General features: G+C 40.0%; 1 protein-coding gene and 3 long non-coding RNA genes across 4 annotated transcripts; all 4 read right to left on the bottom strand.

The window, feature by feature from the left end:
* Positions 1 to 27,593: 27,593 nt before the first annotated feature.
* On the bottom strand, positions 27,594 to 28,900 carry LOC128028748 (uncharacterized). Its single transcript, XR_008187248.1, has 3 exons — positions 28,056 to 28,900; positions 27,848 to 27,910; positions 27,594 to 27,716 (listed from the first exon to the last, which is right to left on the bottom strand). It is a non-coding gene; the product is annotated as an uncharacterized LOC128028748 (long non-coding RNA).
* Positions 28,901 to 30,573: 1,673 nt separating this feature from the next.
* Positions 30,574 to 31,521, bottom strand: LOC128028750 (uncharacterized). The gene is made up of 3 exons (XR_008187250.1): positions 31,426 to 31,521; positions 30,861 to 31,122; positions 30,574 to 30,752 (listed from the first exon to the last, which is right to left on the bottom strand). It is a non-coding gene; the product is annotated as an uncharacterized LOC128028750 (long non-coding RNA).
* Positions 31,522 to 66,372: 34,851 nt separating this feature from the next.
* On the bottom strand, positions 66,373 to 68,580 carry LOC128028886 (uncharacterized). The gene is made up of 7 exons (XM_052616203.1): positions 68,449 to 68,580; positions 67,924 to 68,352; positions 67,723 to 67,827; positions 67,247 to 67,440; positions 66,996 to 67,160; positions 66,534 to 66,775; positions 66,373 to 66,401 (listed from the first exon to the last, which is right to left on the bottom strand). Exons 2-7 carry the CDS (start codon positions 67,963 to 67,965, stop codon positions 66,373 to 66,375), a joined length of 777 nt encoding a protein of 258 aa, XP_052472163.1. The 5' UTR covers positions 67,966 to 68,352; positions 68,449 to 68,580.
* Positions 68,581 to 71,286: 2,706 nt separating this feature from the next.
* LOC128028742 (uncharacterized) lies at positions 71,287 to 71,945 on the bottom strand. The gene is made up of 3 exons (XR_008187242.1): positions 71,892 to 71,945; positions 71,706 to 71,783; positions 71,287 to 71,618 (listed from the first exon to the last, which is right to left on the bottom strand). It is a non-coding gene; the product is annotated as an uncharacterized LOC128028742 (long non-coding RNA).
* Positions 71,946 to 72,089: the final 144 nt, after the last annotated feature.

Raw genomic sequence — 72,089 nt, 5'->3', positions numbered from 1 at the left:
TGAAAGTTTAAAGACTCTAGCTTCGATATTTGACCAATATTTTGATAAAACATTGTTGCAGTGACAGATATTTAGTGATTTATGTCAGGAGTGCAAAATAATAAATCCGTATTATGCCACATTTTGAATAGAAATTCACCACTCACTCATATTCAGTCACGTCAGCAGCGGTTTATTTGTGTTCACATAGACTCACTGAACAGCGTCAATAAGGATTTATAGACCAAAGATGTATATCTGCGGAGATATATGGATATATTTACTGATGTTTACTTCATATTTCTTCAGACAGAATCGTCATTTCTATTCATTTTCCATGGATTTACGCGATCTGATGATAAACAGCCTCTCCCAGCGATCTGTGTGTGCGTGCAGTGGTCACAGCTCGTGCGGTGTGGTCACTCAGACTCTGATTGGGCCTTCCCAATGTCAATCTTAGAGTGTCATATCTGGACACCGCCCCATCGTGTCACATGCTTCCTGCACACTTCCTGGTAGTTATCTGGCCAAAACAACACCGAAACATCTCTGTACACACGAAATATCCGAATAATAAACCCGCGATTAAGATAGTAAAGCTTGGTATGAGAATTTCTTGAGATCTGGGGCGTTTTTATAAAAAAAATCGAAAATGTACATCGGAAATGCTAACTTGTGCAGCGATGAAAAAGGCTACAAATAACATATTTGTACAACAGAAAACGACCAAATTCCACCACTGATCGCTAAAGGAAGTTATTATAAACACTCGATCGGGGTTTAAAGTGAGTTTTGAGTAAAAGGGTACTAATAATTTCATAAATTGTCTGTTGTAGCTTGATGCTAAAGTTAGCTCCGATGCTACTAATAGCAGGTGCTTTTCTTCTTCATAATGCATTTTTGTCTCAATAATTCACGTAAGGTCGTAAGAAAATGTTTTGTTGTATTTTTATAGTAAGACTTTTGATAAATAAGGGCTAAATGCAAAGAGAGACTGAAGTGAGATCGCTGCTTTGTTGCTTTGTAAAGCCTGAAAAACCACAATCAAGGCTAATAAAGGTGGAATAAAAACAAAAGAATAATGATAAAAGAATAATGCGGATAATGGGCCCTATTTTAACGATCTTAAACGCAAGTGTCAAAGCGCGAAGCGCAAGTAACTTTGTGGGCGGGTCTCGGCGCTGTTGCTATTTTCCCGGCGGGATAAATGGCTCTTGCGCCCGGCGCAAATCTAAAATGGGTTGGTCTGAAGTAGCTTCATTATTCATAGGTGTGGTTTGGGCGTAACGTGAAATAAACCAATCAGAGCGTCATCCAACATTCCCTTTAAAAGCAGGTGCGCAAGTTCCATTATAGATTGCTATTATTATGGCGTATTTACCAGGCGCATGCCAGGAGCGGTTCACAGCCGAGGAGACTGATGTTCTTGTAAGAGCAGTGAAAGACAGAAAAGTTGTGTTGTATGGGGATGGGAGAATAATTAGCCTGAATAATTTGTAAACTAGATTTATGCCTATTTTTTTCACATCTTCGTGGCACACCACAATGATTTTCGTCATCTCATGTGTTAATAATTTTTAAGTGTAACAATTTATGATTTGCAAAAATAACTGTTGCATCTGTGTAGATTACTACATGAGCAACGTGTATGCGCGTTGTGCACGCTATACATTATGGTCAAGCATGCGCCCTTAAAATAGCATAATGAACAACTGCGCAATGCGCCACTGACTTTAGACTAGGTTTTTTCTGGTCAGTGGCGCAATTGTTTAATGGAACAGCAAAATAGCACCAGGGATTGTTTGCGCCGGAACACGCCTCCTTTTTTGCGCTGAACCGCCCAGGGAGCGCAAGTTCATTCACTAGTTTAGCGACGTGCTTCTGTGGAGGGAAAAGCGTGCTTTGCGCGGGTGCAAAATAGGAATGACACATGCGTCGGTGTACAAAGTCAATTGCGCTGGGTGCAAGATAGGGCCCATAGTGTCATACCTGGCGGAGGTGTGAAAGACTCGTTTGGTGAGAACAATACAATCATGAATGGGGAGTTTTTGCAAAGCACATTCAAAATAAACAGCAGTGTTTACATGTGAGATCTTACAGAGATGACAAGGGCCATAAATCAATCTGATTAGCCTTCTCTAAAAACACACATGACATGGCCATAGAAAATATTTAATAAAATTCACAGTTTTACAGATTCGATTATGAATTTTTTTTACTAAGTTTTGGAAGACTTGTGGCCTTAGCTACACTGTGTTTTCAAACTCATTTCCTACATCAACATTTTTTAAAATACATTTAAAACATGTTTTTAATATTTTTATTTTTGTTTTTATGTTTGAGCTTATATATCTCTATTATCATAACAGTCTGAGTGATTCTGATTCCTGAACAGTAAACTTTAAAGTGTCAGCTTTGTGAACAAAGGTTGATTATGTATCTAGTGAGAAAGAATCATGAGCAGAAACCTTTTTATTTTGGGTATGTAATTTCGGTCTCCATGCCAAAAAAGGGGGGTTACTAGTAAGGGCTTAACAACAGACATGCTGTGGGAGGTTAGCTCCTCCAATGACAGCCTAACCACGAGTAAAACCCCACCATACATGATACCCTTAAGCCTTGTGTTAACTGTGCTGTCTCACGCCATCGCCACGCCAGCTGACCTGCTACAAATACACCTGGCCAACTCTCTGGATAGTGCCATCCTACGGCACGTCAACCCCAAACAGAGAGAAGTGAATGTGCGCCTGAACCAACCCATCAGCGAGTCAAGCCAAGTCCACAGACCTAAAGACATAGTCAGTGTCAGGATGTGGAAAAGCAACACCCACACCAAGACACACATTCCAGATGTGGTGGCCTACCACGACAGCGACACACAGCTGTACCTGGCCCCAAACATGCACATGTGTACTTTGACCAAAGACATTCCTTATCTCTGCCTTCGCAAACCCTTCCTCAGACACAACGCTGAGGGAATCTGCGGTTTGCAGCCCCGGGTCAGCGATACGCGCTGCCCTGCCGAAGCCAAGCCTCTTACTTACACAAGACACAGAAACGCAAGCAGAGATTGTCAATACTCCTGAGCGCTCAGCTACACTGAGCTACGACCAGCATTACTCCCGTCGACACAGCCCTCCAAGCACTGTATCGACAGCCCGTTCTGAACCCGTCATCTGCGGTCCTAGCATGGACTGCTGCCGACACTGCACGGTGCATCTCCACTGTCATTGGTCACACCCTGACTCTTGGCGTGACCTTCATCCTATACAGGATGCTCAACGAGAGGCAAACCGCTACAGCCAAACTCATGACAACTGTGGCTGGAGGTCTCTGATGGAATCCCCGGAGAGGGGGTGCCAAGTCAAAGACAACACCGAACCTCATCAAGCTGAATCCTCAGCTACAGGAACCACCTGCCATCTTGAACCACCTGCCATCATGATTCACCTTTCATCTGCCCATAGTGATGATTGCCGTCTGATGATGTCCACACAGGGACTTCATCCGACGGAAAAGGGGGAGATGTAACACTAATGAGCTGATGGTATTTCAGCCATCTGTTCCATATTAATGAATCCTGACTCTTAACACATTCTGAACTCAAAGACCAGAACGTGAATAAACAAGGACCTTCATTTTACAACATAATTCACCATTTGGGGCGCCGTGAAGTCGGTTACATCCTGCCTTAAGTGACAGTTATTACACCTATTTGAGACTGTCCAGAGACCCGTGCGAGCCTCAAAGGAGAAACGAAACCCATTTCACACACAAACACACACATAAGCACACACAAACAAACTGTTTCTGTATGCTCTTTATGTAAGTCCTTAATAATATGTATTTTGAATATGTTTGTGAGTACAATGGTTAATCCTTGTTATGCGAGGATTATAATGTTACTAGCTTATAAATTGGGAATGTTTCTCCTCATCTCAACTTTCTCAAAGAGCCATGTTTCTGCAACCCCCACTCCTGACCAGGTCGTAAAACTTTATGACCGCACTGGGAGACAGGACAGGAATGCTATCTCTTACAAAAAATAGAATGGTAAAATGTACTCAGACGTAGTCAAAAAGTATATAGTTTTGTTTTTGATGGTGCTTTTAGATGTTTCCCATATAAATTGGGACTATCTGCAATTTATTAGCGTGTGTTAATCTTTAAATGTGTGTAATTCTGCATTTGAATGTAACTTCGTGTTGCTAGCAGTTATATATGTACTTCTTGTTGTTTTTGTAATCGTCATGCTTTGACAGACCCATTTATCTAAAGTAATGAAAAATTTATTAATCTTGAATTACGAACTTGTTAGAATATCACTGCTGAAGTCTGATAAGGCTAAATCATTAGGGTGGGTGTCTCCACAGAGACAAAGGAACTTTTCCCTCCGCTTCAGATCGCGGACGTTCATTGGTTGTTCACGCGAAAAGAGGCGTGAACAAGCCCAAGCCATAAGAACCGACCGAACAAGGTCCGCCTCTCTCTCTTCTTACGCTGACTCCCTTCCCTCTGGCCGCGACCCTCGTCGCTCCCGCGAGTCCCTCGGCGCGGCCTTGGGCCGCGCTCATATCGCTGTCCTCCTCAGCACAGGAGAGGGGGAAAGCCATTCTCATTGCTCCTTCGGAAGCTTTCGTTTTCGTTTTCGTTGTTTTGTTTTCTTTTCTTTACTCAGTTTATTCAACTATTCGCCTCTCCACCCAAGGAAGACGAATTCTGGAACATTGTTTGTGGAACCTTTCAAATACCGCGCGAAGACAGAACAAAGGCCCCGCTCACGCTGCTCCACGCTCACGCCAAGATCCAGCGCTGCTCCAGCGCGTGCCGGTCTCCAGTACGCGCGCCGGTCTCCAGCTCACGCACATTGGACACTTTGCAAGTATAACTTTTCTATGGAGATTTAAATGCTGCTTTAAAGTGTTGCTATGATTTGATCCGTTGTTGGCTTCCAATAGTTACTGACTGTGATTTCCATACCTGAGCTCATTCTGTGATCTCATTCATTTTCTCTCTCTCTCTCGCTCTCTCTCTCTCTCTCCCTTATTTGGATCCCGTTATGTCTTGTACAAAATTTACTGCCTGTATTGTCATACGCATATTTACTCTGTGTGATTTGTAGTTTCGACGTATTATTAGTCAATTATTAAAAACCCATATATTTATGATGGTCTTGGCCTCCACCCCACTCACATTACGAGTCACTGAGATGTCTGATCTAGCTACAAGCTTTATATTTAGAAACTAAATTTATCATAATGATAGGATAATGTTTTCATGGCCAGAGAATATTTTTCCTTGAATTATAAGAAGTGATAACTTTATTGAAAATTGATAGGTCAATCTTACGTCTGTTTGCTGGACAAACCACTGTTTGATTTGCAGTAATTTACAGTAAGAGGTATCACAATAATTGATATGAAGAATGGAATATTAACATATTAATGAGTAAGTTAAAGTGCCCTGTAACGATTTATTGGTATAGACAACTAAGCTATTTTTCGTAATCAATCAAATTTATTGTAACTGTCAAATGAGAGAGATATATATATATATATATAATAATCATATTCCTGATTAATTATTCAAATTCCCTATATATCATTTGAGTTAATTATTCTGTACGACTCATTGTTGTTACACAAGTGTTTACACAAGTGGACAGTCTTTATTTTTTATTTTGTTCTATTTATTGATAACTTTTTGTTTGAATTTCCCAACATTTTATAACAGTTGCCATGTGGCGAAGACAAGAAAAAATAAACTAAATTACAATGTCAATTGCAATCGCTACTTGCACTCTCCGCTACCTGTGACTTCACTTGCAATCAACACAAATCGTGCATGTTGCCACTGGAGACAAGACGCTGTCGTTGTGATTAAACAATTAAAACTAATTTAGTACTATAACGTACAGGGTCCTGCAAGAAAAAGACAAGCACAGACCTTGGCCACAGAACAGCAGAATATGAACGCAATGCACAAAGTCTTTCGTTAAGCGTTTTCCTCCTGTAACACTTAATATGGCATAATGTATTCAGACACATTAAGTTCAATTAAAAGATCAAATTCGATATATAGTTATTATTCAATGTACTGCAAGGCAAGCAGATGGCTATGAACACAATGTGCAAACTTTGTCCTCCCATACAACATAACGCTTAATGTGGCCTAATAACAGACTTAGATGATAAAGACAATTTAGTAGGCCTAGCCTAGCCTATATGTCTTGTTGTTGACTCTAAGTATATACAGACCAGCAAATATGAACGGGCATTATGCATTAAGTGATTTTAAAAGGATCAACTCCGTACAGGCAAGCAGACGAGTACAGAACGCAGTGCGTTAAATTGTACATTAAAAGTTTTCCTCCTATAGAAAATAATGTAGGTTAATGGACAAAGACAGTGATATAAACAAGTTGTAGACAGTTTATTCTCTATGGAAAAATGCTTAATGTGAAACTTTGCGTGTTGCGTTTATTCTGGGCTCACCTGCTTGCCTGTACATAATAGTTATGTATTTTAATAAAGTAGAGAGGCATGAGTTTGGCCTTTCTCATCTATGTCCATTATGCCACATTTTGCGGTATGTGAGGAAAATACTATATACATATTCCTTATATTAATGAACTGTACATTTAATTTGATATTTTAATAGCATCTTTATATATTAAGCCGTGTTAAGTGTTTTTTTCTACGCTTAGCTAGAGACTTTGTGCAAATGTTCATATTCTGGTGTTCTGGCCATGGATTTGCCGATCTTGTCTTTTTCTTGCAGGACCCTGTACGTTATAGTACTAAATTAGTTTTAATAATTTAATCACCACCACAGCGTCTTGTCTCCATTGGCAACATGCACGATTTGTGTTGATTGCGTTGTGTTGAAGTCACAGGTAGCGGAGAGTTCAAGTAGCAATTGCAAGTGACATTGTAATTTAGTTTCTTTTTTCTTGTCTTCACCACCTGGCTTTATAAAATGTTGGGAAATTCAAATGAAAAGTAATAAAAAAAATAAAGAAAATAAAAAATAAAGACTGCAAGTGATGTCACTAGCGGAAGTGCAAATATCTGAGTGTGCAAGTCTGAGAGTGCAAGTACAAGCCTGCAGCCAGACCCTCTTGAAACATTTTGGGGTCAACCCCCCATGATGTTACAACTGCAACACACCACTCATCCACATTGTCATCAGTGACAAAGTGGGTCATATTTGGACAGTCAGGGCAAGAGCAAAACCCTGTGCAGGTCAAGCCCACAGAAAGACACTGGCATTTGGTGGCATCGGTGCAGTTTCCGTCTTTACAGTAGAGGTGGGTGAGGTCTCTAACTCCTTTAGGTGCTGGTGCCTTCTGGAACATCACAGATTAAATGCAGCCACCTTCTCTGAGCCTCCATCCTCTACCAACTGGGTTCCAGAGAAGAGTTTTGGCCAGGTGGCTGTGATGCCACACTGCTGTTTGGTACACGGCTCTCAGCACGTTGCTGGAAGCCATCTTCTGTTGGGGGTAGATTTGCTGCTGACACCTCAGCTCATCCAGGTTGGTGCTAGGATGCCCATCTTGGTGCCTCTTCTTTGTCTTTCAAGATCTTTGATTGAGTGTTGGTGGTCATATCTATCAAAAACTATAACGACACAGCTGTTACCTTCCTTTCCCATTAAAGTTGCGATCTTTTTCCAGACACACTCACCCAGGTCATTGAACGTTTGAAAGGCTGAATCATTGAGCATTTGAAGAAGATCCATGCCATCAATGATATATGCTGATGGTTCTTTTACACTTGGCAGCTGCTGTTGTCTTCTTTATGATTCCATCATCAAAAAACAAAGAGGGTGGGACAAAATCATGTTTAATCTGAGATACGAGATTTTTATGACTTGGGAGCGGGGAGATACAAGGTTATGCACTCATTGATAAGAATGATACAGACACAGACGTCGCTGCTGCCAGCAGTGTTCATCAAAGTCTGCGGTCGTGTCGAGCCTTTTGACAAGAGATAAGGCTTTAAGGGGTAACTAAACCCCTGGTCAGAGCCTGACTCCACCCACTGGCAATATTTGAAAAATGCTGAAAAGTGGGCAGAGCACAGCGGAGATAGAGGGGACAAACCAAGGGCAGGGCTGAGCCGGTGGGGCGTGAACCTGAGACCCTCAGTGACAGATTAATTGACAGCTGCTGTTAGAGTCGCTAAAATGGAGAGTGACTCTAGTGACGCAAGTAGTTTTGCAACAGAGCGTTCATTTGAAGTAGAGGACTTTTCTCCCCCACCTTCACCTGAAGTGGAGGATGTCGAGGTGTCTGAGGACACAGGGCCAGGGCCTGAGCCATATCAATTCAAGCCACTGGCTCAAACTGCGGTCTTAACTCCCGGATTCTGATAGGCATCCGATGATGCTAGCAAAGCAGCCATGCAAGAGAGAATGGGGCCAGTCTCCGAGTAAGGCACTGCGTCGCTTTTCAGCGTGAGCTGTGTGGAGCATTACAGCTGTGTGGAGCATTACCAAAGCATTACAGCTATGGATTTTTAACAAAACAAGCCTACTCAAATGTATCTAACCTAACGATTTTCATCCGTTATTGTAAGAAATGAAAAAGAATTATGCAAAGATAGGCTTACTTGGCGCCAGTAGACAGACCTTTTTTCTCCCATAAATAAAACCCGTTAGCCTACTTGGGGCATTTTACATGCACAGTGCCAACTTTGAGTCAGTAAAATAATAATAAAAACAATAATTTAATGCTGGTATCCAAAACATTTAATTCAATACAAGTAGAATTAGAAATTAGATACATTTTAAAACTTCAATGCACATGTATAATAAGCCTAGGTATAATAACCCTAGTACTATCGATCATAACATACTTCTACAGAGACTGGAAAACTGGGTTGGGCTTTCTGGGATGGTACTCAAATGGTTCAGGTCATACTTAGAAGGGAGAGGCTATTATGTGAGTCTAGGAGATCATAAGTCTAAGTGGACGTCCATGACATGTGGAGTGCCACAAGGGTCAATTCTTGCACTGCTCTTGTTTAGCCTGTATATGCTTCCACTAAGTCAAATAATGAGAAAGAACCAAATTGCCTATCACAGCTATGCTGATGATACCCAATTTACCTAGCCTTATCTCCAAATTACTACAGCCCAATAGGAGGATCTTTGATGACATCTTTGTACGCATACGCGAATGGTTGTGTGGCAACAAAACAAACAGTATGGCGGGCTGTAAAGACGCAACGAGCACTTTCAAGTGAGTTAAGGCCCGTTCACACCAAGCACGATAACTATAAAGATAACTATAAAGATAACGATATTAACGTCCACACCAGCGAACGATATTGTCTGTGTATTTTAAGCGGACGCGGCACGTCTGCTGCTTTAAATTCTCGAGCTCATTACAGCAGGATTGATTCTGATTGGTTGGCAATGTTTTATCGTTCATCAGGGGGAAAAATCGTTCTGAAAGTGATTCCAACGATATCGTTTCTCTGTGCCTTTACCGTTATAGTTATGGTGTGGACTCTGCTATTCTTTAATATTGAGAACGATTTTTAGAACTATATCTTTATCGTTATCTTTATAGTTATCATGCTTGGTGTGAACGGGCCCTTAGCCGGCAAAATCCTCAATATATAAGAACTTTAACATCTGAAGACTGGAGGAGGTTTGGAGAGAAGCTCAAAATTTGTATTGGTGACAAAATCGAAGCTATTCAAAGCCCATATGAGATCTGGGATGACAAAAAACGTTGGTCCGACTCGCCCGTGTCTTGGCCACAAATCTGCTGGGGAGACCTTTATTCTTATTTAATAGAAACCCCTGGACCCTTCACTCATGAAAGATTAAAGGCTTTCAAAAGTCTGAAGGCCTATGATTATTTTGTTTCTCGAAAAGTTGGGCCAATCTTTTCTGCCAAACAGAAAGCAGTGATCGTGCTAAAAGCAGAGGTTAGACCTGGCCAAGCAGAGTCACAGCATGATTCGCATCTCCCGTGGGTGATCGCCAAAGAGAACGGCAAAATAATCACTGCTCACTGCGACTTCAAAGCCGGGCAAGTCTTCATTGATCAGTGTTCTTATTTACTTATTTATTTACTGAAAATGTAGTGACTGTTGTACCAATACAATTGTTTTCAGTGTGAGACTTTCAATGGCGTCTGTACTAATGGTGAAAAATTGTATATCACAGCTTACACATTTCTCCTTCTTTCAAATCCAGTCTTGGAGAAACATGCAGTCGTGTAGCAGCTTTAATGTTTAAAGTAGAAGCAGCTTTCAGGATAGGACTTACAAATTCTGCATGTACTAGTGAGGTTGCAGCAAAGCACAGCTACAGAATGATGTGAGGAACATAGTCTGGGTGCTGTGGATTGCGGTTTGGGACACCTGAATCAGAAAGCGAAAACATATGACTCGGTTGATTTGACTCAGTTTTATTTATTTTTATTCTATCTTCTATAAATACATAGTCACTAAGACTTACCATGAACAAAATGTGCCTCACAAACTCGATCAGAAGCTGCAGGCTTTCTTCGGAACGTCCAGGTTCAATCGCCTAATTGCACGCAACCATTTCTTTCATTTTTCGCTATCCTTTTCGGAGGGAATTCGAAAAAACTTTTTATCAGGCCCACAACTAACCGTACAATCGACCACACAGCAAGAGTGAACCATCCTTTTCTCTAAATCCTCCTCCAAACGTGAGAATTTTCGGAGGGAATTCGAAAAAACTTTTTATCAGGCCCCCAACTAACCGTACAATCGACCACACAGCAAGAGTGAACCATCCTTTTCTCTAAATCCTCCTCCAAACGTGACATGAAAACAATCAAATTACAGGTATCTAGCGGTGTTTCCTGCCACACGATTCCCATGATGCAACGCGACAAACATAAACAATGACGTCACAAAAGATCCGCCTATTGACTCCCTCTGCCAATACATTGATAAAATGAATAGCTGGATGTGCCAGAGCTTTCTTCAGCTAAACAAGGAAAAAACTGAAGTCATTGCATTTGGAAACAAACATGAAGTGTTCAAGGTGAATGCATACCTTGACTCTAGGGGTCAAACAACTAAAAATCATGTCAGGAATCTTGGTGTGATTCTGGAGACCAGTCTGAGTTTCAGTAGTCATGTCAAAGCAGTAGCTAAATCAGCATACTCATGTCAAAGCAGTAGCTAAATCAGCATACTATCATCTCAAAAACATTGCAAGAATTAGAGGTTTTGTTTCCAGCCAAGACATGGAGAAACTTGTTCATGCCTTTATCACCAGCAGGGTGGACTATTGTAATGGGCTCCTCACCGGCCTTCCCAAAAAACCATTAGACAGCTGCAGCTCATCCAGAATGCTGCTGCCAGGATTCTGACTAGAACCAGAAAATCTGAGCATATCACACCAGTCCTCAGGTCCTTACACTGGCTCCCAGTTAAATATATGATTGATTTTAAAGTACTTTTACTCGTATATAAGTTACTAAATGACCTAGGACCGAAATATATTGCAGATATGCTCACTGAATATAAACCTAACAGAGCACTCAGATCACTAGGATCAAGTCAGTTAGAAATACCAAAGGTTCACACAAAACAAGGGGAGTCCTCCTTTAGTTACTATGCTGCCTGCAGTTGGAATCAGCTTCTAGAAAGATCAGATGTGCTAAAACACTAGTCACATTTAAATCTAGACTTAAAACTCATCTGTTTAGCTGTGCATTTAGTAAATGAGCACTGTGCAATGTCCGAACTGATTGCACTATATTTTCACTTTTTTAATGTAAAATCATTTTCTAACTGTTTTTAAATCCATTTTAGTTAAGTAGTTTTTTTCATAATTTTAAAAGTTTTAAAATTGCTTGTCTTTATTTTTATTATTTTTCTTCATGATTATTTTACTTTATTTTATGTAAAGCACTTTGAATTACCATTGTGTATGAAATGTGCTATATAAATAAACTTGCCTTGCCTTGCCTAGTAATAAGTAGACATTTAAAATACATCAATAACTGATATCATAGTTTAAAATAGATAAAATCAGAGTTAAGGCTTGCTTTATGTGTTGCTGGACGAGAATTTCTCAATCGTTGCGACTTTAAATCCTGAGGACACAAAATGCCGTGGAACCTCTTGCCGCGGAGTGAAGAAGAGGTGGCGTTACGAGGATTCTCAGACAGTTGAAGTGTCCAATGGAGTTAAGAGATTTGCTCTCAATCTATTTTCAACACTTTAGATTGTTTACCACGTGGTGTTTGACCAATAGCATTGAATTGTGAAAAAATATGAAATTTGGACATGCGAAGATTCTGCCCGTCAGTGAAGATATTTCAATAAAGGTGTTCCGTTCCAATGTTAACCTGATTCAATTGGATCTGTGGTTCATATGAATTATATAGTATACTGTGCCTTATGAAATGTATCATTATTAAATGTATCATAAATATAAATCAGCACTTACCTATTGTAAGTTACTTTGCAGTAACAATGAATTTGTCAACATTCTTCTCACCACTGATAATGTCATTTGGACTTGAGGCTATTTTGTCCAGCGTTCTTTCATTTTGGACACCTCATACATTGAGTGACAGAACACTTCTCTTTTATTATATATTTACATATTTGGTATTGCTGGATTCAGCACAACCCCACCTTTCCAACAAGCCATCATATGTGTTTCTATGATAATGCCAGGCAAAGCAAGCACAAAGTAAATGAAAACATTCTGCATAGATATTAAATTTGTTCATGTCCGCTTATTTTAGATATGTGTTTACATGTCTCTATTTATTCCATACATCAAGATATTCACATCCAGTCTTTTCTAGTAGTTAAATCAACTTCCTGACTACAAACATGTCAAGTTTCAAAGCTCTCAGAGCTTGTGTGATTGATCTGCATTAGTTTATATGCCTTAACTCCCATACAGACAGGCTATATTTTAGTCCTTTATTGGTTTTGGGGTGTATAACAATATCTGTTAATTTAACAATCTTAGCAGTAAAATATTTTTAGCCAAGAATCCATTTCATATATGGGAGACCTTAGAGATGAAGAAAAACATTGTTGGGTTTAGTTCTACCTCCGGTAGGGGTATCTCGAAAACTAAAGCACTTTTTGACCATTTGTCACTAGCCTATAAGACCCCACATTCCTTCGGAATTTGATAGAAGGCCAAGAGCACAGAACGAAGTGGATAGGTGGAAGGCGACAGAGTTCCGTCAGTTTCTCTTATACACTGGTGTTGCGTGAGGTGTTAAGCCCTGATCTATATGCAAACTTCCTGCTGCTGTCCACAGCCATGGCAATGCTGGTCTCCCCTTTCTTTGCCAGAAAGTACAACGAATATGCCAACAGCCTCCTTCATGCTTTTGTGGAACATTTTGCCCACCTGTATGGAAATGATCAGCTAGTGTACAATGTGCATGGGTTGACCCATCTTGCACAGGATGCAAAACATTTTGGCAATCTGGATGTTATATCATCCTTTCCATACGAAAATTATTTGCAAAAACTCAAGGGTTTTGTACACAAACCCTCAAACCCCCTGGCCCAAATAATCAGACGCCTGTCCGAGGGATTAAATGGTGGTGTTACAAGTGACCAGCCCATCAAATTGTGCAAAGAACATGCCCGAGGCCCTATACCAGTACCAAACTTGATCTGTCACCAGTATGACGAACTGATATCAGAGAGGTTCACCATGACCACAACATGTAGAAACAACACATTTCTTATGGGCAAAAATGTGTGTCAAATATCGTAATTGCCTACAGACAGTACTGGATGGTTGAAACATTTTTTACCTATCCTTATTCGGACATTTTAAACATTGTGATACCAGCTGACCTAAGCCATGAGACAAAATTAGCGCAACCCTTCCTAGTCTCCCTCCAGCCCCCCTCTGTAAGTTTTGATTTTATTGCCAACTTCAACAATGTACAGTCCAGTGATTTGTACCACTGTAATATGTTGATTCACGGTTATCCCTTTATCCAAAAGCGGACATTGCAGTGGACATGGGTCAGGAGTCTCTGGACAAAACAGGACAGGGAACCTATACAGACATAAGCTGGAATGTGAGGAGAGAGTCAGACCCCTTCAATGGTAGGAATCATGCTCTGTAGCAAAATTACAATACAAATGAAAGTACAAAGGTGGTGTTCTGTCCTGTTCATTTCTCTCCTTGTCTGACAGTCTGCTTCTCTTGTTATAATTTTCCCTCAATGGTCATCTAGTAATCAATAGCTCAGCGCACCAGTCAACACCACCTCAACACTCAGTGCACCAGTCAACACCACCACCACCTCAACACTTGAGTCCAGTGTTTGACATTAATATGGGCTTCCCCTATCCACATGGTGACTTTTTCATACAAATTTACAAGTACATGTGTACAATAAATATCCTGTACATATACTTTTTTCTTGTTTTCTGATTTGAACATTTACATACCTTTCCTCAATTAGCCAGCGGTGGTGGAGAGCCTGGAGGTCACCTCCCCTTCAAGCCAACCTTAAGAGTTGGCCATGAAACAGAGCCAATTTCTTGCACACGTAAGAAATAATAAAAAAGGAGTGGGCCATTATCGGCGTTAACGTGCTGCGTTAACGTGAGACTCATTGCGCATGAGACTTATTGCGCGATAAAAAAAAATAACGCAGTTAATCTATTCTCAAAGTTGGGTTGGGAGCTGGGTCTATACTACGCAAGCTATGATGACTTCCTGTTTATCACATACTCCTTCTGCAAGTGCGTATGCGTTGCATATTTTTTACTCACCCATGTTAACGGATTCCAGCGTTAGTGCGTTCCAGGAGCGGTCTGCAGCAGTGTAGCAATCGTTTACGTACCGAGTCTATTTTTGCTGTGCTGCACGTGCTGAGTTAAAGTGACAGTGCATTGTTTGTGATGAAAATGAACATGGATTGGAACGGAAATGCAGTAATTTCATAATAAATGTTATAAATTAAAGCCTACTGTGTTTCACAGTCAACACGTGGCTTTTTTGCTAGGTTTAAAACAAGAAAAAGAGCTTAGATAAACAAGGCAACTTAATACCTATGCACTTTTATGGAAGCAGAAAAACAAAGTTCATTAAGACGCGTGGGATTATTTGTAAGAAAGATTTAAATGTAAAAGGGATGAGAGTCGAATGTTTCTGTCAGTGGTGTGTTTTAATTTTAAAGGGGGGGGTGAAATGCTCGTTTTCACTCAATATCATGTTAATCTTGAGTACCTATGGAGTAGTACTGCATTCTTCATAACTCCAAAAAGTATTTAGTTTTATTATAATCATAAGAGAAAGATAGTCTGTACCGTTTTTTCACTGAAAAACACGAGCGCCAGGAGGCGTGAGGTGTGGGCGGAGCTAAAGAATCACGAGCGCCAGTTGCGTTGAGAGCGTTTGGAAGCTGTGACAGCTGTGAAGGCTGAAACTGAACGAGAGCAGCAGCAGCAACGACTCGCTCCGAGCGGGGCCCGAACCCGGGTCTCCGATGGGAGGCAGACGCACTAACAAGGAGGCAGAGATATTTTAAGCAGTTTTACTCACCGCCTGTGGTTCCAACACAGAATCGTGACCCTTTTTCGTTGGGATTGCATCATCCTTAAGAAATAAACGATACGCAAATCCGTTGTCAAACTGGGCTTTGTTTGTAAAACAAGCATTTTAGAAATGCAGGGAACAAACACTTGCACAACTCCGTTGATGCTCTGTAAAAATAAACTCCATCCACTGGTCCCTTAATGCTGTTTTTTCTTTGGTAATCTGTGCAGGGTTGTCTTGCCCTGGCAACCAAAAACACACTCCTTTTGTGACATTTCGCATTTGAAATCTAAATCTAATTTGAAATCTGATTTGAAATCTAAATAATGAATAAATGTTGTGTTTGTGGACCAAACAGCTGTGGATCAGTAGCGGAGTTCAAGCGCGTCCTCTGTGAAAGCACAATGAGTCCGCGTTGCTTCTACACCACATACGAAACGCATACAGACTGCAGATGGATTATGTGTTAAACAGGCGAAAGGTTGTTTGCAACTTGTGCATTGCGGAATTAGTTTACTGTAGGAGAACTACTATGTTTGAGTGCAACCGATGCAAGCCGTCAGCACAGCTCTATCAGTACTAACAAGTACATCTTATTGAACATAATTTGAATGCCTTTGGCAGAATTCAAATGAGCCATTTTAATAATAATAATAATACTTTACATTTATATAGCGCTTTTCTAGACACTCAAAGCGCTTACATAGTCAAGGGGTATCTCCTCATCCACCACCAGTGTGCAGCATCCACCTGGATGATGCGACGGCAGCCATATTGCGCCAGAACGACCACCACACACCAGCTTACTGATGGAGAGGAGACAGAGTGATGAAGCCAATCAGCGCATATGGGGATTGTTAGGAGGCCATGATGGTCAGAGGCCAATGGGCGAATTTAGCCAGGATGCCGAGGTCACACCTCTACTCTTTACGAAAGACATCCTGGGATTTTTAATGACCACAGAGAGTCAGGACCTCGGTTTAACGTCTCATCCGAAGGACGGTGCTTGTTGACAGTATAGTGTCCCCATCACTACACTGGGGCGCTAGGACCCACACAGACCACAGGGTGAGTACCCCCTGCTGGCCTCACTAGCACCTCTTCCAGCAGCAACCTAGTTTTCTCAGGAGGTCTCCCATCCAGGTACTGGCCAGGCTCAGCCCTGCTTAGCTTCAGTGGGCAACCGGTCTTGGGCTCCAGGGTGATATGGCTGCCGGCGATTTTAATCTAGATTAATGTAGTTTAATTCCAAGATTACAGGGAGATTATTCTATATTAATATATACATACAGTACAGGCCAAAATTTGGACATACCTTATCATTCAATGTGTTTCCTTTATTTTCATGATTCACTGAATGCATCAAAGCTATTAATGATGTGGAATTATGTACCCAAAAACTGTGAAATAACTGAAAACATGTCTTAAATTCTAGTTTCTTCAAAGTAGCCAGTGAGAATCTACAATGTAAATAGTCATGAAAATAAAGGGAACGCATTGAATGAGAAGGTCTGTCCAAACTTTTGGCCTGTACTGTATATATATATATACAGTATAGTGTGCAGCTGTGGGTTGATTTTATTGACCATCATTGTGTGTATTATTTCCTTAATATTTAAATAACCTGAGTATTTTCTCCAGATTAACACTTTTTTTTTCAACTTTCACAATGTTTCAGCGGCCTGTTTCATGGCCTATTGCTTTTGGAAAACCTAAAGCAGCAGGTTGCCCAACTCACCACCACCGTGAACCTGCTCATGGCCAAGGTTAATAACGGACTCCAACCAGCAGCCTTTGAGTGGTCCGGGGAATTTCAATTCCTCCTGGAATCAGATGCAGAGCTGGACCGCTTTGAGGCCTGGCTGGTGGACCCTGCCAACGATAGGCAGAAACATGCCCTTGTAAGCATATTCCCCCAATATGTTCTCATTGTACTCAAGACACTTGTTTCATCTTACACTAATTAATCTAAAGTAATGTTTATTGCTACAGTAGACTAAGCTCTTTATGATGATGTAACTGTAATCTAATTCATCTAAAGTAATATTTATTGCTAGACTAAGCTCTTTAAGATGATGTAACTTGAATGTTATGGATAAAAGCATCATCCAATTGCCCACATGTCTTAATTTTGAAAAAAAAAAAAACTGTCAAAAAAGTGGCTTACCTGTTTAAAAACTTGTGCAACGGTGATCCAACCACTATCTTCATGCCCCTAGGTGAATACCCTGTCTGCTGTCGGGGGTGTGGATTTGAAGAGGGTGACATGGAACATTCTGTCATACCTGTTTTCCTGCCCCCTTTCCCGAACAATTAATTGGAAGGGTGTGAACAAGAAGAGGGCCTTCCACAGGATGGCATCACGGACCCTCCTCAGGCATAAGTAGGCTATTGCTTCAAATGCCCTTAGTGAATTAGTATTTATTCACTCAAAAGTCTTACAGATTACTCCTGAAAAAGAGTTTAGCAGTCAAAACTGATTGTTATACTAATAGGTATATAGTATATACAGTGCAGGCCAAAAGTTTGGACACATCTCATTCAATGCATTTTCTTTATTTTCATGACTGTTTACATTGTAGATTCTGAATGCATCAAAGCTATTAATGAACACATGTGGAATTATGTACACAAAAAGTGTGAAATAACTGAAAACATGTCTTATATTGTAGTTTCTTCAAAGTAGCCAGTGAGAATCTACAATGTAAATAGTCATGAAAATACAGGAAACGCATTGAATGAGAAGGTGTGTCCAAACTTTTGGCCTGTACTGTATATTAGTGTTGTCACTGTACCAAAATTTCAGTATTCGGTTCCAATACCAGTGAAAATCCACGGTTCTCGGTACCAATTTCGGTACCAAATCAAAACACAAAAATATGCTAATTTGAAACAAAAATTACTTTTTAGCACTAAAAATAAAACCAATGCTATTCTTTATACTTATTTACAATTGTGTTTAACGTTTTTCTACGACTTATATAATTATGAAAAACAGTAAAAAAGTTTCCCCAAAATTTAATTTTGTTTTTTAATTTATGAAATTTAAACATATTGTATTTTGTTAAATAAAGGGGATTTGCTATTAAAATTTAATCATGGAAGAAATATTGTGATTTATTTATTTAAAAAATAAAGTTTTATAAATTTTTTCAACAGTATTAGCAGTATCACATACATTTTACTAAATAATAGTAATATTTCTAGCACAATGCCTTTATGTTAAAATTTACTTTTAGGCCTAATGAATGCATATTTGTCATTTTATCTGAACTTAAGAATGGTGGTGATGCTTAAGATATTTTTGGTCATTGAGGGTTTCTGTAAAAAATATAGTAATAGATCATATGAATTATTATTAAAAGATAATACTGCTACTAATTCTACTATCATACTAACAATATACAATGCACTATGAAGTGATGAGCTGCTGGGTTCATGAATATTAAGCACGTTGTCTGCGTTCGGTCAAACTTATTTGCTGAAATCAAAACAGGGACGGTAATATTCAGTGCCAGCCAATGAAACTGCCATTTGTGCATTAGCTCCGCCCACTACCGGAGAAACCGGTATGTCTTCTGCTTTTTCGAAAATGAATATGAATAATTCTAAATGAACTCCATTATTTTGACAGGAGAAGACAACAAAGAATAGTTTGCATATAGCGTGTCGATTCAGTGTGGAAATACTCTCGCTCTCTCTCTCTCTTTGCATGTGTGAGAAACAGCGCTATCAGTAAAGCGATGGTGAGTCGTGCGCACTGATCTATAATATAGATAATATAATAATATAGCTATATATATAGATCAGTGGTCGTGCGCCTTCACAAAGAGTTTACAGAGCATCAAATACAGGTTCGCTGTGTGTCCATTGAGATGAACTGAAAAGTTCTGGGCCCAGTTTCCCGATAACTCTCACTCTTAGCATGCTAAGAAGACCTCGAAAGATATATCTTACCAAAGTTGTTTATATTCCTAAGTGTGTTCCCCGAAGTGTCCCTTAGGAAGCTTCTTAGCACGCTGCCTCTTACATCCGACGTAACAAGAGCGCTGTCCAAAGTGAGGGTGCTGAATTAGTTGGCATCGATTGCTCATGAATCGATTTTCCACTTCACGCGATGGTGCAATACAGCGTTAAGAAAGACAACACGTTCTATGCAAATGAAATATTGCTCAAATTATTATAGTTACATTTATTTTAACATAGTTTAAGTTATCAGTAAATATAGACTATAAATTAAATGATCAAATGGTCAGTAATATGTTCACACGATATGTTAGACGAACCGGGTATCCCTCGCTAATCATCCACCCTCCTTATCCCGTTGTGCCACTTGTGCCACTTCTTGACATGGGTTTAACGACTTATAAAAATTATATAATACACTTTTATATTAATGGTAAGGTACTTTACAATCAGAATTGATTGCCAAGCAGCTGCAGTTACTTCTGTTTAATGCGGTACTGATTGCAATTGGTTTATGTTATAAATAAAAAGCAACATATCTACAATGAACAGAGAGAGAGAGTTAGATACAGAATATGATGGGGAAGCAACGTAAAAAAGGGCACCAAGCCTCTCTCCCACGACCTCGATGAATCTCTCTGTAGCAAAAAAAAGAAACAAAATAAAAAAAACCTTGCGCTGGGCTTCAGGGCTTAAAGCAAAATTCCGCCGCGTTAGCCTGGCAAGCGCAGGTCTGAGAAAGTCCAGCAGCTCCATAATGAGTTGTCTTGGGAGGCAAAGTTTTATTTTAATATAGCCACGTCAGGCAAAATGTCAGAAGGGCTTAAGTTTTGCCAAATAAAAAAAATTGACATGGACTGAATGGCTCCGCGTCTGGCTCCGTCTTTGATTCAATACAAGGACACGTTGGATCGCTGCTATGGTTGCTTACTGGACACAACCATGATTACCCATTTATAGATCTTAGCCATTTAGAGACAAATTGTTTGCCAGATTTTAATTATCAAAAAAATTGATTGCCAATTCACTTTAATTACATTACGAAAAAGCCTAGGCTAATTACCACCATATTAGTTCTGATACCACATAAAGTCAACTTCATAAATAGGCCTGTATCCATTGCGGACATAATTATAAGTCTTAAAAAATAACAAAATCATTGTTGAGCCACAACATTGTCAACATACCATAGTTTGACTTGTACTTCGCTTCGCTGGTTTCTAAAGACTGCTGTACAGAGTCTTGAGCTCAAACAATGCTAAGAGAGAGCTTACGGATGGTCCGGACCAACCTTACGAAAGTGTGACTTACAGAAGATATACTTAGCGTACGAACGTGTCGGGAATCGTGCCATAAGGTTAAGAGAGAGGTTAAGGAATAGGTTAAGAACTACTTATCGATAAGAACGTTTTGGGGAACCGGCCCAGATCGCTTGATGGAGAGAGAACTCTGAAGCTCAGATGCTGAAATTAATGCAAGCGTCATGCGCTTCAGTCTATGTAGTAAACAAACCCGCACGTCTCTGCCATTCATTCATTCACACAGAGACGCGTAGAACACGGATTCATATTTCAAACAACTTTTGCGGCTTAATTTACTGGTCCATATGGAGATTTGATTTGATTAATGTATGCTAACTTTGACAAATTCCGTGACTGTTCATATTAAAATGTAAGTTTCATTTTCATGACTGGATTTTGAGATTCCGTCCTCGTTTTGTGCTTCGCGGAAATCATAGCGCTGAACCGAGTTTGAACGAGATCTCGGTACTACCGGTACTTAAAGAAACCTGGTACCGTAACATTTACATTTTTTTAGTACTGACTTGGTAACGACAACACATTTGACAACACTATTCTGTTTATTCTTCTTATTCTTTTTATTACTATTAGGCCTAATTGGGGCTACGTCTTAACCTCAATGGTTAGATATAGTTAATTTGTCTTATTCAGTTTTACATGCCCAGTTTTTTTTTATTAGGCTATTATTTTATTACAGCTCCATCAACTAATGCACAAAACGTAGGCCGAATTAGAAGGATAGGCCTATCTTCATTTTGAGCAAATGCAATATACGTCTGCCTGTTTTGTCGTCATGTAGGACTAGCACTGACCCAAATGTGTCCCATTCAACTTAATCAGTAATGCTGTTTTCCAGGTGCAGTGCGCAAATGCAACAGAAGCTGAAGTATGGAGGAATGCCATTAGGTGGTTTGCCCTTTCGGCGGACAGGAGTGGAGGGCGCCAGGAGAGACTTGCGCATCAGCAGCAGGAGCAGCAACAGCTGACACCTAGTGATTTTGTTTAAGTGCATGTTTTTTTTTTCACGTTGTGTTTTTTATCCATTAATTCTGTGTTTGTTGTTGACTGTGTTTTGTGTTAATAGTTGATTTTGTTCATGACTTTGTTGTTCATTTTTTTTATAATTAAATCTATGAATTAACTTCTGTGTTTGTTAACTTTGTTCACGTTGTTTTAGTATGCGTTTTAATCATTAAAACGATTTATTTCAGCTATAGCCTATCCCAGACAGCAACATAGTGTTGGCCCAGATTCAGCCCACATCTGGCCCACGTGAAATCCATGCGGGCCAGATGTGGGCCGGATCTGGGCCAAAACTGTTTGCTGTCTAGGATAGGCCTACGCATTGCTCCAACTGAAACTAGCCTTTATCAAGTCAAGTCAAGCTTTTTATTTATAGCCAAGGCCTTGTAATGAAAATGTTTTTCTGGTCTGTGAAAAATGTAGGCCTATGCCTAGGTAGCATACGTTACTATGATACCCTAACTGACAAAAATGCCGAAAATAAGGCAAAAGGACAATCCAGTGGTGATTTAAGCGGATTCGTAACACATCCAGCACAGCTCCGGTAGGCAGAATCGTTTCACGCACCCGTTACACATCTGTAATGGGATGATCAGGCAGCGCTCGATCGGCGTTGGCACATATCCGCAACAACCCCTAAAAACAGACCAGAAACGGCTTCGGCCCGATGTGCGTTTGGACTCAGGAACGAGTCCGTGAGGCGGATGCGGGACAGACCCGGCTCTATCGTTTTGCGGTTGCGGCCCCTATTCCGTTACAGCGTCCAGTGGCTATCTGGGTAAGGTTCGGCTCTCTCTTTCTCTCACACGAGAGAAATCCAAGCATTTCCATAGTCGTGATGTTGCCCATTTGCAGCTAAACTACTATTCATGAGGTAAAATAGGCTTTGTAGTTCATAAGTGTTGCAGTATCGATGGAAAGAAATCATAATTAACAATATGTCAAAGTGGACTGTTGCTCGCGCCGAATGGCTGGTGAACGACTGCTGTTTCCAGTGAATATGTACGCTAGGCACCAACGCGATCAAACAGCTGAAACAGAAAATACTACTTTGGTCACACACAGAGGCGTCAAGTAACGAAGTACAAATACAAATACTTCATTACATTACTTAAGTAGAAATTTGGGTTATCTATGCTTTACTTGAGTAATTACTTTTCAGCCGACTTTTTACTTCTACTCCTTACATTTTAAAAATAGCTTCATTACTGCTATTTCATTTGGGCTTGTTTTCATTCCGGCTTGTCATCATTCAATAAAAAAAAAAATAACATATCCAGATAAATAGCGCCATCCGGATGCAGTGAATTGGATTGTGGTTGGATGAGAAGTATAAACATATACCATTCCGACATCCTATTGGTTTGTACGCGATCCATTGCGCCTGCACGTGACACAAATCACATCACATCCCAGCCAGGACATAGCCAATTTTGGGTTCGTTTATCAAAAAATATATTTCTTAAAAGTAGGGTTGGGTATGGAACCGGTATCCGATCGCCTCAGAGTCAGTCCCCTTAAATTTAATATGAAACCGGCGTCAGACCAGTCTCCTCTCCGTCTTTCAGCGCACTCTTCAATCCGCAGACCACGGCGGAGCAGCGCAAGCACACTTAAACACAAACAGAGGACACAAGGTATGTGTTTATCGATAGATTGTTTATAATATCCGTATCTGTGCAGTTCTTTGTCATAAATATGGTTTACAAAAGGTCACGAGGGATGGAGCAGTCGGTTTCTCATCTACTATAAAGTTTTTGCTCATCACACCACTGCTGTTTCCTCCAGCGAAAATCTAGCCCTTAACACATTAACGAACACATACTTTAATTACACTTATTTAAATATACTTAATTTAATCATACATACTTTATACATACACTACTGTGCACAAGTCTTAGGCACGTTAGTATTTTCGCTCAAAAGAATGGTGTTCGGCCAGTTATTTATATAATTTGCTGTAGTGTGTCAGTAGAAAATATCGGTTTATATTTCCAAACATTCATTTTGCCAGTGTCAGACTGCTAGTGCATTCAAAATTGCTCTAGATTATTATTAAAATTAATGGCAAACTGATATTTCCTTCTGACACACTACAGCAAAAGAAATAAATAACTGGCTTAAAACCATTTTTTGGGGTGAAAATTAGGGCTGTGACGGTACTGATTTTTACCACTACGGTAGTCATGGACCTACAACCGCTGGTGGCGCGGTGTTAAAAAAAAACAAAAAAAAAACCTATATATATATATATATATATATATATATATATATATATATATATATATATATATATAAATGTATAAATATTATTAGTGTCAAAATTTGCTCGTTAACGAAGGCGATAATTTTCTTCCAGCTTAACGTATTCAAATTATTTTATGTAGGGGCGGGGATGGCCACCCACTCACAACTGCTGCTTCTGTCACTTTTTCTCATGACAAGAAGTGAATTTATTCAGTCGCAGAATGACTGAACAGGAAACATTTCAGACATGCGTTCCAATTCACTTCAGCATCAGGTGCAAGTTAAAGGGGGGTGAAATGCTCGTTTTCACTCAATATCCTGTTAATCTTGAGTACCTATAGAGTAGTACTGCATCCTTCATAACTCCAAAAAGTTTTTAGTTTTATTATATTCATAAGAGAAAGATAGTACCGATTTTTCCTGGAAAAACACGACCGGCTGGAGGCGTGCCGTGTGGGCGGAGCTAAAGAATCACGAGCGCCAGTAGGCTTTTGCGTTGAGAGCGTTTGGAAGTTGTGACATTACCGTCCGTGAGGAAAAAAACCATCATCCAAAACAAACCATGGCTAACAGTCAGATTCAGCCATTTATTTATGATCCAGAATCAGATCCCGAGGCTGAAACTGAACGAGAGCAGCAGCAGCAACGACTCGCTCTGAGCGGGACTCGAACCCGGGTCTCCGGCATGGGAGGCGGACGCACTAACAAGGAGGCAGAGATATTTTAAGCAGTTTTACTCACCGCCAAACTCGAAAAAAAACTTTCCGAAACAAGTAACAAACCGGAAGGAGTATTTTGGGAACAAAAATACTCCTTCAAACGTACAACTTAATTTTTTTAACTTTGTCCATGTTTAGCATGGGAATCCAACTCTTTAACAGTGTAAAAAACTCAGTATGCATGAAATAGCATTTCACCCCCCCCTTTAAGCGAGCGCAGACGGTCCTGTGCTCAAAGGCGCCAGTGCACAATTCCTTTGTGCGTATCCTTTCATATCAAACTGCAAAATAAACTATGTGCAAGCAGTGATCGTGTTCAGTTAGGTCATTGAATTACCAAAAAAAGTGATTAAAGCTGACTTAAACTGTGCATGCATGTAATATATTTTATACATATTATATACAGGATATATTTATATGTATGCATGTGACATGTCTGGAAATCAGCTCAGCACTGTGTCAATCATCTAACACATCCGATTTAACTCGACAGTTTGTGTATATTTGAGCACTTCTGTCAGTGAATGCTGCCTGCAAAACACTAAAATAAATATCAAAGAAATAATGCAGTTAATCAGAAAAGAAGCCTAAATAAGAAAGTTAAATACACCGTCTAATGGAAGCGAGCGATGCAGCGTGACAAAATACTCATTATAATCTGTGATGCTACACTGAATGCAGCACAACACGACATGATAAATCCCCCATCCGGTCTGTGAGGTATACTACTGAGACAGAGTTCATGTGGATGTGGAACAATTAAGTCAAAATTATAAAAAGGAAAAATCGCTTTTTAAAAAGGGGGAATGGTAAACGCGAACGCCAAGTGGCAGGTGAGCAAACCAAACAAAGGAAGCGATTCTTATCTGAGGAGTTGATCGGCTGGAGTGAGACGCATGCTGTATAAGGTCAAGGTGAGTGCGGAAATAAAGATTCACCAGGCTGCAGAGAGTGTAACGAACTGCTGAAGGAACTCACAAGATCGTCATTCCGTTGGGTTTTGCTAATCCGGAGAAAACGCTGCCTCCCAAGGATCTTTTCCCTGCCAGACATGGTCAGCGATATTGCACACACACACTCACGCACTAACGCACTTCATTGCACGCACTTAATCCACACAATCGCGAGTTGCTTTAAGTGACCGATTTATATGACTGACTTTCATTTAATTTCCCTTTCAGTATATCTATGATTTTGGTTGCTCAAGAGAAAAAATATATACTAATCCTGTATTTTTTTTTTTGTTTTTTTTTCTCTCTGGACCGCTGATGAGTGTTTTTGTTTGGAAGAGAAAGCCTCGGATCTGCTGATCTTGTTTACTTTGAGTTCTAAGTTCATTTAATTTTGCCTGTGTGAAAACCTTGTCATTTACAATTGTTGTTTTTCTGTTTATTATTTTTTTTTTATTATTATTGTTCGTTTTTGTTTTGGCTCCTTTCCTCCTGATTATATGGAGGTTTTGATTTGTGTCCAGAATTGTGTATAAAGAAGGGAAAAATATATATCAATGAATTCTTTCGAACTGCAAGTTGTTGTTTGTCTTCTATTAACTAACGTACAAGCAACCCATGTAATTTTTTTGTAACTGTGGTTTTAAAAATCTCCCTGGGTTATCACGGTATTTTGAAGTTCATTTGGTGATAGGCCAAAATCCTGTCTGGGCTCCGAACTATGAAATAGATACTGTTATTCCAAAGTAATTCCAAGTTACTCACTGCATTTACTGATTATATACACAACATTGACACAACACCATAAAGCCATGGCCACTAGCCCTCCTTCACCATCAACTACTGTGGAAATTGAACCACCCCCAGACATAGCAACTCCAGTCTGGACAACTGTGCAACCAAGGCCCGTTCCTCCACCTCAGTTTCCCACCTTTCACTCCACACCAACTCCATTCAGCAGTCCCCATCCCAGGTCTCAGGTGCACTTTGCCTCTGCCCCTCCAGGTGGAGCAATTTCATTTCAGCCAGAACCTATGCAACTTTGCACATCCACATTCACTGAAACTACCCCATCTTCCTCAGGATCACAGCATCGCCTGCCTGGTTACCTCCCAACTCCTGGAAAAGAAATTCACCATTTGACTAGGTAACTGGGATAATCTGTTTGACCTTATGAAACAGCAGGAAAAAGCTGTGATTGAACTCATCTAGGAGCAAAAAAACGGCTACATCCCATCATAAAAAGCAACTTGTAGACCTGACTTCCAAGATAGATGCTAGCAAACAACAAATTCTCACAACGTTGACTGCAACAAAAGTGGATTCCACAGATTCAGATCAATTAGTCAAGGCCATGAAAGTGATGATGTCACACGAGCTACAGAAAATGGAGTCTACCTTGATTGCTGAAGTCCGTTTCATGGTGGAGCAACTTCAGGTTGAACTTCAGAGAGACATCAGAGCTACACAAAAGAACCTTCAAAAGGAGCATGAGCAGCTCTCGACTGAATGTAATCGTTGGATCACTCAGGTTGACAAGCTAAGCACTCAACTAAAAGAACTTCAAACAGACATGGAGAAAGGAAAACGACAAGATGAAGACATGGCTGATCACCAAGGTAAAGGGTTACAACCAACCTCCCGTTACACACTTACCGCACCCCCGTCACCGCTAGAAAATGTCCCAAAGTGTCATCCTATTCCTGCTGGAAAAAGTGACCATTTAAAGTTGACCTTTCCCACTTTTGGAAGACCATCTGATGATGCCGATCCTCTGCTGTATTTAACACGATGTTAGGACTTTTTAGCATTGCATCCTCTTGCAGAGAGTGACTTGTTGGCAACCTTCCGAAGTGTACTTCATGGCACAGCACGAGACTGGTGGGAGGTTGCTCGCTCTTCGATAACGACATGGAGTGAGTTTGAGACTTCTTTTTTGTCCGCTTTTCTTTCTGAAGATTATGAAGACGAGCTGGCTGAGAGAGTACGTACTAGATTACAAGGAGGAAAAGAAACCATAAGAGACTTTGCTTTCACATATAGAGCACTCTGCAAAAGATGGGAGCCCAATTTGACTGAAATAGAAATAGTTAAAATGATTCTTAAAAACATAAAGCCTTACCTAGCCAGTCAGTTACGCGGACGTGTAAACACCGTGGAAGAGCTGGTAAAGCTAGGACACCAACTGGAGAAAAACCATGAGCTGCAGTTGCAATATGAAATGTGCATGGGCCGAAAACTACAATCTGAAGTGTCACAAAAAACCACCAGTAACAAGCAACCTGAAAAACCACAAGTTCAATGCTGGAGATGTAAAGGAAACCACTCACCTGGTTACTGTCCAAATTATGCCCCCCTACCCACAAACCAATCTGCAAAACAACACCAGTCCAATCCACGCCCATTTCAGTCTCGTAAACCTGGAGGTCAAGCCACAAACAATTTTATCACCGCCACAACAAACAAAACGTCAAATTCTAAGAATTTAAAGAAAACATCCTCTAAACCAGCCCCTGCCCCTCCTGCTATCATTCCTCAACAGCTTATCATTCTGGTCAGTATTGGCAGCTGGTATGGAAAGGCCATTCTAGATACAGGTGCAAGCTATACCATGATCCACGAAATCCTGTGGAGAAAGCTCTTCTTGCCAGGAGAACTCAAGCCTTGTACACTTGGTCCACTGTACCTAGCAAATGGTGAAGCAGAAGTCCCATTAGGATGGGTTCAATTGCAAATCAATATGCATGACCAAACTTTTACTCTACCTGCTATCCTGTCCCCCCAAGTACTTGCATACGCTGTGATTTTAGGGTTGGATTTCATTTTCTTCAGTGGCTTACAAATAAATGTCATTGATAGAAAATATTAATTCAAGACTACTCCACAAGAGGAGTATCCTTTTCAACCTGGTAATGCCAGTGTACCTAAGGTCCCTCACTGCATATCTATCCCTTCAGGCCAGCAACCAGAGCAGCCTCCAAGGACACTTAACCCATCCCTCTCACTATTAAGTTCTGTTCCTCCACCCCAACCTGCATTCATAATGGCATCTGTCGAGGCAAATGTACAAACGCTAATCGACACCACAGTAAGTGAAGCACATCTATCTCCCCTTGACAAACAAAAGTTAAAGACCATCTTAGAAACCTATACCCAAGTGTGTGTTGTACAACCTGGACGGAGTGATGTTCTGAAACATTGTATTTATACTAACCATCAGGTCCCTATCAAACAGAGTCCTTACCGCATGTCACCTGCCATCAGGTTGTTGTAAAAGAGCAGCTTGAAGAAATGGTGAAAGCAGGAATTGTGGAACCATCACACTCTGGTTGGGCATCGCCTGTCGTGTTGGTCCCTAAAAAAAGATGGCAGCCTTAGATTTTGTGTTGATTACCGAAAACTAAATGCAGTAACTGAGAACGATGCTCACCCAATTCCAAATATAACTGAGATACTCGAATCACTCTCAGGTTCAGCAATCTTCACAACCATCGACCTAAATAGTGGTTACTGACAGGTGGCCATGGAAGCCCAAAGCAAGCATAAAACTGCATTTATTACACCTTCAGGACTCTACCACTTTAATGTAATGCCTTTTGGTCTGAAAAATGCCCCTGCCACATTTCAGAGGCTAATGGAGACTGTACTGGGAAAATTGAGAGGAAAAATATGCTTTGTCTACATTGATGATATTATCATCTATTTACCATCAGTGGCTCAGCACTAGAGGTCTTCACAGTGCACCCGAGACCTGTTGACCCCGGACCCGACCCAGGACTCGTACGGGTTCGGGTATATATTTTAAATCATCAGCCGGGTCCGGGTCCGGTCCGAATCTATTACCTCGGGTCCTGGGTCTGTTTAACATTGTGTGTAATACCCGTGCGATCGGAGTCATCGGACTCAGACATCCGGCCGTGATCAAAGACTGCTTGTGTTTTTTGTAACTTGCAACTTGTAAAATTAGGAAAAGAAAAGAGTGAGCCAAAAAAAGTGATCTCTCTCTCTCTCTCTCTCGCTTGCAGACTCAGAGTTAATACAAGTGCACGCACGGTAATGCTTGCAGACTTGACACACTCATGTTTAATATATTTCAAATCAGCAACACAATCTGAGGTGAACTGTCACATGAATGTTTTGTATGACGCTCAAATTGCGTTAAAGCATTTTAGGTTGATACAGCTAGCACGCATGTGCAGTCTCGAGTGCATTTCATGTTTCTATGGCAAGCAGTGAGGGACACTTCGACCGCCAAACCACGTTTTACATTTTCTCCCATTTTTATAATACTATAAATGAACCGTTTAATCTTAAAGTTTTAGTGGTTCAGATTCAGACTCGATGCAGAGCAGAAAGCACAGAGATCAGATGATAGCAAATAAATAACGTCAGCGGCCATGGCATTGCACAAGTGACCGTTATTATAGTTCAAAAGGGCAAACAGTGTAAGTTATTATGCGAATTAACTCGAGTCAGAATGTACATGTGTACAGTAGCAGTTGTCATCCGTCACTGTGACATCAAGTGGATTTTTGAAGCTGAAATAATGAGTGGATTCAGCTTGGACTTGGAATAACGAGAGGAATAACATGAATAACTTTCTTGTCGGAGGATTGTAAAGCGTCACAGGCACTCAGGTACAAGGAAGAGAGACTACGGCTCTTTAAATTAGGTAAGACAAAAAGCTGTATTCTTCGCAACAGGTTTATTGACTTGTAATAGCAATTTAAGTTGGAATATGTGAACGTCAGGTCCAGTCGGGTCTGTGTCTTCCCGGCGGGTTCGGCTACAGATTTCAAATAATATACGGGTCCGGGTCGGGTCCGGGTAGGCATTTCACGGATCTACACGGGTCCGGGTCCAGCTTTTGAAATAATAGACGGGTCCGGGTCGGTTCGGTGTAGTACATTACGGGTCTCTGTCGGGTTCGGGCACAAATTTTTGGACCCGTGAAGACCTCTACTCAGCACTTCAACGATCTCCGATCAGTCCTTCTTAAGCTTCAGGAGGCTGGACTGACTATCAACCTGAAAAAGAGCAAGTTTTGCCTTAAGGAGATTACATTCTTGGGTCATGTTGTAAGCATAAATGGTATTACTGCAGACGCAAGCAAAGTTGAGGCCATCAAATCTTACCCTGTGCCACGAGACATCAAAGAGGTCCAGCGCTTCCTGGGACTAGCCGGTTGGTACCACCGCTTTGTTCCTAATTTTTCTCAAATTGCTGAACCCATAAATGCACTAAAGAAAAAAGGGCACTCGTTTCACTGGACCCCACAATGCCAAGAAGCCTTTGAACAATTAAAAACTCACCTTACTTCACCTCCCATCCTGAGTCATCCAAACCTCCAGTTACCCTTCATGGTGCACACTGATGCCAGCGACACAGGTCTTGGAGCTGTGCTAACACAAAGGAAGGACCAGGGAATGGAAGTAGTTATTGCTTATGCAAGTAGAGCACTGAATAAGGCTGAAAGAAATTACACCGCAACAGAGAAAGAGTGTCTTGCAGTCATATGGGCACTTGAATAGTGGCAGCATTACTTGGAATATCAAATGTTCACTGTAGTTACAGACCACATGGCTCTCCAGTGGGTTATGAGCTCCCCAAAGTCCACCAGTCGCCTCATCAGATGGGCCTTAAGATTGCAAAAGTTCGATTTCATCATTGAATACAGGAAAGGGAAACTTAATGTGGCACCTGATGCTCTTTCTAGAGTTCCCAACATACCAGGATATAACCTATACTCCAGCCAGAAGGACACTGATGAATTGCCAGTTACTGCTGCAACCATCTGGGAAGAGCAACACAAGGATTCTGAAATTGTAAAATTGTTCAAAGCCTTGGCACAAGACAACAGCACATGGAAAGATAAGTATGAGGTAGTCGAAGACAAACTTTATCACAAGACTTACCTAACAAAGGACCAAGTCCACTACAGAGTGTACCTCCCTCGCAGTCTCATTCCATCTGTCCTTCAGTACTACCACTCCAACCCTCTAAGCGGTCATGGTGGCATATTCAAGATTGCATAATGTTGTTTTTTGGCCTGGAATGTGGACCGATGTAAAACACCATGGCAAGTGTTGTGAAAAATGTCAAAAGCTCAAATAAGAAAATCAGAAACCAGCTGGCAAACTACAACCAATTACAGTGTCGCAACCCAACAAGATGGTAGGAGTGGACATAATGGGACCTTTGCCAAGTAGTACTCGCAGACATGAATACCTTCTAGTTTTTGAGGATTATTTCTCTCGATGGGTTGAGCTCTTTCCAATGCACACCGCAATTGCGAACACCCTAGTAACGATTCTCTGAACAGAAATCCTCACTTGGAAAAAGGGGGAATGGTAAACACGAACGCCAAGTGGCAGGTGAGCAAACCAAACAAAGGACGCGATTCTTATCTGAGGAGTTGATTGGCGGGAGTGAGACGCACGCTGTATTAGGTCAGAGTGAGTGCGGAAATAAAGATTCACCAGGATGCAGAGTGTGTAACGAACTGCTGAAGGAACTCACAAGATCGTCACTCCGTTGGGTTTTGCTAATCGGGAGAAAACGCTGCCTCCCAAGGATCTTTTCCCTGCCAGACATGGTCAGCGATATTGCACACACACACTCACACACTAACACACTTCATCGCACACACACTTCATCCACACATTCGCGAGTCGCTTTAAGTGACCGATTTATATTACTGACTTTCATTTAATTTCCCTTTCAATATATCTATGACTTTGGTTGCTCAAGAGAAAAAATATATACTAATCCTGTGTTTTTTTTTTGTTTTTTTGTTTTTTTTTTCTCTCTGGACCGCTGATGAGTGTTTTTGTTTGGAAGAGAAAGCCTCAGATCTGCTGATCTTTTTTACTTTGACGTCTAAGTTCATTTAATTTTGCCTTTGTGAAAACCTTGTCGTTTACAATTGTTGTTTTTCTATTTATTATTTTTTTTATTATTATTATTGTTCGTTTTTGTTTTTGTTCCTTTCCTCCTGATTATATGGGGGTTTTGATTTGTGTCCAGAATTGTGTATAAAGAAGGGAAAAATATATATCAATGAATTCTTTCGAACTGCAAGTTGTTGTTTGTCTTCTATTAACTAACGTACAAGCAACCCATGTAGTTTTTGTGTAACTGTGGTTTTAAAAATCTCCCTGGGTTATCACGGTATTTTGAAGTTTATTTGGTGACAGGCCAAAATCCTGTCTGGCGGAGAAGGGTCTGGCTGCAGACTTGCACTTGCACTCTCAGACTTGCATTCTCAGACTTGCACTCCCAGACACTTGTGCTTTCGCTAGCGATGTCACTTGCAGTCTTTATTATTATTATTTATTTTTTTCTATTTATTGATAACTTTTTGTTTGAATCTTTCAACATTTTACAACAGTAGCCAGGTGGTGAAGACAAGAAAAAAGCTAAATTACTAAATTACAATGTCACTTGCAATCACTACTTGCATTCTCAGACTTGCACTCTCCGACACTTGTGCTTCCGCTAGCGACGTCACTTGCAGTCTTTATTTATTTATTTATTTTGTTCTATTTATTTCTAAGTTTTTGTTTTGAATTTCTCAACATTTTTCAACAGTAGCCAGGTGGATTTCTGTGCTAACCACGGTTTGTCCATAACGAACACCATGTTCAAGCATAAGGGTGTCCACCAGTGCACGTGGCACCAGGACACCCTTGGCCGGAGGTCGATGATCGACTTTGTGGTCGTGTCATCAGACCTTCGGCCATATGTCTTGGACACTCGGGTGAAGAGAGGGGCGGAGCTGTCAACTGATCACCACCTGGTGGTGAGTTGGATCCGATGGCGGGGGAGGAAGCTGGACAGACTCGGCAGACCCAAACGTACTGTGAGGGTCTGTTGGGAACGTTTGGCCGAGCCCCCTGTCAGAGAGATCTTCAACTCCCACCTCCGGCAGAGCTTCGACCGGATCCCGAGGGAGTCTGGAGATATTGAGTCCGAGTGGACCATGTTCTCCACCTCCATTGTCGCTGCGGCTGCTCGGAGCTGTGGCCGTAAGGTCTCCGGTGCCTGTCGAGGCGGCAATCCCCGAACCCGGTGGTGGACACCGGAAGTAAGGGATGCTGTCAAGCTGAAGAAGGAGTCCTATCGGGCCTGGATGGCTTGTGGGACTCCGGAGGCAGCTGACAGGTACCGGCAGGCCAAGCAAACTGCAGCCCGGGTAGTCATGGAGGCAAAAACTCGGGCCTGGGAGGAGTTCGGTGAGGCCATGGAGAAGGACTATCGGTTGGCCTCGAAGAGATTCTGGCAAACTGTTCGACGCCTCAGGAGGGGGAAGCAGTGCCCTACCAACACTGTTTACAGTAGAGATGGGCACCTGTTGACCTCAACTGGGGATATCGTCGGGCGGTGGAAGGAATACTTCGAGGATCTTCTCAATCCCACCGACTTGTGTTCCGTTGAGGAAGCAGTGGCTGGGGACTCGGAGGGGCACTCATCCATCACCCGGGCTGAAGTCATCGAGGTAGTTAAAAAGCTCCTCGGTGGCAAGGCACCGGGGGTGGACGAGATCCGCCCCGAGTACCTCAAGTCTCTGGATGTTGTGGGGCTGTCTTGGCTGGCACGCCTCTGCAACATCGCATGGCGGTTGGGGACAGTACCTCTGGACTGGCAGACCGGGGTGGTGGTCCCTCTTTTCAAGAAGGGGGACCGGAGAGTGTGTTCCAACTATAGGGGGATCACACTTCTCAGCCTCCCTGGAAAAGTCTATGCCAGGGTACTGGAGAGGAGAATTCGGACGATAGTGGAACCTCGGATCCAGGAGGAACAGTGTGGTTTTCGTCCCGGTCGTGGAACACTGGACCAGCTCTATACCCTTTCCAGGGTGCTGGAGGGTTCATGGGAGTTTGCCCAACCAGTCCACATGTGTTTTGTGGACTTGGAGAAGGCATTCGACCGTGTTCCTCGCGACATCCTGTGGAGGGTGCTCCGGGAGTATGGGGTCGGCGGCTCCCTACTTAGGGCTGTTCGGTCCCTGTACGACCGGAGCAAGAGCTTGGTTCGCATTGCCGGCAGTAAGTCAGACCTGTTCCCGGTGCATGTTGGACTCCGGCAGGGCTGCCCTTTGTCACCGGTTCTGTTCATAATTTTTATGGACAGAATTTCTAGGCGCAGCCAAGGGCCGGAGAGTGTCCGGTTTGGGGACCATACGATTTCGTCGCTGCTTTTTGCGGATGATGTTGTCGTGTTGGCATCCTCAGACCAGGACCTTCAGTGTGCATTGGGACGGTTTGCAGCCGAGTGTGAATCGGCTGGGATGAGAATCAGCACCTCCAAGTCCGAGGCCATGGTTCTCAGTCGGAAAAGGGTGGATTGCCCACTTCAGGTTGGTGGAGAGTTCCTGCCTCAAGTGGAGGAGTTCAGGTATCTTGGAGTCTTGTTCACGAGTGAGGGAAGGATGGAACGTGAGATTGACAGACGGATCGGTGCAGCTTCTGCAGTAATGCGGTCGCTGTACCGGTCTGTCGTGGTGAAGAAGGAGCTGAGCTGTAAGGCAAAGCTCTCGATTTACCGGTCAATCTACGTTCCTACTCTCACCTATGGTCATGAGCTGTGGGTCATGACCGAAAGCACAAGATCCCGGATACAGGCGGCCGAAATGAGCTTTCTCCGTCGGGTGGCTGGGCGCTCCCTTAGAGATAGGGTGAGAAGCTCGGTCACTCGGGAGGAGCTCAGAGTAGAGCCGTTGCTCCTCCACATCGAGAGGAGCCAGCTGAGGTGGCTCGGGCATCTATTTCGGATGCCTCCTGGACGCCTTCCCAGGGAGGTGTTCCAGGCACGTCTCACCGGGAGGAGGCCCCGGGGAAGACCTAGGACACGCTGGAGGGACTATGTCTCCCGGCTGGCCTGGGAACGCCTCGGGGTCCCCCCGGAAGAGCTGGAGGAAGTGGCTAGGGAGAGGGAAGTCTGGGCGTCTCTGCTTAGACTGTTGCCCCCGCGACCCGGCCCCGGATAAGCGGAAGATGATGGATGGATGGATGGATGGATAGCCAGGTGGAGAAGACAAGAAAAAAGAAACTAAATTACAATGTAACTTGCAATCGCTACTTGCACTCTCCGCTACCTGTGGCGTCACTTGCAATCAACACAAATCGTGCATGTTTCCAATGGAGACAAGAAACTGTGGTGGTGATTAAACGATTAAAACTAAATTAGTAGGCCTACTACTATACACAAAGTTTTTCGTTAAGCGTTTTCCTCCTGTAGAAAAAAACAAACACCTAATATGGCATAATGTATTAGGATACGTTAAGTTCAATTAAAAGACCAAATTCGATATATAGTTATTATTTAATGTACAATAAAGCAAGCAGATGGCTATGAACACAATGCGAGCACTTAATGTGGCCTAATAACAGACTAAGATGATAAAGACAATTCAGTAGGCCTAGCCTATATGTCTTGTTGTTGACTCAAAGACAAGCAAATATGAACGTGCATTATGAAATGCATGCAAGTGGTTTTAAAAGGATCAGCTCCGTACAGGCAGGTAGACGAGTACAGAATACAGTGCGTTAAATTGTACATTAAACGTTTTCCTCCTATAGAAAATCATTATAAATAAAACACATAATGTAGCTTAATGGACAAAGACAGTGACATAAACGAGTTGTAGACAGTTTATTCTATATGGAAAAATGCTTAACGCGAAACTTTGCACGTTGCATTTATTCACCACCACAGCGTCTTTTCTCCATTGGCAACAAGCACGATTTGTGTCGATTGCAAGTGTCGCAGGTAGCAGAGAGTGAAAGTAGCAATTGCAGGGGACATTGCAATTTAGTTTATTTTTTTCTTGTCTTCGCCACCTGGCTACTGTTATAAAATGTTGGGAAATTCAAACAAAACATAAAAAAAAAAAATCAATAAAATAAAAAATAAAGACTGCAAGTGACGTCACTAACGGAAGTGCAAGTATCTGGGAGTGCAAGTCTGAGAATGCAAGTCTGAGAGTGCAAGTGCAAGTCTGCAGCCAGACCCTCTTGGTCTGCCGCCCGAACTATGAAATAGATACTGTTTCCAAAAGGTCACTAGGGCGTGCCACCTTTAATGTATTTGCATTGTACTAAAGTGCGTTCATTTTCAATGGGCATATATGCGGCTGAAACATGAAGCCTAGTGCATCCCAAATTTTTCAACATGAACATTTTAATATAACATTATAGTCATTATGGCCTTTAGAAAAATGTTTTTTGAGGAGGTGGATTAGTGCACAATAGGTCCCTGTGGTGTGGCTTAAGCTTTTGTTCTTAATGGCATTTTTTTTCCTTAAATTACTTTTACTTTTATACCTTAGTAGTGTTTAAACCAGTACTTTTAAACTTTTACTTGGGTAAAAACTTTGAGTTGATACTTCAACTTCTACAAAAGTATTTTTAAACCCTAGTATCAATACTTCTACTTGAGTAATGAATGCCAATTCTTTGGACACCACTTAAGGCATTATTTTTTAAACCAAGAACGAACCGAAATTAATACATTTAGCTTTTTATCCGTATATATTAGGGGCGTAACGGTTCACAAAATTCACGGTTCGGTTCAATACGATACACTGATGTGATGGTTCGGTTCGGTACGGTTCGGTACGTTTTAGATACAGCAAAAATTAAAAACATCTAAACTTTTCAGAATGCCTCAAGTGCACCGCGGGTCATGTGACAAGATCTAACCAATCAGCTTCATCCTTTCCCGTAACAACGTTGAAAGCTCAGCCAAGATGAAGGAACAGCTGATCATAGTTAATTGCAATTTTTAAATAAATTTAGTAGCAGAGCTAGCCTACTGCAAGCGATTTTTAGAGCTGCAAATCCCTTTATCCTTTGCTGAAATTTCCGCGTCTTCATGGAGAGAGCACGTCATTGTTGCTTAGCAAAGGCAGACGCCTCAGGGGCGCAACTGCCCGAGCGTTTTGGAAAGGAGGAGAAAGACGCACCTAGCGGTTTCCACTCGTTCTAGGCGCGATATGTGAACGGCCCCTAAGGCGCTCGCTCACTCAGCATGTGTGAAGGCTCGTTGCAAAATGTCTAATGCATTTAACAGACCGGGAATAGAAGATCCTCCAATGACCAACAGGTCTGGTGTTTGGGAGCACTTTGGATTCCCTGTAAGCTATAATGGTGATGATAGAATGAATGGTAAATAGTAAGGTCTCATAGGGTCTTTTGCCCTGTTTGAATCCGTTGGAAATGTATGTCTAAATGCTGCGGGGATAGTTTGTTGCGTGTATGTTTCTCCTTTTTTTCGTCTTTTCCCAGATACTGACACAAGGTGATGTTAGCGTAAATGAGTTGACATGTTTCAAGTATTCCCGCTGGTGTTTTTTTTTTTTTTTTTTCACTGGTGTACCCTATTGTCATGTTGCAGATGCGACATACCTTTGTTTTTTTATACACCACTCTCTTGCCATCACCATTATAGCTTACAGGGAATCCAAAGTGCACCCAAAAACCAGACCTGTTGGTTATTGGAGGATCTTCTATTTCTGGTCTGTTAAACGCATTGGCCACCGCGTTCCGTGCATGAACTGCTCGCTCACTCAGCGCGTACTGAGTGAGCGAGCGCTTGACTGAGTAGCCTAACATAAACATATAAGTTGGTGTTTTTTTCTTCTTCGGGGGTGTCAGGGCCGTTGCCTGTTACGTCGTTTGGGTTATTGGGGTACCTTGTTGAACGCATATCATTATATTTAACTTTTTTTTTTCAAATATAATTAATTAGTCCAACGAACCGTTCGGTACATAATGCGTACCGCGTACCGAACCGAGAGCCTCGTACTGAACGGTTCAATACGAATACGCGTATCGTTACACCCCTAGTATATATATATATATATATATATATATATATATACATATATATATATATATATATATATATATATATATATATATATATATATATATATATATATATATATATATGCCTTATATTAATTTACTTTTTAATAACAATAGCATGCATATGATCCTTTGTGTAAAGGTCTTCTTTACATTTTTGATGAGTAGATGTTAATGTTAAAGATGTTACAATGTTATATAATAATGTTGTTGTTTTACTTCCTTCTTTTATCTCATTTTACAATTATATTCATTTCGCAATCCATCCCTTTGCGCCACCTGGCGGTACTTTCGCAAGTCATTCGCGTGATTTTAACACGCGACTGACTTGCAGTTAACAATTATACAGTTATATAGTATTTATATAAAAACTATATAAATACTGTTCGTTTTCTCACACAAATCGCTTGTTTTGTGTCTTAGGCCATCAGTGTGTACTTACGATGGGGAATTGTTTAATTTGGACTTCTCTGTGCATGCTCGTTGAGGTGGTGACCATAGACCTGCATTATATGAGTGACAAACAAGAACGGTTTGACCTAAAAATAGCTAAATTGATACTGCGGAAAGACACCTACATCTTGGATGCCCTTGAGGTAAGCTTAAACCTACCAAATTTTAATTTCAAAGTGAATTATCCCTTTAAGACCAAGTGGAATCCTCTGCAGTCTGCTCCTGCTTCACAGCTAGTTGGACTCTTTTTTTACTTTACAATATCAGTTTGGGTGAATGCAAACAACTTATTGATCATGAGCCAAAGCATACAGCATGGCAGGAAAACATTTAATTTACCTGAGTAAAGACATCTTTCATTGTGAGTTGAGTTGAAAAATGCATTAGCAAAAAATAAATAAATAAATAAATAATAATAATAATTTCTTAAACTTGAACCAAGTTTAAGTACAAATCCAAGCACCAGAAGTAGCTAAGAAAACAGAAAACCTTACAGAAAATAAAGTTTACTCTACAGAACATTTAGTTTCTAAAATATTTAGTAGTAGCTTGTCAATGGTGACTGTCAGTTTTTGTGCATAGCCTATGGCAGAAATGTACAGAAAATAAATTACATTTTTTTTTTTTTTAGAAAATCAGATTGTTAAAAGGATTTCCTGAAGATTGTGTGACTGCAGTAATAATGCCAAAAAATCAGCTTTGAAAGTCAGCTTTTATTGCTCTTATTGAACTGTTTAACTGCACTCGCAAGTGAATATTATATTATGTTGTGCGTGCAGTATTTATGCTATCTGGGTTATTTTTTTCTTAAACAATATGGAGCTTTTATTATGACAAAATGATTTGAATTTGAATTGTGTAAATTTGAATTATTTGCAAGTGTAATCTAATAAAATTGAATTTTAGGTTTAAATAGTTCTGAATTTGATTTTTTTAAACGAATATTGAACATTTGAAATTTAACAAACTGAAATGTTTTTATGGCTGAATTTTATAGACATGTATTTTCAAACAGCTAGTTTTTTTGTTCTGAATTCTTATACTGCAAATATTCATTAAAAAAAATCAGATTCAAGTTTTCAAGATGAAGAAATTCGGAACTTCAAATTCAGTTTTCTAAAATTCTATGTCAAAAATTCAAACTCAGAAATTCAGATCTTACAGAAAGTAGGTCACAGGTCATCCACAGGGAAGATTAGATGATCTCAGAAAAGTCGAACAGAGCATTTTGGCCAATTGGGGACTATGGAAGTTTTCGAGCGCGAACGTGGTGGTGGTTCAAGAGGTTGCCACTCTCTGACTATGATCATGAATCGCTCGGTGTTGTGTTATATTCGGTTCCGTGAAAAACTGTTCCCGTGGGTGGAGTTAACATGAATATTCATTAGTTGTAACAACTTGTAACTTGTAACAACGTGCAAACGAATAGAACTGAAAATGTGCACGCTCGTCAAATCTCGATCTTGATTTAATGGATTATTTTGAACAGGTAAGGAAGTGTCAATGTTAAGTGTTAATTAGCATTAACTGCAACAGTGCCAAAACAATGGATAGTTTGTGTAATATGATAAATTGTCTTTCATGTTTTGCTTGATTGATTACAGGCACACAGAAAAACAATCAATAAGATAATTTAACCTATCTTACCTAATTTTTACTGTTTGGTGTATTTCGCTTTTTATATATTTCATTTGTGGGGCTTTTTTTTATAATAGTTTGCTTTGATTAGACTTCCTAGTTGTCATTGGAGAGAGACTAGTACAATTTGAATACAAAACCTGAAACAAACCACTAAAAATCTATCTGTGTCTTAATAAAATCGACGTGAGCATCCTGTGTCATGCTTTCTTTAATCTTTTTTTTTTATAACCAGTTTTTACCAGCCTTCACAGCCCCATCAGTGTATTTATTATTATAAATGCAAATTTACTTCTGTCACTTATTTTATCCTATTACTAAGATTTAAAAGTCATGCAACAACATGTGAGTTAATTTTTATATTTAAATGAACAGTTTTTAAAATGGACACATTTTTCTTTATTGCATTGAGTTAACAGTCAAATACAGAGCTTAACGGTTTAGACAATCTGAGAAAGAACTACTAATAATATAATAATAATGAATATCATAAGCATACATTGCATACATTGTATCTGTCTAAGCATACAATATGTCTGTTCTTTGACCATAGGCACTGAACAACAACCTCATCATGTCATGTTTAAGAATAGTGATCCGTTGTGTAAATAATGTTTAACATTTGAAAATCTTATTCAAAATTGTTTTTCACATTTTACAACTATTACATACAATGAAACCCAAATGTTTCTTTGTAAGCCAAACTCTGTTCTCCTGTCGCTTACCGAAATTAATATCCTCTGAGATTCATTAAAGTTAGTATTTCAATAATTTAACAACACTCTTTAATGTTGACAGTTCTCTGGTGTGTATTAATAGTATCATGGCATGCAGGTTAACAAATAAAATGTTATCTTTGAGGATGTTTACAGTTTTAAATTATACTCAAAAAACAATATTGTAGATCACATAAATATTACATTCATTAAATGTTACTATGACAAGTACAGAAGTAATTGCTTTATGAATTTAACACAAATAGAAAAGACAAAGAAAGTTGTGTGAAAGTATGCATGGAATGAAGCAATGCAAAATGAGGTGAGTGTCTGAGATATTTATTGTCTCTGGATGAGAACAGCCTCCATGTATGTCCAGTTCATACAATGATCATCTACTTTACCAGTGACTTCAGCTCTCTCATCCAATCTGAAACAGACAGTGACTTTACATGATGATCAATATATTTGGAAACATCACAAAAGTAGTGATGTGTCGTTCTTGAACGATTCGTTCATTTTGAACGAATCTTTAATGTGACTCGGGAAGAACGAGTCGTCTCGGGGAGTGATGTGCATTATTCAATAGGTTCTGTTCTAGTCCTAGTAATTCACCTGTCAGTCAATGCAGTCTTGAGCCGGAAAGAGAATTGATTAGTTCATAGTTCGGGTCTATCAGGTTTTTGACTTGTTCCTCAATCACGTGACAGCCCAATACGCTAAATCCAATGCAGAATGAGCCGGAAAGAGAATGATTAGTTAATCTCATGAGTCTTCGGGTCGAGTCATTCCTTAATCACGTGACAGACCCATACGCTAAAACCATAGACAGTAAAAGAATGCAGAGAAGTGAATAGTTCATCTTTCGGTTCTTCGGGTTTTTCGTTCTTTTTCCCGTGATGTGACAACATTGGCTAGAGTAATTAGTTAATTTACAACTTTATTTACAAAATGGGTGCGTAGTACTTATTTATTATTAGTATTATTTACTCTTACAGTAACGTAATGCATTTCTGGTTTCAAATTGTTTCTTTTAATTTCTGTCAATGGTGGTACTTTTCCATAACACTGAATGTGGAAATAAAGAGTTGGTTATGCTTAAAATGTTGATCTTTTTTTCTGTCTGTCTGTTTGTTTGTTTGTTTTTTATTTAGTTGTGCAGTTATTAAATCAGATTGTCTGTGTAAACCATACTTTTGTAACATATGACACTTTATAAACATTAAAAACACTGTACATACTTTTCAATTGTTGTTTGTTTATTTTTGTGCCAGAAAAGCTTTGTAACAAAGAGGACAAATATTCCAAAAAAAATTGAAATAATAAAAATGTAAATAATTAAAAATGAAATTAAAATTAAAAGATAATAAAGCCACTGGGTCTAATAACCTTAACAAATTAACTTTAAAAGTACAATATAAAAAAAAGAAAAACTAAATATTGCACAAAAAGCTTTGCTTTTTTTACATAATAATTTTAAATGAATGCGTTTTAAAATAAATAACACATTTGTGCCAAAATAAAAACTAAGAGGATAACTATTCCCAAAATAATTTTAAACCATTTAAATAAAAAATAAATGAAAATTAAGAGATACTAAAGCTACGGAGCCTTATAACAATAACAAATTACCTTTAAAACAAAAATATTGCACAACAAGCTAGTCTTTTTCTAAATAAATAAAAATAAGCTTTAAAATAAATAACACACTGTGGCTATATTTTTAGGACTTGATTTAAGGCATGTTTGCATTTTAATAAAAAAAACAAGCTCCCTGACCTTGGATGGGCTGAGTCGGTGAGTTCTTCTATCTGAGATAATCTGCCCAGTTTTAGAAAAAATAAATTTCAGATGGCACGGATGTGGCCACAATGCAAAGTCTTGTCTTTGTGACTTCAGAAAGGCTTTTGTATACTGGTGAACATCTCCTCCACCAGGCCAGAGGTTCTGATGTGCGGGGTAAGAGTGGCTCTGCAAGGTTGGCCCGCATGTCAATCATAGCATCTGAGGTCTTAGAAGAGGTAGCAGAAGGCCTCAAACTTGCTAACCTCTCGTCAAAGTCTTCCCAAAACATGGCCCCTGCACTGGTAGTGCACCAGGATCTGAAACTCCTCATTTTGAGCTGGGTCAAAACTGTTAAAACTGAAGTTATCATAACTTTAATGTTTTAAACTAACATTAATAATTCAAATTCAAAATGTTATTTGCTTTTAATGCATGTCATTATGTCCTTTTTTTGAGCAATCTTCTTATACATATATTACACCAATATGTCAAGTCTGCCTAGGAAAAGCAATTAGCATACCAGCAAACTCAAAACTGGAGTAAAAATGAACAAACTAGTCTATAAATACTTTTTATTGTAAGTTTGGATTATTATGTTATTATATAGCCTAGTGTTTATTTACCGATAGACAGTCAAGAAGACAAATTAATCAAAATTTTATTTATATCAAGGTTTTATTTATTTATAAAATAATAACAAACCACAGATCCTCAACAAACAGTTACAAAAACACAGTGACAGAAATGTCAGAAATAGCGCATGGGTCTGTCACGTGATTAAGGAACGAGTCAAACTCGACCCGACACCCGAGACCCGAAAGACTCATGAGATGAACTAATCCTCTTTCCGGCTCAAGACAGCGTTAGTTTTGCGTATGGGGCAGTCACGTGATTAAGGAACGAGTCAAACTCGACCCGAAAGACTCATGAGATGAACTAATCAATTCTCTTTCCGTCTCTAGACCGCGTTGGTTTTGCGTATGGGTCTGTCACGTGATTAAGGAATGACTTAAGCCCGAAGACTTCTTGTCAGATAAGAGGTGAGATGAGCTAATCACAGGCTGAAGACCCAGGTAAAGGGTAAATTTTTTTTCTTTATCTTATAGCATTCTAGTTTTGTATTGTTTGTAGTGTGATCAACGTTTGCGTAAGTACTAGATGTGTTGGGGAGGTAGCACTTAATATTTTAATAACATTTTGCTAAAAAATTCGAAAAAAGATTAGTTCATTTTGCTGAACGAGACTCAAAAGTCTGAGTCGGTAAAATGATCCGAACTTCCCATCACTACACAAAAGCAAATCAAAGCCATATTATAACATTGGTGATGATGAGACACATGATTTCTTATCCAAATGTAAAAATAATATTCTTGGAGTAGCTGCTGACCTATGTCCAAGAAGAGTGCATCAGAACACTACTTTAAAGGGGGGTGAAATGCTATTTCATGCATACTGAGTTTTTTACACTGTTAAAGATTTGGATTCCCATGCTAAACATGAACAAAGTTTCAAAAATTAATTTGTACATTTGAAGGAGTATTTTTGTTCCAAAAATACCTCTTCCAGGTTGTCACAAGTTTCGGGAAGTTTCTTTCGAGTATGTGTGACGTTAGATGGAGCGGAATTTCCTTATATGGGTCCTAAGGGCACTTCTGCCGGAAAAGTGCGCGCTCCCGTAGAGCAGAGCACAGACATTCACTGATCAGAGCGAGAGCGAATTGCAGTGGTGGACAGTAACAGAGTAGCTTTACTTCGTTACTGTACTTAAGTACATTTTTCAAGTATCTGTAATTTACTGGAGTAGTTTTATTTTGAGTAACTTTTACTTTTACTTAACTACATTCCAAAGCATAAAACCGTACTTTTAACTTCACTACATTTCAGAAAACATATCGTTACTCCATATAATATATCACGTGCTCCGACACGCAGAAGCTGTGTCTGATTCATCATGAACGAACTGAATCTGTTTAAAATAAACTTTTAAATTGGATCGCGAATCGCACCAAACGATTCGTTTAGGAATTAGAATGATCCGATTGCAGCTGTTCTGGAGTCGACCACTCACTGATTCAAATGAACCGTTTAGTGCGAGTCTCCAGAAGTAAGAACCGGGAGATCTTGTGAGCGCGTGCGTCTGATGTTGCTAAAAGTAAGTTATTAATGTTGAAATTTTGGACTAATTATTGTAACTGAAAATCATATTTAGGTCAAAACTGTCAGTTGTTTGGGAACTAAATCCATTGTAAAGAGTGATCTATTTAAGCCCACTGAAATGCTCCAGTGCAGACGATGCAGACACATCAATTTTAGGTAAATAAAAAAATAAAACATAAATAAAAATAACACAGACTACATACAATAACTCATGCACGTTCAAATTCCCCGCTGCCATAATGTTAACAGTTTTATTAAAATTTTACCATCCATGTCCTATGTGACATCTGTTTTTATATTGTTTATCAACAGTAACGTTATACATATGTATATTGTTTGGATTAACTAGACGAGTAGACAGACGTGAATGTTTATTCATAATCGTACTGAAGTAAATCTTGTTAGCTGATGCTAACTGTCTAGCTAACAAGCTTGCTGGTGCTAAGTTGAGGTCATTTATATATATATATATATATATATATTACATCTGGGGAGAAAAGAAAGGATGTGATGTTTAGAACATGGTAACTACAGTAATTATCAAAGTGGGGAAGAGATGCACCCCGTTTGGCCAGTGGTGTTTTTAAACCACAGACAAGGTTTGAGAAGGCAAAAATCATTATGAAAATATAATTATATTTTCTTTAAAATGTCCTTCCTAACTTCAGGCTTTATTATCATGTCATATATAACTGTGATGTTCTGTAAAACAACAAACTTTAAAATACTTTGTTCTTAATGGTGAAAATAAAATGGTCATCTCTGTTTTCTCTCAGGAACATCACAGTGTAAACTTCACAGTTAACATCACTCTCATCAGTGAAGTCCATATCAACATCAAAATTATATCTTGACTCCATATAGTGGTTATTTTGTAAAAAATCCCAGGTATTTTGAGCAGTAGGATTATTAAAAAAATATATGTGCTAATTAGATGTGGGCATAGATTTTTTTTTTTTTTTTTTCTAGATTAATCTCACTGTGATGTTGAAATTGATCTAGATTAATCTATATTAAAATGGCTCATTCGAATTCTGCCGAAGGCATTCATAATATGTGTGTTACCCAAATAAAATTGACAAACAGTAAGTCTTTGAGAAGGGGTTTATCAAGCTAGGTGGTGCATTAGAAAAGGGGCTCATCTCCTGTTTCCAAAATGTATCACAAACTGCTTGAAAAAGCTGTAAACTAATTCCAGTATGTGTGAAACAGGCGTGAGCAGGGCTGTAGCTGGGGTCAGCGGGGACCCGGTGAAGGTTGTACCAGTGGGCCTTGTTTGAAATTGTTTAATTTGTATGTTTGTTTATTTTTATTTATTTGTGCTATTTACACAATGTTTAAGTTTTTTTTTCAAGTTTGTAGGTGTCAAGGAACAAAAACCAAATAATTAAATGTAAAATAGCACTGGATAGTCTTCAATGTAAAAATGAAATATCATTTTCCACATTTCTCACATTATTACAGTTTTGCTACATATTTAAAAAAAAATTATATCTGGTGTCTGAATAATTTTTGGTTTGACTGTTAAAACTAAGTACTTCAGTCAAGAGCAGTGAGTGATTTTCATTTTCTTGGATTAACATTACAGCAGCCAGTGGCTAAATTAGGTGCGGTCACTTTAAGAGACGATGAACGCATCCAATATAATACACATCCCATTTTTTTCCTCAACTGTTTACCTTCACTTATGAAATAACTGACAGTTTTTTCGAGCATAATTTCCAAGGTGGATATTTTGACATATTTCGTATGTATTTGTCGGCACAAGAGCAAAAATAAGCAAATTCGACTGTCCTGAGCATCTTTTTAAGCTGGCCTCATGCAGTCTGTTCAAAATATCAAGGTGAAAGTCATCATAGCTCGCTTAGTATAGACCCAGCTCCCAACCCAACTTTGAGAATAGATTAACAGCGATATTTTTTTTATCGCCTGATAAGAGTCTCACGTTAACGCAGCACGTGAACGCCGATAACGGCCCACCACTAGTGCTAATATAAAATTAAATTAAGTAGCCTATATAAAATTGCAAACATCTATCTTTCAGTACTTTTTTACTTAAGTACATAAATAATCGAGTACTTTTGTACTTTCACTTGAGTAAAATTGAAAAAGGAGTACTTTTACTCTTACTGGAGTAATATTTTATTATATGTATCTGTACTTTTACTCAAGTACTTGATTTGTGTACTTCATCCACCACTGGCGAATTGTCACAAAAGAAGTGTGTTTTTGGTTGCCAGGGCAAGACAACCCTGCAAAGATTACCAAAAAAAAAAAACAGCATTAGGGGACCAGTGGATGGACTTTATTTTTACAGAGCATCAACGGAGTTGTGCAAGTGTTTTTGTTTGTTCCCTGCATTTCGAAGATGCTTGTTTTACAAACAAGGCCCAGTTTGACACCGGATTTGCATATCGTTCATTTCTTAAGGATAATGCAGTCCCAACGAAAAAGGGTCACGATCGTGTGCTGGAACCGCAGGCAGTGAGTAAAACTGCTTCAAATATCTCTGTGTTGTTAACTTAGCAATCGGCGCATAAGCACATCAAGTAAACAACACGACATAAAGTGGAACTTAGTCATTTTCCAAAACCACTAAGCAAATATATACAGTTTCAATCCATACTAGGGATGTGCAAAAAATCGAATGCGATTTTCATGCAACTCTCATCAGTAAAGACGCTCCTGTAATTAGAAGTATATCTCCAGCATGTGCGTTCAGATCAGGGTTGCCAGGTTTTCACAACAAATCCTGCCCAGTTGCTTCTTAAAACTAGTCCAAAACTAGCCCAATCACATTTTTCCGGGAGGTTCCCCAATAAAAATTGCTTCCCGGGGTTAAAATATACATTTTTGGGAAGGGTTTCCCTGGTAAAATTAGCATTTTAGGGGCTAAATATCACGTTATTGGTATTGGGATTGCTTCAAACCGCGGACATGAAAAACAACCGCAGACTTGGCAACACTGGTTCAGGTGGAGCGGCAGTTACTACACAGAGCCGTAGTCTACCGACAACTAACACAAAATCGCTTTCAAAATCGACAAAGAATCGCCTGCGATTTTAACATCGATTTTGTGTACATTGTCAGTGAATTACGGTTCGGTGTAGTAAATGCCAACCAGTGTTGCCAAGTCTGTGGTGGTTGTTTTTCATGTCCGCGGGTCACAGCGACCCCAATACAAATAACGTGATATTTAGCCCCTAAAATGCGAATTTTATTAAGGCAACCCTGCTAAAAAACATATATTTTAACCCCGGGAAGCAATGTTTTATCTGGGAACCTTCTGGAAGCGGGATTGGGCTAGTTTTGAGAAGCAAGGATTTGTTGTGAAAACCTGGCAACCCTGATCTGAACACACGTGCTGGAGATATACTTCTAATTAAAGGACAGTCTTTACTGATGAGATGTACATGAAAATCACATTCGATTTTTTGCACAGCCCTATCATAGAGACGTCATTGCTGATGCTGCTCTTGTTAAATTTCAGCCTCTGGATCTGATTCTGGATCATAAATATACGCTGAATCTGCCTGTTAGCCATGGTTTGTTTTGGATGATGTTTTTTTCCTCACGGTAATGTCACAGCTTCCAAACGCGCTCAACGCAAAAGCCTACTCACACTCGTGATTCTTTAGCTCCGCCCACACGTCACGCCTCCAGGTATGATAGAAAATGCATCGAAATATAGTTGACCAGAAAATATGATTGAAAATGCATCGAAATATAGTTGACCAGGAAATATGATTGAAAATGCATCAAAATATAGTTGACCAGGAAATATGATTGAAAATCCATAGATTTTTGGTTGACCGGGAGATCAACGGGTGGTATACCCAACGTACTGCACCGGACACAGCTCATTTCTGGACCCTTGGCACAAGCGTACAGGTAAGCTTGCTTAATGTTCGATATGAATCCAGACAGCACAGGCACGCGGTGTGTTTTTATACAGTCTGTGGGCAGCTGAAGAGACTGGCTCATTTTCAAATAATGTTACCGTTAACTTGTTTAGACAACGGTCACGGTAAATTAATGTTAAAGCCTTGAGTTTCCAGCAGTTTCTCGGAGGGAAAATGTAAAAGCGGTTTATTAAAGAGAAGTCCTGACTGCTTTTTCGTCGTGTTTTTCACTCTTTTACAGGCTGCCAGAAAGAATCCGTCTCTATAGTGAGTGATTATTGAATGAGGCTGTACATTATAAATGTAATGTTTTAACTCGAGATGTTTGTTTGTGTGAATGCTGTGTGTGCGGTGAGTTCTGCGCGAGCGGGCCAGCGGGGAGCAGAGTTGCCATGGAAACGGGGTGTCAACACAAAAACCGTTACTGGCAAGCAGTAATCTCCATCTCTCGCTGCGGTTTACGCTGTTTTAGGTTTAGGTTTAGGTTTAGGTTTTAAGTTTAGTCGCTAAAATCACACAAATATGATATACAAATGTTTCTGACAAGTTTCTTACTTGTTATTGACATGTTTCAATTAAAATTATTTTATAGAAATGGTTTAATGTCTTCGAAAAAGTCCGTTAGCGTCTTAGCAGTTTTCAGGTAACGTTAGGCTAATTTTGAGCTCTTGTTGATGAAACTCTGGGCTTTTCATCAAATCGTCGTGTGTGTATGAGATATTTTGATGGCTCTGTGAATGTTTTGCTGGTGATTTGTCAGTGTTTTTTTTTGGAAAAGGCTGATTTACTGAATCGATGACGTCACTTACACTGAGAGTGTAACGTTAATCGGCTGAAAACAAGTTCACATGAGTGTTTATATTTCATGATAAACAGATATTAATACAAATTGTTCTGTGATTTCAGTAGGACAAAGTGACACTCCAAGATTTTTGAAAAGAAAATTGGTGAAATATATTCTGAAATAGGCATATTAATGTATTTCATGAGCTTCTTCAGTAACACAAATGCAGAGCAAACTTTCATGTTGTTCAGTTCTATTCCTCCAGAGCAAATGCCACGGGTGGTGTTCCAATCCCCAGATAATCTGGATGAGAAAACTTGAAAAAAATGAAATCCCTGGTAGACTCAGCACACTTACCACCAGAGGGAAAGTGCCAACTGCTCTACTTCTTGGAGAAGAATCCTCAAGTCTGTACCCTCCAGCAAACTCAGCAACGGCTGCTACATGCTGTCTCTGAAAGATTATTTGCAGAAATCAGAAGACAATATTGGATCTTGAGAGGTCAACAAGTCATTAAAAAGGTACCAACTTCACTCCCCAGATTGTCAAAGATGGAGAGCACAGCCTAAAGTTCCTCAAATCGCAGATTTGCCAACGGCTCGCCTCCGCATCTTCCATCAACCTTTCTTCTCAACAGGAGTTGACTGTTTCGGGCCATTTATTACCAAGATAGGCATACGGAATTGGAAAAGGTGGGGAGTGATTTTTAAATGCCTGATGACACGTCATTCATTTGGATCACCTTAATTCACTGGATACAGATGCCTTCTTACTAGCCCCCCTGCAGGTTCATTGCACGGTGAGGCAAACCAGTAGAAATAATTTCAGATCAATGGAACTCAGAACAGCTTTTACGGAATTGGAACCACAGCTTCAACAACAACTGGTGAATTACCAGATCGATTTCAAACTCAATCCCCCTAATGCGCCACACTTCGGAGGAGCATGGAAGCGGGATATTCGTTCCATTAAGAGTGCACTCCAGGTTTTCTGTGGGAACTCAATCACTGTCAGAAGACATACTCTTTTTTTTCTGATGTTTTGACTTTTCTCTCTCGCACCTCCCACAGTCAACCTGGAATTGAACTACTGGTTTCGTCTGGTCAGAGGAGAACTGGCCCCCCAACTGAGCCTGGTTTCTCCCAAGGTTTTTTTCTCCATTCTGTCACCGATGGAGTTTCGGTTCCTTGCCGCTGTCGCCTCTGGCTTGCTTAGTTGGGGTCACTTCATCTACAGCGATATCATTGACTTGATTGCAAATAAAAACAGACACTATTTCAACTGAACAGAGATGACATAACTGAATTCAATGATGAACTGCCTTTAACTATCATTTTGCATTATTGAGACACTGTTTTCCAAATGAATGTTGTTCAGTGCTTTGGCGCAATGTATTTTGTTTAAAGCACTATATAAATAAAGGTGATTGATTGATTCCAAAAACATCAAACCCGATTCCTTATCTCGCATTTTTGATCCATCCGAACGCCTGCTCACTCCCAAGGGCATTTAACCCGAGAAATTAGTTATCTCCACACTCATATGGGAGGTCGAATCAATAGTTTGTTCCAGAGGGGTTACAGTCCGATGTTATCCGATGGGGTCATTGCTCCAACGTGGGTTGTCATCCAGGAGTAAGCCGTACTAGCTGATTAGTAAAGCAAAGATTCTGGTGGTCATTAATGGCTTGAGACATTCACAATTTTGTTTTGGCTTGCTCAGTTTGTGCCAGTGGAAAGACGTCTAACCAACCTCTGGATGGGTTACTCCAACTGCTGTCTGTCCCTTCGAGACCCTGATCCCACATTGCCCTCTAATGGCATTATCGTTGTCTCTGACAGGGGTTCCCAATTTGTGTCTAAATTCTGCCAATATTTTTGTAAATTATTGGTAGCTATGGTTAGCTTGTCTTCGGGTTATCATCCCCAAAGAAATTATCTGTCAACCAAGATTTGGAGAGAATGTTTGGTATCCCAGAATCCTTCATCCTTTAGCTAACAACTCTCTATGGTTGAGAGCTGTCATAAATCATTACCAGTGTCATCCACTGGCCTCTCTCCATTTGAGGGTAGTATAGTTTTACCAGCCACCAGTTTTTCCTAGTCTGGAATCTGAAGTGGTGTTCCCCTCTGCTCACGCCTTTATCCAGTGGTGCCACCGCACTCCCGTATTCATTGTGGTTCAAAAAGTGTGTCTTTCTACCAACAATATTCTGCTCCGTTCCATTTCCAATAAGCTAGCTCCCAAATTTATTGGCCCATTCCGTGTCACCAAAAGTTTGTCCAGTGACAGTCCAACTCAAACTTCCTTCGGCATACAGGAGAATTCATCCTGCCTTTCATGTATCAAAAATAATTTTTTCAATTCAATTCAAGTTTATTTGTATAGCGCTTTTTACAAAACAAATCATTACAAAGCAACTTTACAGAAAATTATGTTTCTACAATATTTAGTAGTAGCTAGTAGTTTGTGCACATTTGACAGGATTTTAGAAAAAATAAAAATAATAATAATAATAATACAAGACGTAGTCAGCTAGACGATGAACTATCAATATTATTAATTAAGTTATTATATGATTCAGTCACACATTTAGCAATAATTGTTAGTTCTGTTTGTTGATTCAGGGTTAGCATCATCTGAGGTCCTCTGAGGGTCAGCATCATCTCTTCTCAGGTGTTCTGGATCCAGACTGGAGCTTGTGTAAATCCTAGTTACCACGGGATGTAAATCCCGTGGCGAAACATAGAAACAAAATACAGACATCATTAGCATAGCTGCTGATCCAACAAAGTAAAATTAGTTTAACCCAAGCTAATGAATAAAAAAGCACCTTTGATCAGATGCAACTACATTCACAATTTAAAAGATACATTATTCGAATGCTTGGCGAAAGAGATGTGTTTTTAATCTAGATTTAAACAGAGAGAGTGTGTCTGAACCCCGAACATTATCAGGAAGGCTATTCCAGAGTTTGAGAGCCAAATGTGAGAAAGCTCTACCTCCTTTAGAGGACTTCGCATCCTAGGAACGACCAAAAGTCCAGCGTTTTGTGACCTTAGGGTGAGTGATGGGTTGTAACGTGGTAGAAGGCTAGTTAGGTATGCTGGAGCTAAACCATTTAGGGCCTTATAGGAAAGTAAAGATAATTTGTATCTGATACGGAACTTAATAGGTAGCCAGTGCAGAGACTGTAAAATTGGGGTAATATGATCATATTTTCTTGACCTCGTAAGGACTCTAGCTGCTGCATTTTGGACTACCTGTAGCTTGTTTATTGACGAAGCAGGACAACAACCTAGAAGTGCATTACAATAGTCCAGTCTAGAGGTCATGAATGCATGAACTAGCTTTTCTGCATCAGAAACAGATAACATGTTTCGTAGCTTGGCAATGTTTCTAAGATGGAAGAATGCAGTTTTTGTAACATTAGAAATATGATTTTCAAAAGACAAATTGCTGTCTAATATAACACCCAGATTTCTGACTGTAGAGGAAGTAACCGTACATCCGTCTAGTTGCAGATTGTAATCTACAAGATTCTGTGTAGTGTTTTTTGGTCCAATAATTAGTATCTCTGTCTTATCCGAATTTAATTGGAGAAAATTATTTGTCATCCAATCTTTTACATTTTTAACACACTCTGTTAGCTTAGATAATTGGGAAGTTTCATCTGGTCTCGTTGAGATATATAGCTGAGTATCATCAGCATAACAGTGGAAGCTAATTCCGTATTTTCTAATAATATTACCAAGGGGCAACATGTATATTGAAAATAGAAGGGGACCTAGGACGGATCCTTGTGGCACTCCATATTTTACTGATGATAAATGAGATGACTCCCCATTTAAGTAAACAAAATGGTAGCGATCGGACAGGTAGGATCTAAACCATCTTAGAGCCTGCCCTTGAATACCTGTATAGTTTTGTAATCGATCTATGAGTATGTCATGATCTATGGTGTCAAACGCAGCACTAAGATCAAGTAAGACTAGAAATGAGATGCAGCCTTGGTCTGACGCAAGGAGCAGGTCATTTGTAATTTTAACAAGTGCAGTTTCTGTGCTATGGTGGGGCCTAAAACCTGACTGAAATTCTTCATACAGATCATTTTTTATGTAGGAAGGTGCTCAATTGAGCAGACACAACTTTTTCTAAAATTTTCGACATAAATGGAAGATTTGAAATAGGCCTATAATTTGCCAGTACACTAGGATCTAGTTTTGGTTTCTTAATAAGAGGCTTGATAACCGCCAGCTTGAATGGTTTTGGGACGTGTCCTAAAGATAACGACGAGTTTATGATATTGAGAAGCGGTTCTTCGGCTACAGGTAACAGCTCTTTCAGTAATTTAGTGGGTACAGGATCTAATAAACATGTTGTTGGTTTAGATACAGTGATAAGTTTATTTAGCTCTTCCTGTCCTATGGTTGTAAAGCACTGCAGTTTATCTTTGGGTGCGATGGATGAAACTGAAGTGTTAGATGCTGTAGAATCTACATTCGCTATTGTATTTCTAATGTTATCTATTTTATCAGTGAAGAAATTCATAAAGTCATTACTATTTAACGTTAGTGGAATATTTGAATCAGGTGGCGTCTGGTAATTTGTTAACTTAGCCACTGTGCTAAATAAAAACCTTGGATTGTTTTGGTTATTTTCAATGAGTTTGTGTATATGCTCTGCCCTAGCAGATTTTAGAGCCTGTCTATAGCTGGACATACTGTTTTTCCATGCAATCCTAAAAACTTCTGAGTTAGTTTTTCTCCATTTGCGTTCAAGACTACGAGTTACTTTCTTGAGAGATTTAGTATTACTGTTATACCATGGTACAGTACGTTTTTCTCTAACTTTTTTCAATTTGATTGGGGCAACAGCTTCTAATGTATTAGAGAAAATAGTGCCCATGTTGTCAGTAATTTCGTCTAATTCATGTGTATTTTTGGGTACAAATAGCAGTTGAGATAGATCAGGCAGGTTATTTGCTAATCTTTCTTTGGTGGCTGGAACAATAGTTCTGCCCAGACGGTATCGCTGCGACATATAGTTAATATCAGTGATACGCAGCATGCACGATACAAGGAAATGGTCTGTAATATCATCACTTTGAGGTACAATATCTATAGCAGTAAGATCGATTCTATGCGATATAATTAAATCTAGTGTATGATTAAAACGATGAGTGGGCCCGGTGACATTTTGCTTGACTCCAAAGGAGTTTATTAGGTCATTAAACACAAGTCCTAATGTATCATTTGCATTATCAACATGAATATTAAAATCTCCCATGATTAGCACCTTATCAACTGTAACTAGAAGGTCTGAGAGGAAATCTGCTAATTCTTTTAGGAATTCTGTATACGGCCCTGGTGGTCTATACACAGTAGCCAGAGCAAGAGATACATTAGATTTCTTTTGCATGTCTGACAGAGTAACATTTAGCAGAAGTATTTCAAAAGAGTTAAACCTGTATCCTGTTTTCTGGGTAACATTGAGAATGTCACTATATAATGTTGCAACACCCCCGCCACGACCAGTCTGACGGGGCTCATGCTTATAACATTAGTTTGGTGGAGTAGACTCATTTAGACCAAAATAATCATTTGGTTTTAGCCAGGTTTCAGTCAAGCAGAGTAAATCAAAACTATTATCTGTGATCATTTCATTTACAATAACTGCTTTTGGTGTGAGTGATCTAATATTTATGAGCCCAAACTTTAAAAAATTTTTTTGTTCATTTACTTTACATTTTTCTGGTTTAATTACGATAAGATTTTTTCTAGATCCTACATTATACTTATATTTATATTTTGACCTCACTATTCGGGGAACAGACACGGTCTTAATAGATTTTACAGCGCAAGTACTTTTAGCATTTAAGCGGGTGGAACAAAACTCATCATAATGGTTATTTGAGAATTTTCTTACTAGTCACATGGAGCGAAGTGTCCTGGAGATGTTGTCAGAGAGAAGCTCCGCTCCAATTCTGCTGGGGTGTAATCCATCAGCGCGAAACAGTCTAGGACGCTCCCAGAAAAGATTCCAGTTATTAACAAATGGCAGTTTCTGTTCTTTACACCATGACAACAACCATTCATTTAAAGAAAAAAGTCTACTGAACCTTTCGTGTCCTCGTCGATACGTGGGCAGTGGTCCTGACACGACGATCGTCGCCGCGGGCGTCGTGCTGCAAACCATCTCGATCAGGCTCCTGAAGTCCCTCTTCAGCGTCTCCGTCTGTCACAGTGTGGTGTCGTTAACCCCGCCGTGAAGCACGACCGCTCTGGGGCTCTCGTCGTCCTTCAGGATCGCGGGTATCTGCACAGAAACATCGAGAACACGAGCACCAGGCAAACAATGAGTGTGCACTTTACCTTCAGCTAACGTAGCACTTACGTGTCGGACGATGGAGTCTCCGATGATCGCAGCGTCGCGTCCTGTCTCGCGGAGGGGAGCGAAGTGGTTCTGGATGGAGATCTCGAAGGCAGGAGGGGGAGAAGTCGTCGCACGGGACCCAGCTCGCGTCCTCCGCTGTGGATGCACCCAGGGTCCGTGGTGTCCCGGCATCGCAGTGAAGGACATCTGGGAAGATCGCGTCCTGGGTGCACCGGGCCTGCGCAGAGAAACACACGGAGTAGACGTGGTGGGACTGTTAACAGCACGCTGTATACTTACCCCGGACTTGTGAGCGTCAGCCCGGGATGATTCCAGCGCGGCTCTCCGCTCTCTCAGCTGGGCCTGCCTCTGTTCCAGGTCGCGAATCTGCTTCCCCACGGCCTCGAACTCGAGCTGCACAGAGTGGAGACATTCATCCGCCATTAAAGCAAGTAACAGTGAGTACAGCAGTGGTAATGTGTGTGAATAGAGTATTAGCAATGTAAGCGCAGTTCGCAGCAACTACGCTTGCTGATGCTAACTGGCTAAAAACTTATAGCGGACCCGGGAGATCAAAATAAAACTAGTGATAGCGAGGCGCTCTGATTGTTTTTGTTGTAGAATACAATAGAGGATATATTCACGCGTTATATAAACGGAAACGATGATGTATAAAATTCATTTTTAAGTTAAAAATAGTCAATGAAAAGAAGATAGTGACGGAGCTGAAACGCAGTACAGCCGTAGTGCCTCTTAGAGAACAGGATAGAACCATTAGAACCATTAGAACCATTGTCTCATTTTGATCTGTGTGGGTAGGTTTATGAGTGTGTCTCGTTATCACTGATCGTTTCATGGGTTCAAGCTTACATATAATTAGCTGAGGTATGGTATGTCTATTTGGCGTGTTGTCCGGGGAAGGGCTCCGAGCTCGGGAATGGCCTGAACCTAGAGTAACCCCCAAGAAGGAAATGAACTAGAGGACAGCCGTCAGATTAACGGTTAAGCCTCACTGGCCAAAGGACGGAAAAGGTAAGGTTGTCTAGCTGGGAGGCTCTCACCTACATCTGATGGGAGCTCCAACTCCATGCATTGAATGGGTAAACCTCTCTGGACATAAGACAGAAGAGATGATGTTGGGTAGCCAAGCAGTTCTCACCGACATCCAAATGGAGCTTGAGCTCCTGGCAACAGACAGGTAAGCCTTATTTACTGTAGAATAGTAAAGGTAAGGTTGTCTGGCAAGAAGGCTCTCATCGACATCTGATGGGAGCACACAGATCGAACGGGTAAGCCTCGCTGGCCAAAGGATGGAAAACGTAAGGTTGTCTAGCCAGGAGGCTCTCACCGGCGTCCGATAGGAGCTTAGCTCCCGGCAACAAGTGGGTAAGCCTCTCTGGCTGAAGGACGGAAATGTTTGTCTAGCCGAAAGACTCTCACCTACATCCCACAGGAGCTTAGCTCCCAGCATCGAACAGGTAACATCCGATGGGAGCTCCAACTCCATGCATTGAATTGTTAAACCTCTCTGGGCGTAAGACAGTAAAGGTGATGTAGGGTAGCCAAGCAGTTCTCACCGACATTCCAAAGGGAGCTCGAGCTTCTGGAAACAGACATGTAACAGACAGCTTGCCTTGCAGGTAAGGTTGTCTGGCCAGAAGGCTCTCGTCGACCACCAATGGGAGCTCAGGCTCCTGGCATCGAATGGGTAAGCCTCACTGACCATAGAATAGAAAAGATAAGGTTGTTTAGTTGCGAAGCTCTTGCTGGTGTTTGGAGGGAGCTAATGCTTGCGGTATCAGTTGGGTGCGTCTGTTTATTTGTTGTTTACTGTTGTTTATTTCGGGTGAGGGAGCACCGAACCTCAGTTTGTGAAAAAACTGGACTCCGCTCAGGTATTCTTTGATAGAACCAATTTGGAGACCCTTGGCGCCGTTGAGAAACAAAATGAAAGAGGTGATAGAGAGTACGGAAAAAACCTGGGAATGGAATGTTATAAGTCATTTATGACTGGAGGGTTCTGGGAGAAACTGCCTGGATAATAGTGTCAAGTTTTTTATTTTTATTTTTATTTTTTTTTACAGGCTCCTGCAGTAGTGAGAACTGCTGCGGCAGTAGGGAAGCACGGAAAGGGCTCCTGTGGTAGCTGCTACTGCTGCAGCAGTAGAGAAAGGCAGAAAAAGCTCCTGCCGGAGCAGACGCTACTGCGGCAGAGGATAAATACAGAAAAGGCTCCTGCTGGAGCAGATACTGCTGTGGCAGTGTGGAGATACAAAAAAAGGCTCCCTGCAGGAGCGGGCACTGCTAGGATAGCTGGAGTGAGAATAAGCTGTTATAGATGGATAGGGGGAGGTTTTTTTTTATTTAAGAGGGTTTGCTATGGTAGATCACGAGTTTGGGTGAACAGGGATGGGCTGGTATTAGAGGGGTTGGCTGATGATTGTTTGATGAGTTTCTTTGATATGGAATTGTTCTGACCGCTAATAGGTCTTGGTGCCCTCTGCCTTCTGACAACATATGTGCCCTGGTTTGCTGGGTTCGGAAGGATGGTTAGAGTGTGGCGGAACATAGAGAAGTATAGGGGAGCATGAGAGGAGGAGGAGAGATAGCTGCTTGAGCCGCCTGCGGAGCTTGCTTCGGCTGCTGTAGTTGTTGGCTGCGAGAAAAGTAGAAGGGTTAGCAACATTGGATGGGGCAAGCTAAAAATGCCTGGGTAGCCTACTGTGTTCCCAGCTTAGCAATTGGTTGCCTGATTTGACCTTTGCTTCTTCTTTGAATCAGAATAAGAAGACAATTCCTCAAGCCTTGTCTGCATTACAACTGGTGTTGGAAATTATTCTTTCAAGAGATTTGTTCATTTTCAGTTCGCTCACCAAAATTATTCATTTAGATTCATTCACTGATTAGTTTTGTGACCATTTCTTCGTATTACACAAAATATATCCTAAACCAGGTGGCGAAAAACAGTGTCTTATGTGTTATGTCTTAAGTCAATGAAAGTATTCACTTGTTACAAAACTGATTTGGCTTTATTAAAATAGGTGCATAATCACATTCAATATATAGTCTTATTAAGTTGTTCAGATAAACAAGCATGATGTTTTCTTGCATATGAGCATTTTAATTGTTTGGTCAGACAGTTATATTATATATTCACATTCATAAATCGGGGATTAAATGTGGAGTTATGTTCTGTATGCTAAATATAAAAACAAGCATATGTGCACACTACCTATAACTGCGCTTTGCATTTTGTGAGATTGATATGCTAAATGGCCAACTGACCCGGTTTACTCTCATTCATTTCGTTCACAAATGACACAAGCTATACCAGTTCATTACATTCACAAATAACATGTATCCATTCATTTAACTCATTCACGAAAGACATGTGTACCAGTTCAATCATTTCATTCACGAACGAACCAACTTGTTCAGGAATGACATGGGTATCAGATCCGACAGAAAACTAATTAGTACATTCTTGTTGGAAAAGCATCTTTTCATCTCGTTTTGGCCTTCTGGCCTTTTTAAATGGCCTCCAGTTCTGATAAATTTGGAATGCTGTTTTCACGTTGTAGTGAAAACAGAGGCTTCTGAAAACGCTGAAGCATGGTTAGCCTTGTAAAACATTGTAGCAATAGACATGATTATAGCATTAATAGCAGTTATGTGGTATTAACTTTCAAGTGATTTCTAAAGATATTTACTTTGCATGATTTCGTATTACAGTCCTAAAAAGACAACATAAAGTTTACTCACACAGGCTGGTTAAATGTACATTAAACAGACAGGGTAAAAGCCCCATAATATAATTATGTGATGATTGACCATTAATGATGAACAGCTGCTGTTACCAAGCAGAATCACTGAAGGAAATAGAAACACAAGAACTACAACTGACTTCAGCCAGAGACAAAGATTAAGTCAACTGAAATAAAAGAAGACATTAAATATCTCAATATCTGATTAATTCTGCAGTCTAAGGGTATTTTTGGGGCCTGGAGAAGTTTTGTCATGCCCTGACATTTGTGCTTTTTCAGTTTGTTATAAATATCTAAATGGGTAAAGTCTGATCTCACTGTAATCAGCACAAACTGGGCTATAATAATATGTAAAATGCATGTATGTACATGATTGTATTTTGATTTTAAAAAATGTTATGCGTGGTTAGTGAAAAACTAAAAATGTTAAATCACTTGAATAAGGCCATAAAACACATAGAGAACATTGGTAGCCTACAATTTTTCTTTCTAAATTATGTGAAAATCACCTTGTTTACTAACTTACAGAAAACAATATATTGATTTACATTTTCTAAGACACTTTTTGTTGGTAAAAGTCATATGCGAGTTGGCGTCAACTATCATGAATATCCCACGACATAATTAAATATCCACTTGGGAGAGCAGTTAAATAGTTTATTAGAACAATCAAAGCTGACTTTCAAACTAATTTTTGGCATCCTTACTCCAGTCACGCAATCCTTCAGAAATAATTTTAACAATCTTATTTTCTACAAAAACATTTATTGTTATTCTTATTATCATTATTATTATTATTATTGTTATTATTATTATTAATGTTGAAAAGAGCTGAGAATATTTTTCAGGTTTTGTAGGGGGAATAAATTGAAAGAACAGCATTGTTTTTACATTTGTTACACTTATATTATTTACATCAAACTTTCGAATGGTATAGTATTGTATATTGTTATTGAAACTTTATAATGTTTAACTTGATTATACATTTAGTCAGGAATTATAGTTTGGAAAAAGTCTTTGGAAAAAGTATTTTTACACATTATGTGAAAACTAGTACAAGTATATAAATAAATAAAAAGAGACTTGCTCATGTTTATGATCTCTGCTGAATAAAGTGCTTCATCCTTTTTTTCTGAGGAAATTCATTTCTCAAATCCTCAACCACATCACATCTTTTTGGGGTGAATTATCTCTTATTCCTCTCATCGCGAAGCAAACCAAGTATAATAAAATAATGGGTGTATCTGTTTGAATATGGTTCAGCGCGGGGGCGTGGTCACATTAGGTATAATGAAGGGAGACGTGAAAAATGGACATCACGTTGTTTTCATATGGGCTACTTTATCACAGAATATCTGTTTCCGGCGGCACTTGTTTAGTTTAAAGGTAGACATGTAAAGCTTCCTATAGATATCTCTCTCATGTCTCTTAGTTGAGTATTCACGGAATTACAGTTCATTTTAATGGCGTAAATGAAGAAAATGAAGATCAGCGCAGACAAAGGCTGCAGACAGCACACCTTGTTTGTTATCTTTATATTATAAGTGCACACAGTTTTGTTGTTATTATGTCTGTATCCAAAAAAAAATAGACCCTTTACAGATTCGACTGATGTATTCCTCTTATCTGTACGGTTAAAACTGAAAGTGTAATTAAAGTTATTTTCAGGGTTATCAGGAGAGAATGACTGAACCGTATCCATGTTAATTGACTCAAGAGGGTTAACACTTTAAGGACTTGGGATTTAACTTGAGACTTGTTGGTGACTTGGAAAGAATTAAATGATTCCTCTTCTAGTGAAATCAGCTGCTGAGTTCATGGGTGGAATGAACATATACTAGAACTTTTACTTTCTGACTCCTGGATTATCCACCTCTTCTCAAGGGGTGACAAGAGGTCAACAAAAGGAAAGACTGGTCTCCTTGATGGTGATGTCAAATCAAACAATATAACGTCAAACCTCTGTTAATTCTCAGTAAGAGCTTATCTAGATGTCTGAGAAAAATAAAGTCAGTCTGGCTAATAATGAGAAGCTGGTAAAGCTGTTTTAGGAGTTGTTTGAAGAGTTAATTAAGTGACTAATTAAATGAAGATTGTGCATTAGTGATAAACCCCTATTGTTAACAATCAACATCACTGAAGAAAAGAGAAACACAAGAGCTGTAACTGACTTTAAGCACAGCCTTGGATGAAATTAGTTGGAAGGAAAAAAAAATTGTCACCATAATTGTGGTCAGTATTTGCTTCATTGCTCTTGAGCCTTTTAACAGTTCTGATAAGTTTGCTTCTAATCAAATGCGTTATGGTTTCATAGCAAACTTTTGTGCAATGCAGAAACAAGCTAGCAGGTAACATACTTTTGATGATTGTATGATCTTGATTAAAAATTATTTTTCTTAAAAAAAAGTGATATTTTATTATATATTGCCTCTATAACACTTCAATATCAAGAGGGAAAAAACTGTTTCGGATTATGTATTTAGTTATGATAATGTTGTAGTACCTTTTTTGTGCTGTAGTTTCACTGGGACAATTAATCAAAATCTAAACTTATGAAAAAACACATTAGTTTGAATATAATCAGCAGCTCATTGTGCCTAAATGTTTATTGTATACCACTGATTTCTCGTCTCTACAACACCACATTTAGGGCTGCAGAGAGAGACCTAACACAACAAATCAAGGGTCACAACTAATTCAAACGCTTATCTCCATGATGGTGGCATCATTTCAACCAATAAAACATTGACATCTGATCCTCTGTAATTCTCAATAACAGAAGGTGTTCATCACCAATGCACAATCATCATTTAATTAGTCACTTAATTATCTCATTAACTTTTTGAGGCTTGTTGGTGACTTGGAAGGAATGACTTGATTCTTCCTCTGGTGAAATCAGCTGCTGGGTTCATGGGTGGAATAAACATATGGCAGGACTTTTACTTTCTGACTCCTGGAGTGTCCACCTCGCCCTTGAGTCTTTGTTATTAATATCACACTGGTCATTTTATTTTTGTGTTCAGGAGAAAGAAAAAAAATTGCATTCTAAACATTTAGTTTAACCAGCAAAGTCAAATAAAAAATAAAAGTTGTCAGTAAATGATCAAAAAGCCTCATTAGAAGTTAAGTTTTTGATTGAATGTAAGTTGACTTGCTCTAGCGTTGTTTATAGTTTCAGATCAAGTAAAATTGTATGTATATATATATATATATATATATATATATATATATATATATATGTGTGTGTGTGTGTGTGTGTGTGTGTGTGTGTGTGTGTGTGTGTTTTAAATAAGTTAATTACAAATAACTTTGTGTACATTTTATTAAGTGTTTTCAGATAAAGGCACTAAAAAAGTTCATGGTATATGTACTAAATTCCTTCTCAGCTCTTCCCAGGCATTGCTGTTAAAGGGAGAAGGGTATTCCTGCACAACCGGAGGCTGCAGTTACAGGACCGCAATTCTTTGACCGCAGCTTTAAACCGTAGTATTTTTGTGACAGCGCCACCTACTGTACTGAAACAACACTAATTAAAGATGGACGACTGGGACAGCAACCAGACGGTGAGTATCGATATTTAATTAAGTTTTATTTTATAACGTTTAAACGGTGCAAAGTTTACATAGTGAGAACTGCTACCTATGAATTAATAATTAATTCCCACCAAATTAAGAATTTGTGAGCTAGTTTTATTAATTACTATGACATTACTACTACGTTAATTCGTGGCTATGATTTCATAAATCCTAATTGTGTTTTAATGACGAAGTATTATAAGTGAATCTAGCCTGCACATTAATTAAACTTACCAGATGACAAGAGCATGGTTGATGTAAGGTTTGTAAGATTTACCTGCAGCTTAATGTATTAGTGTGAATACTGGCTTAATAGTTGTTGTTTTACCATATTTATGTATAAAATATATTTTATAATTAAACTGCACTGACTGCCTAGTTGCAGTATGTGTTAGCCTGTTGTTTTGGCATTGTGTTGCAATGATAAATTAGGCATTTGGCAATTTTAATAGTTTGTTACAATTTGGCCTAATCTGCAGGTCAACTCCACATACAGTTATACATTGCTATCATGTGTTAGTATCTGTCATGTTCTGCATGGCCAATATGAAGTGATTTATGCTCGTATGTGACAGTATAATCGTAAAGATGTATGCTCGTATGTGACAGTATAATCGTAAAGAATTATGCTCGTATGTGACAGTACAATCGTAAACATTTATGCTCGTATGTGACAGACAGAACGGTAACTGTTAGTCTAACTTGTAACGTTATTTATCTGTCATTAATGTAAGTACAAGCACGAGCCTGTCACTGTGTAACCAATATCAAAGATACAGCTATTAATTTAGCTGATGTTATAAGTGAAAGTGGCCAGCTGTATTTTTTTACTTACCCTGCAGCACACGTCCATAACGCTAAAATATGTGATGTGAAAGATTACATGACATTCTATTTTTTTAGGCTGTAGAACTTGCATGAAAAACAAGTAGGCTACAAAACGTTTCCAAATGACCCAAATTTTTCACATCATAGGCTACACTGTGCTTTTCATTAGTGTTATGTACATTAGAAAAAGTATTTTTTCCTTGGAATTGTACCTACTGTAGTGCTTTCAAACCATCACTAACATAGTACATAGCCTAATAGGTAGAGAATGTTTATTTTGAGTTAGCACTTGTACTGCTCTCACTTGTTGCAGCCTGATTTAGACCTCAGTTATGAGGTGCCTGCTATCCTAAGTGAGGCTGATGAGAGCTGGGAAGGCGAGAGGAGGCGCAGACAAAGGAAAAGAAGAGCAAAAGGGAGAGGGACAAAAGTAGAGCGTGCAGGTCTTGGTCCAGGAGACACAGAGCAGAGAGAAGGAGAGAATTTAGAGGGAGGAGATGGACCAGGTGGAAGAGGCCAGAGAGCTGGAAGAGAGAGTGCAGATGTTTCAGGTGGAAAAGGAGAGAGTGTGGGCCCTGCACCAGGTGACAGAGGCCAGAGAGGTGTAAGAGGCCAGAGAAGTGTAAGAGGTCAGAGCGGTGGAAGAGGTCAGAGCGGTGGAAGAGGTCAAAGAGGTGGAAGAAGAGATAATGCAGGTCCAAGTACTGGAGTTGGCAGCAGAGGAAGGAGAGGGAGAGGAGGCAGAGATGCAGAGGAAGAGAACAGAGTTCAGATGATCCAAATTGACCAAAGGGTCCGGACAGAGGTTTGTTTCCAGAATATGCTACACAATTGATAGACTCTAGTAAAATTATGGCTTGTGATAAGTAGTCACCATTTGAATCAATGTTAGCATCTTTGTTATTTTTAATTTATTTATGTAAATAACACATTTTCTATTATGGTTTGTTTACTTAGGCACTCATTCAAGGCATGAGTGAAGTGAGGCTACGAGCACTAGCAACCCAGGTCTTCTCCCGGAATCCTGGATTAGTTTTTGACGCACTTCCTCCATTGGACAGCACAACCCCACCTAACGCTGCTCTTCCATGGTGCACCTGTGGGAACTGCAGGGAAATGGCCACAGATGCTGAAAGGAAATGCTGTGGCCAGGGGCCTGACTACTGCATCAGCAAATTGGCACATTTTGATCGGTATTGTCTGGAAGATGGTTACTTGCGTATTCACAGAGATTACAGAATTTATATGTTGGTGGTAGCTGAAGTTATAGAGCCAGGAGATGATAACAGACAATTTAGGTATGCTGCTTATCGTCAATACATCTTTTGGCAGCATGGGTCACTGGGTCTGGGTAACCGTTGTGTTATTCCCAGCTGCTGTATATGGAAAATAAGGGACAAATACCCTGACCCCCAAGGCCAGTACACTGGCTTTGTACCCACCATTTGATACCATTCTAACGTGAACAGTTAAATTCAAGTTATTTATTGTTGTATATATGGTTTTACAAATAGTTTTTTGATTTGTTCTGTTTTTTGGTTTTTAGTTTGTAAAGAGCCTTTCCTCATTTTTTCAATAAAAAAGTTTATTTAGAATAACAATACTATGCTTTTTACAATGTAGAGAAACAGTATATAAAATGGTATAATGATAAATGTTACACAGTATAAATAGAAAACTAGATTCAGCTGATCTGTACTGTTGAAACTTTTAGTCTAAAATTGTTGATAAGCAGCTTGTGACACAAAAGTTTACATGGCCATGAAGATGGTCAGGGTTGTGAGGCTCTGGAAACTGGGCTTCACGGGTCTTTAGTCTGGAATGTTGACACTGAGGAGAGCAAAATAAAACCAAAAAAAAAAGTTAGTTTATTTCAAACTTGGAAGTGTTATGCATTACAACAGAATTGGTGTGTGGCATGTAGCCCAAAGTGCAATATAAATAAATTGGCATTCAACCTACCAAGGCCTCTCCTGACTTGGGTGTGCAGGAGTTCCTCAATGGTTGGTGCCGGCACAGGGGGAAGTGGGCCGTACCTTCTGGGGTCATCAGGTCGTAGTGTCCTCCGTCTGTGCATTCCCTTACCAGCTAATCTCTTTTGAAGGATCATAGCTTGCAGTTCTGGGATGTAGCCATACGTCTTGGATGTCTTCTGAGTGTATAGCATATACCTGCGAGCATTCTTCTTGTACAGCCTCCTGTACCTGATTTAAAAGCAGAAACGGGAGGGAAGAAGACATTTACATTCCAAGGGACATTTTTTGTAGTGTTTAAAGGGATACTCAACCAAAAAATTTAAATTCTATCAACACAAAATCACTCACCCTCATGGTGTATATGATAGAATTTTCATCAGAGTATCCTTTACATGGTGTTGTAATCTGGTATAAAATAATAGCATGTAGATGTGAGCAAGTCACTTACTGTTTGCTTTCATCAGATTTACACAACTCTGGGCGGTCCTTGTGGTAATTATAGTCCATCGCTGCAAGGAGAATCCTGGCCTCAAAGACAGGAGGGCTAAATGCTGTGCGCTTGCTAGCGTACATTAAAATATGGTTCTGGAAGGACTCCAGATCAGCAGAGGACCTGTGGGGTGTGTGTGAGAAGAGACATTTAGTGGGATTTTGAAAATAACTTTCTATCTACAGTATGTGTATATACTCAAAAATTACCCAAAATTGAGATATTTGTGGACCTCATTAAGCCACCGCTTGTTTCTAACGATGCTCATCAGGGCCTCATGTGCCATGGAGCCTCGCTCAAGCCACTGTTGAGTTCCACCAGATTCTAAGTCTGCATGCTGGCAGCTTTCCAGCACCCACCTGTGTTCATTTGTCACATGATGTAGGAGACCAAGCCACAGCTCCTAGAAATAATATAGGAATATAATGTACAGAAAAAAAGCATGCATATTGTACATAATTCATTATTAATGATGATTCTGTTTGTAAGTACTATAATCTAAGTGGGTCACATTATTTACCACAATGACATGTCTGGTTAGCTACTGAATCAACAAATATCCAACATCAACGAACCATCCTAACTTATTCTCTTTGCCAGCAAGGTATGTCTAATAAGTCTGCATGTTAGTTTCATAGAATATTATTTTAAGATGACAACTATTTTTCAAACCATATCAACTTACAAGGAACTCTTGGTAAGAATCTGCTGTTTTGCAGCACCACCAAAAGTGGTTGACAATGTCTTTTAGCCAACTGCTCAAACTGGACTGACCCTTGACCTGTGAAGCCTGGGACAGACATAACAGTTATCATGATTACATCGCTCAAATTAGGGTAGATTGCCATGCAGAAAATGAAGCCATAGTAATGATAGCTGAACTTACAGCATGGATCCTTTTTGCCAAATTCTTGGCCCCATGCCACATATCCAAGCTGTGCTGCAGCCCAAGGTCTTTGTACTTTCCTTTGTCTTATTTGAAAAAATAATATGTATAATTAGTACAGTAATGGTCCCCCCACCCCTCCAAAAAAAGTTGTTGTAATTCTACAAGTAACGCAAAATTTCAGTGGCAACTTACTCATTAGTGTGGAGATCTGGACATGGGCATCAGTGCAGACCTCTACTAGTTTCACTTCATTCAAAAGAGTGTCGACTGTCTACACAAATGCCTCTCTCTCCATGATCACAGAATTTCGCCCAGTCTCCCTTTTGTCCACATTGATGACAGAGATGATTTCCCTGGATTCGTTCTCCATGGCAGTGTATGTACAGTACTGGGCGCAATGTCCAAGACTGTCCATTCTTCCATCCGCTATTCAATTTGTAAACAAGAATCAATGATTTACACAGAACATAAAATTTACATATTAACATACTGTAGCATAAATGAATAAAAAATGTACATTACCTACTATTACCACATCTCTGTCTTTTAGCCGATTTATTGCCTCAGCCCTCCTCTCCTCCCAAAACTCCTTCACAGTGTCTAAACCTTATGTGTCCTGAATTGTGAAAAATTAACTACGGTCCACCATCCCCATGTTCATAAACTGGAAAAGAAGTGAGACTTTGGCGTAGTTGCTTCCTGAGAGTAGTATGTTTGCTTGCCAACATAAGGTCCCCTGCTAGCATCCTGTACCTCAAAGTTGGCTGTGAGCTCCATCTCCATATAGTGTGGCCAACAAGGCAGGTCTGACAATAAATGGGACACAACTTAGGCTATTTAGCATACAAACATAGAATTGCTTCCACTTAGTGGAACTACAACTCAGGAAGCTTGATTGAGTTTCACAAAACCACTGTCAACGTATTGACATTGCCTCCAACGCCAACAACAATGATAAGCCATGGTTTACAGTAAAACTCAGACATCTTCGTCAGGCCAAAGAGGATGCCTACAGAAATGGGGACAGAGTCGTGTACAATCAGGCCAGGAACACACTGAACAAAGAGATCAGAGCGGCTAAAAAGACCTACGCTAAAATGTTGGAAGACCGGTTTACTTCCAACGACTCAACTTCAGTGTGGAGAGGTCTAAGAGCCATCACGAACTACAAGACACCATCCCCTTGCACTGAGGCTAATCAACGACTTGCTAACGACCTGAATGAGTTTTATTGCAGATTTGAAACCCCCAATACCCATTCTGACCATCTCCCTACACAACCATTAACACATCCTGCAATCCCACTCTCCACACCTCCTGCTCTTCAAATCTGTGAAGATGATGTGCGCCAGGTCTTCAAGAAGAACAAAAGAAGAAAAGCACCAGGCCCAGATGGTGTTAAACCAGCCTGTCTGAAAATCTGTGCTGACGAGCTGGTCCCCATCTTTTCACAGATCTTCAACAGATCCCTGGAGTTGTGTGAAGTGCCTTCCTGCTTCAAACGCTCCACCATCATCCCCATCCCAAAGAAACCCAAGATAGCAGAACTTAACGACTACAGACCTGTTGCTCTAACGTCTGTCGTCATGAAGTCGTTTGAAAAACTGGTTCTGGCTTATCTGAAGGACATCACTGGACCCTTACTGGACCCCCTCCAGTTTGCTTACCGAGCAAACAGGTCCGTGGATGATGCAATCAACATGGGATTGCACTTCATCCTGCAACATCTGGACAAAACAGGGACTTATGTGAGGATCCTATTTGTGGACTTTAGTTCGGCATTCAACACCATCATCCCAACAGCCCTTCAGACCAAACTGACCCAGCTCTCTGTTCCTAGCTCTATCTGTCAGTGGATCACCAGCTTTCTGACAGATAGGCAACAGTTAGTGAGACTGGGGAAATTCACATCAAACAGCTGCTCCACCAACACTGGTGCCCCTCAGGGATGTGTTCTGTCCCCTCTGCTTTTCTCCCTGTACACCAGCGACTGCACCTCTAAAGACCCCTCTGCCAAGCTCCTAAAGTTTGCAGACGACACTACAGTCATCGGCCTCATCCAGGACGGTGACGAGTCTGCTTACAGACAAGAGGTTGAGCAGCTGGCTGTCTGGTGCAGTCTTAACAACCTGTAGCTGAACACGCTCAAAACAATGGAGATGATCGTGGACTTTAGGAGAAACCCACCTGCACTTTCCCCACTTACCATCATGAACAGCACTGTGACTGCAGTGGAGTCATTCAGATTCCTGGGAACCACCATCTCTCAGGACCTGAAGTGGAACAATCACATTGAATCCATTGTTAAAAAGGCCCAGCAAAGGTTGTATTTCCTTCGCCAGCTGAGGAAGTTTAACCTGCCACAGGAGCTGCTGAAACAGTTCTACTCGGCCATCATTGAGTCTGTGCTCTGTACTTCAATAACTGTCTGGTTTGGTTCAGCAACAAAATCAGACATCAGAAGACTACAGAGAACTGTTCGGACTGCTGAAAGGATTATTGGTGCTCCCCTGCCCACCCTTCAAGAACTGTATACATCCAGAGTGAGGAAAAGGGCTCAGAAAATCACTCTGGATCCCTCACATCCAAGTCACCCCATCTTTGAACTTTTGCCATCTGGCCGGCGCCTCAGAGCCGCAAACACCAGAACAGCAAGGCACAAGAACAGTTTCTTCCCCCAGGCAATCTACCTCATGAACAGTTAAATGTTCCCTACTTATGCTTATAAACGTGCAATATCCTTATATTTATTTGTTAACCCTCCATCCTAGAACATTCCTGCATCTCACTCAATCCTATTCCATTATAATTTATAGCACAATTGTTTATACACTTATTTATTTGCCAATTTGTAAATCTCTGTTTTTTTTTTTTTCTGTGTGTTGTTGTCTCTGTGTACTGGAAGCTTATGTCACTAAAACAAATTCCTTGTATGCGTAAGCATACTTGGCAATAAAGCTCTTTCTGATTCTGATTCTTTCTGATTCTGATTCTTATTTGCAATGTAGTATGATTAAAACACATAACCATTCCATGATGCTTGCAGTACCCCTGCGTGTAATGGAAACTTCAAATGGAGGGCGACACTGACACTCCATTTTACTGACGTCACATGTGTATGGGCACTTTTGGACTGGAAGCACAAGTAATGTTGCAAGCTGCCTCAAACAGTCCTCATAAGTGATGGAGGCCCGTTTCCCGATTAGGCATCTTCAGTCATGACCTCCAGTGTATCAGGAAAGCCAGGTTGTTGAAGTGTAGGTAAGGTGACTGATGGAGGCTCTACATCCGGAATGTCATGTACTGTCTCACTGGCATCTATCACAGGCAGATTGTCAATGCATGGTGGTGCCTGCAATGCTCCACCAAACCTAAAGACATGAAAGATATATACTGTATATATCATTTACAGATAGATATCCAATCAGATGAATAAAATAAAAATGGCAAATACAGAGACGGGGTTATCTTTGAGATACTACAGGGACCAGAAAATATCAAAAAATCTTACATCTTTTATTTTTATGTTTACATATTTCATTGAATCAATGTTCGATAATGTATTGTGAATAATCTTAGAGGATCCAATGTTAACATACCAAATACAAATACGAGGGACATAGTCCTCATCTTCACTGTCATCTGCTTCAATCTCCTCATTACTAACACCTTCACTGTCCCCCCAATCAATTCTGGCAAATGTGATAGAACATTATATTTGTTAATACAAAGCAGAACATCTTGTTACTCAATGTACAGTAAAACCCAGTGGAACTTACACACTGTTCATTAGATCATTTATCTCCTGCTCATTCATGACCTGGGTTTCAGCATCCTGGATGCTCATGTTCTGTAGACTAAAAACAAAAACAATACAGCGGTCACAATGGATTGTTTTTTTTTTTTAAAGTACATTTTCTATAACATTTCTTATCATTTGGCATATTAGGAGAGGCTTTATCTACCTTTCCTCCAGAACCTCAGAGGCATCCATGGTGCGCTCATCATCTTCCAGTCTTCCCTCAATAGGTGACAGGTCCTCTCTGTAAATGGTGTAGCTGTTTAAGACCCAAATTGTTTCCAAATATGCAATGAAAATAAAAAAAGAAATAAAAGTGGTATTGACTACTGACCGATTTGAAAGTGTTTCAGATGATGCACAT

This window comes from Carassius gibelio, chromosome A15, assembly GCF_023724105.1.
Source record: "Carassius gibelio isolate Cgi1373 ecotype wild population from Czech Republic chromosome A15, carGib1.2-hapl.c, whole genome shotgun sequence".
In the NCBI taxonomy this organism is placed as follows: Eukaryota; Metazoa; Chordata; class Actinopteri; order Cypriniformes; family Cyprinidae; genus Carassius; species Carassius gibelio.
Note: the sequence above shows the minus strand (reverse complement) of the source record. Positions and strands in the feature narration are given on the sequence as shown.

Excerpts from the sequence above, each read along its gene's own strand:
- LOC128028886 (XM_052616203.1), bottom strand. The coding sequence starts at position 67,965 with ATGTGGCATGGGGCCAAGAATTTGGCAAAAAGGATCCATGCT. Across the intron at positions 67,161-67,246 it reads CACAAATATCTCAATTTTGG|GTCCTCTGCTGATCTGGAGT; the intron begins GTAATTTTTGAG and ends CACACCCCACAG. Across the intron at positions 66,402-66,533 it reads CCAAGTCAGGAGAGGCCTTG|TGTCAACATTCCAGACTAAA; the intron begins GTAGGTTGAATG and ends TGCTCTCCTCAG.